Genomic DNA, 72,089 nt, shown 5'->3' on the forward strand with positions numbered 1-72,089 from the left:
ATTTCCCTTCGAACTACTCAGATTGCAAGTTAACCCCGTTCTTGATGTTAAAATAAATTTTCTTTCTGGTTCAGATTTGTGGTCCCAAAACCACTGTTCTGATTTCACTGAAATTGGGCTGTTACAACTTTCCCCCTTAAGAATTTTTGTCCTCGAAAATCTTACCAGTAAAGAGGTCTAGATATTACTTTCTCCTAGTATCCTTCGGTTCCCAGGTAGCCTCTTTTATACCATGTCATTACCAAATAACTTTTACTAAAGCCACCTTCTTGTTTCTTAACTCTTTTGTTTCATGTGCTAAGATTTTGATCGGTTCCTCATTGTAAGTCATATCAAGTTGAATCTCAACTTCTGTCTGAGAAATAACATGTGAAGGATCCGACCGATGTCGTTGCAACATAGACACATGAAAAACATTATGAATTCTAACAAGCTCTGGTTTTAACGCTAATCAGCATGCAACAGGTCCAATTCTTTCTATTATTTCATATGGCCTAATGAACCGTGGACTCAGTTTTCCTTTACGGCCAAACTAGAGGACTTTCTTCCAAGGTGATACTTTCAAAAATACCTTATCGCTGACTTGAAACTCTATTTCTTTTCGTTTAAGACCGGTATAAGACTTCTGATGAATGAGGCTACTTTCAAACTGTCTTGAATCATCTTCATTTTTTCTTCAGTTTCATAGACTAAGTCAACTCCATGTATTTTTTTCTCATTGAGCTCTGTCCAATACAATGGAGTTCTACATTTACGACTATACAGAGGCTCATATGGTGCCATTTTAATGCTAGACTGATAACAGTTATTATAGGCAAATTCAGCTAAAGGCAAATACTTTTCCCAGTTACCTTTAAATTCAAGCACACAACACCGAAGCATATCTTCTAAAATCTGTATAACACATTCGGGTTGTCCATCAATCTGAGGATGGAATGTGGTACTGAAATGTAATTGTATACCTAAAGCTTTTTGCAATTTATTCCAGAATCGAGATGTAAATCAAGTATCTTTGTCTGAAATAATGGAGACAGGCACTCCATTCAATCTAACAATCTCAGAAACATATAATTCAGCTAATCTATCCAAGGAAAAATCCATACGTACCAGAATAAAGTGAGAGACTTTGTCAACCGGTAGACAATTACCCAAATAACATCGTTCTTCTTTGGAGACAAGGGTAATCCCTATACAAAGTCCATGGTAATTCTTTCCCATTTCTATTTCAAAACCGTAACTAGCTGTAATAATCCCGATGGCTACTGGTGTTTAGCTTTTACATGCTAACTTATCAAATATTTAGATAAAAATTCAGAAATATCTTGTTTCATTCCCCACCACTAGTACATATTTTTCATATCATTATACATTTTATTATTACCAGGATGGATAGACATGTTACCATTATGAGCTTTATGTAAAATCTTCTGTACCAGTTCTGAATTCCTCAGTACGTATATTCTTTCTTTGAATAACAGGCAATCATTGGACCCAATTTGCAATTTTGAATCAGAATCCAACTCACATTGTTCTCGTTTAGCCTGTAATTCATCCTCACTTTTTTTATCTTCACAGATTTGTTGCAAGAATATTGGTCTAACTTTTAACTCAGCTATAATTGAACCATGATCTGATAATGACAATCAAGTATTCATCACTCGCAAGGCAAATAAAGGCTTTCTTCTTAGGGCATCAGCAACCACATTAGCTTTTCCCAGATGATAGTCAATAACAAGGTCATAAGCTTTCAATAATTCAAGTCACCTGCACCGCCTTAAGTTCAAGTCTTTCTGTGACATCAAATACTTCAAACTTTTATGATCAGTAAAGATGTGACATTTTTCACCAAAAAGATAATGCCACCAAATTTTCAGTGCAACCATAATGACTGCCAATTCAAGATCATGTATTGGGTAATTCTTCTCATGTGATTTTAGTTGCCTTAAAGCATAGGTTTTTTCTTTAACTTTTGCATCAATACATATCCTAAACCATTTAATTATGCATCACTATAAATTACAAATTATTTACCATATTCAGGCTGAACTAACACAGGTGCTTCTGTTAATAAGGCTTTCAATCTGTCAAAACTCTACTGACATTTATCAGACCACTCGAACTTCACATCTTTTTGCAATAGACGAGTCATCGAAGAAGCTATCATTGAAAACCCTTTAACAAACCTTCGATAATACCCAGCTAATCCTAGAAACTTTCTAACTTCAGACGTATTCTTTCGTGGTTTCCAATTAACAATGGCTGAAATTTTATTCAGATCCACCCGAATACCTTCCACACATACTATATGTTCAAGGAAACCAAATTCCCGTAGCTAAAATTCAAGTTTACTAAATTTGGCATACAATTGTTTCTCACGCAGTGTTTGTAACACTATTCACAAATGATCAACATGTTCATTTTCATCTTAGGAATATACTAGAATATTATTAATAAATACTACTACAAATCTGTCTAAATACAGTCTGAAGATTCTGTTCATCAAATCCATAAATATCGCAGGTGCATTTGTCAAACCAAATGGCATCACAACAAATGCATAATGGCCGTACCTGGTTCTGAAAGCTTTCTTTGGAACATCTTATTCTTTTACCCATAACTGATAGTGACCGGAACGAAGATCAATCTTCGAAATACAGTGGCACTTTTCAACTGGTCAAATAGATCATCAATTCAAGGTAGTGGATACTTGTTCTTAATTGAAACTTTACACAACCTCAATAATCCATCTTTCTTCTTTAGAAAAAACACCTGTACACCCCAAGATGAAAAACTGGGTCGAGCAAAGCCACTATCAATCAATTCTTGCAACTCTGCTTTCAACTCTTTCAATTCAGTGGAGCCTTTTTGTAGAGTGCTATGGATATCGGTGTTGTCCCCGAAATAAGATCTATAGAGAATTACATTTCTCTCACCGATGGTAAACTAAGTAATTCTTTTAAAAATACATCAGGAAATTCACAAGCAACCGGTACTAACTAAATCTTCGACTCAGATACTTTAGTATCTAATACATATGCAAGATAAGCATCATACCCCTTTCTGATATATTTCTGTGCTGATATTGTTGAGATCACAGTAGATAACCCATCTAGTTTATCATATTCAACATGGAGTAACTCACCATTCTGATATTTCAACACAATATATTTCTGTTTACAATTTACCATTACATCATGTTAAGTTAGCCAATCCATTCCCAAAATCACATCAAATTCATAAAAAGGCAACAACATTAGATTAGCTGAAAAGCAATAACCCTTTACCATCAACGGACAGTTTTTACAAATTTTATCCACCATAACATACTGGCCTAGGAGGTATGAAACTTTAACCACAAATTCAGAGAATTCAACAGGTAAATTTTTAAGAGACACTAATTTTGTGCATATGTATGAATGTGTGGAACCAGGATCAATCAAAGCAGTAATATCAATATTAAGAAGAGAAAATGTACCAGTAATGACGTCCAGTGCAGAGGCATCCTATCTTGCATGAATAGCATATGTCATCGCCGGTGCTCGTACCTTAATTTAAATATTGAATCTTTTGTAGTGCCTTAGCTACCACTGACATTGCCGGGGTGATAAGGTAGTCTGCCTTTCGAGATGGGATTACTCGGCTTCGAAGTCTGATCAATATCTTTTTCAATCCTTTTTGGACAATCTTTGAGAAAATGGTCAACAGAACAACATCTATCACATACTCCACTTCTCAAACGACATTCTCCAAAATGAAATTTGTTACAATATTTACAATTCAGTTTGGGATTACCAACATTTCCACACTCATTACAAATAGAGACAAAGATATCGGGTTAGAACGTTGCCTCGCTCTTTCCTAGAATATCCCGTAAAGGTGGTAGCACGATCATGGTACTTTTTTGATTTCTTTGAAGTAGATGATTGTAACTTGCCCATAAATCATTTACCAGATACCCAAGCTTCGCTCTCTGCTTGTTTTTTTTTCTTTACTAAATTCCACAGCTTTGTGTGCTCTATCAGCCAGTACCACAAATTCCCTTAATTCAAGAATTCCAATCAATAGTTTGATATCTTCACTCAAACCTTCTTCAAAACGTTTACACATATCAGCCTCGGTCGGAACCCATTCTCTGGCATACTTACTTAGCCGAAAAATTTCTCACTCGTACTCAAATACAGTCATGTTTCCCTATTTAAGCACTAAAAATTCTTTCTTTTTCTGATCCAAAAATCTCTGACTAATGTACTTCTTTCTAAATTTAGTCTGGAAGAATTCCCATTTAACATTTTCTCTCAGTACAATAGAAGTTATAGTATTCCACCAATGATAAGCTGTGTCTTTCAACAGTGATACAGCACATTTTAGACACTCAGCTGGTGTACATGATAATTCATCTAAAACCCTGATGGTATTTTCCAACCAAAACTCAGCCCTCTCTGGATCATCACCGGTAGTAGCCCTAAATTCTTCTACCCCATACTTACGAATTTTATCCACTGAAGGCTTACCGATTCTAACATGTTCAGCACCTTGTGGCATCCCTAGAATTGGTTGAGGAGTAGGTGGGGGAGGTTGTTGTACAGCAGGATTTGTTCTCAAATATTCAGTGAACCACTCATTCATCATTTGAAAGAAGGCTTCTTTTGCCTCCTCTCCTCGGCCCTCAGATACGTGCCTTCTACTACTACCAGATACAGTTCATTGAACGGAAGCTTGAGCATTGCTCTCAGCCTCCTCAAATTCAGCTCTATCTTGGTTGGATGACATAACTATATGAAAAAACACATTTAAAAAATGGTCAGGAGATATCACACTATCATAAATCATATAATGGCATATATAGCTAAACTCGTACTTGCTACGTTAGTCTGAGAATCGACTAAACTGTAGCTCTGATACCAATAAATGTAGCACCCCTAACCCGTAACCGTCGCCGGCACAAGGCTACAGAACATTACCAGAGTTTACAGAACAATTACAGATAACTCATATATTTTCCTATTCATATCCGAAAATAATCATATTGTCCATTGAATGGACCCTTGAGACCCAATTTAAACATTAGAATCAAGTTAGGACTAAATCGGGATCTCAGAGAATTTTTCGCAAAATTTAAAAATTTTCTTTAATACAAGGATCACACGCCCTTGTGAGTAGGCCGTGTGGCTCACACAGCCAAGTGACATGCCCATGTCTCAGGCCGTGTAGGCATTCGATGTGAGGCACACGACCATATCCCAGCCCGTGTCCTTACCCGTGTAACTCTCTAACTTGTGCCACACGACCTGCCATGTAATGGCCTAAATTCAAGGTTATCGGAATAGTGGTTTCATAACCACAAATCCGATTTAAGGAGAAATTTATTTCAATATTTTTGCATGAAAATTGATATGATAGGAAAATCATATGAAAATATTGATAGAAAAATTTTACCGATATAGTGGTTAGTTAGAAAAAGAAATTATTGAAGAAATTGGGTAAAATAAGGTATCAAAACCTCTATCTAGTAAAACCGAGTCAAAAATAATTTTATAAATATTTATGAAATGTTAGTAATGTGGTATTAAAATTTCGTTAGGAAATTTTAATGTTTGGATAGTTAATTAAATGAAAAGGACTAAATTGTAAAAGGTGTAAAAGTGGATGGGATGATTAAATAGCTTAAGTGTCTAATTAAAGAGGATTTAAAAGGAATTAGACCCAAAATTTATTTGGGCTGGACGGTAAGGACATGAAATCAGCAGGAAAATTGATAAATTCAGGGAAAAATTGGAATATTGCAAAATTAACTAAATAAAACTAGGACTAAATAGGAAATATCTAGATTTCACTTCATTTCTCTTCAATTCCAGCAGCTAAAAATGCCATAGGAGGGTTATCTAAGCTGGTATTCCATAATTTTTGCTCCAAGTGAGTTAATCCTTGCCTTTTTCTTGCAATTTTTTTGTTTCTAAGACTTTTACAACTAGGTCCTACTATTAAATTCATTAGTTTTTGATTTCATGGATGAAATTAAAAGTCACCATGGTTGAGTACTGCAAGTTTTTGATGAAATAGAATGAAATCAAAGCTTTAATTTTTTTTATGAGATGATTTTATTAGGTAACTTCAATAGAAATTGATTTTTAGGACCTAATTGTAAAAATATTTGGAATTAAAGTCTATTACTGAAATTTTGATCCCTAAAGGTTGTAAACTAGTTTAAGGTGATATAATAAAGTGTTAATTAAGAAAAATCAGCTCAATTGAGAGGCTAATTGAGTAGGGACGAAATTGTTATTTATTAAAAGCTTAGGGGAAAAAGGTAATAAACAGCTTGCACTAAAACAATATTGGACAGCAACAGTAGACTAAATTTGAAAAATCACCATAAATTTTAGGAATCGAATTAGAAGATGAACAAAATATGAAATTAAATCTTATTGAGTCTAGTTTCTCATAGAAGAAATGGTGTAAGCAATAGATCTGTAAATCATGAGATATAATGAATTTTGTGAGACAAGGTCAGAATGAATTCGAGTTCCCCTGTTCTGACTTTGAAAAATCATAAAAAATTGAATAAAAATAATTATGGGCTTAAATTTATATGTATACAATTATGAATGAGTTTATTTTCAAGAGAAACAAACGGGAACATCATCTAAATCCTGTATGAAGAGATAATTAATTTTTAGTGAAGAATGGTCAGAATTGTCAAACAGCAGAACAGGGGTGACTTTAAAGAATAAACTGTACTTATTGGCTAAACCAAAAATTCTGAAAATTTTATGGTAAGAATATATATGAGTCTAGTTTCAGCTAAAATTAACGGATCTTAATTTGGAGTTCTGTAGCTCAAGTTATAAATATTTAGTGACTATGACTCAAATAGATAGCTTTGAATAAACTATAAATAATAATAATGAAATTGTAGAAATTGTTGCTTATGAACATGAAATGTATTAAATTAATAATTAAATTTATTTATTTAGATCCAGAAAATTCAAATACGAAGCTAGATCGAGGAAAGGAAAAAGTTCAAGATTAGTAGATTTTTGTACACGAACAAGTATCAAGGTAAGTTCATGTAACTTGAATTATATTCTTAAATGCTTGAAATGTATGTTATTGATGTGAATATGATTTGAAAGTTCATTGTATGAAAATTTATGAAACATTGATATATTTGATAAAAAAGGAAGAAATCCCGGTTGAATGAAAGGAAATTTCGATGGATCTCTGAAAAGGAATTGACGGTAAGAAGGATCTAGCCCAGATGGGTGATCCTATCCTGATATAGCCCTCCCGAAGAATATGTGTAAAATGGATTTAGCCCGGACGAGTAATCCGAATCGAGTGCAATTTAGCTGGACTGTAATTCAGATCCAAGCTCATTAGAGTAATTGTCGTTGTAGGGGATTTAGCCTGGACTGGTAATCCCGCTGTAAGGATGAGGTTCACGGGAGTGTGCTCTCTGAAATGGAAATGTGCGCACATGAATATGAATTGACGGACCCGGAAATCTACAATAAAAGTGTACCTCTGAAAATCTATCAAAAATTCCAAGAAATTCAACGAGATAAATATGAAAAAAATATAAGGAAATGGAAATCATGGTATTAATGAGCTCATCAATTATAGTATATATTATTGGTACATGAAAATTATTATACTAACTTGAATATTGAGTTTGTGCATGTTAGGGTAATAATGCATTGAATGGATATATGAATGTTTATTGTATTGTATTGAAAATATTAGGTAAGTATAATTCTTCTTACATGAGCTTACTAAGTACAAAGTGCTTACCCTGTTTCATTTTCCCCTGTTTTGTAGTGTTAAGAGCTCGGAGGTCAGGTTTGGTCTGAGACACATCACACTATCAACCTCAGGATTTCGGTATATAAAGAAACTTTATTTTGGAAATCAATGGCATGTATAAGCTAATAAAGTAAATGTTAACGTGAAATGAATGTAAAGTTAGTCATTAGTATGGTTAACAAACCTGGTTTTGGGTATGTGATGACGTTATCTCATAAATATGCATGAATTTATCTTGAAAATATGTTGAATTGGTTTGGTTGATGTGGATTGGTCTCGATTTAATATTGCAGGGAAGGTTAGATATTTATAAAGGGGCTATATTGCATATAAAAAAAATTGTAAACTCCGGTAATACCTCGTACCCTATTCTGGCAATGAATACTGGTAGGGGGTATTACATTTGTTGGTATCAGAGCTACAGTTTAGCCAGTTCTCAGACCGACATAGTAAATATGGGATTAGCTATACATGCCATTTAAATTATTATTGATAGTGTGATATCTTCTGACCATTTAAATGTGTTTTTCTTATAGTAAATGTCTATTGACCAAGCTCAATCTGAGGAAGCTGGGAGTCATGCTCCGGCTTTAGTACAAAGAGAAGAAACTAGCAGTAGAAGGCCCGAGACAGAGGATCGAGGGGAGGAGGCAAAAACAGCCTTCTTTCAAATGATGAATGAATGGTTTAGTCAATACTTAAGAACTAACCCTGTAGTGCAGCAAGTTCAAGCTCCCCCTCCTGCTCTTCCATCGGTTCCCGAAATCTCACAGGGTACAGGTACTGAATCTGTCAGATAAGGGAAAGCTCCAGTAGATAAAATTCGAAAATATGGGGCAGAAGAATTTCGAGCAGCAGTTGATGATAATTCCGAACGGGCTGAATTCTGGTTAGAAAACACTACTCGGGTTTTGAAGGAATTATCTTATATACCAGAAGAATGTCTGAAATATGCCGTCTCACTGCTAAAAGACACAGCGTACCATTGGTGGAATACTAAAGCTTCAGTTGTTCCGAAAGAAAAAGTTACATAGGAATTCTTTCAAACTGAGTTCAGAAAGAAATATATCAGCCAGAGGTTTCTCGATCAGAAGAGAAAATAATTTCTTGAGCTGAAACAGGATAACAGATCAGTATCTGAGTATGAAAGAGAATTTGTTCGATTGAATAAATATGCTCGAGAATGGGTACAGTCAGAAGCTGAAATGTGCAAACGATTCGAAGAAGGGTTGAATGAAGACATTAAGCTACTGATCGGAATTCTTGAAATTCGAGAGTTTGCTATATTAGCAGAGAGAGCTTATAAAGTAGAAGAATTAAGCAAAGAAAAGAAACAGGCTGAGAGGGAAGCTTGAATTTTTAGTAAAAGACCGATGGGAAAATCCTAGTTTTCTGCTCCAAAGAAATTGAAGAAGTACCAGGATCGTCCTACCTCAGCCACTGGGTATTCGAGTAGACAGCGAGGTTCTCAACATACTAATCCAAGACCTTCCACTCCATCAGTTACCAATGTTGGCAGTGTTGGTACCCCTAAGTCGATATGCCAGTACTGTAATAAAATCCATTTTGGTGAATGCCGAATTAAGAGTGGGGCTTGTTACCGATGTGGTTCTTTCGACCATTTCCTTAGAGATTGTCCAAAAAGAGGTGAAAAAGAAGCCAAACATATATTGAAGCTAAGTAATCCAGTTTCGAGGGGCAGACCACCTCGACCATCTGGTAATGTCAGTGGTAGCCGAGGAGCTACGAAAGATATTGCAGGCAGATCTGAAGCACGAACACCTGCTAGGACATATGCCATCCGTGCCAGAGAAGATGCCTCAGCATCCGATGTTATTACTGGTACATTTTCTTTACTTGATACTGATATTACTGCATTGATTGATCCTGATTCTACGCATTCATATATATGTGTTAAACTTGCAATTGTAAAAAATTTATCTGTTGAACCTACTGAATTTGTGGTTAGAGTCTCGAACCCCTTGGGTCAATCTGTTTTGGTGGATAAAATTTGTAAAAATTATCCACTGATGGTAAGAGGTTATTGTTTCCCGGCTGATTTGATGTTATTGCCATTTGATGAATTTAACGTAATATTGGGCATAGATTGGTTAACCCAGCATGATGCACTAGTAAATTCTAGACAAAAATATATTATGCTAAAATGTCAGAATGGTGAGTTGCTCCGGGTTAAATCTGATCAGACAGAAGGGTTATCTGATGTGATTTCAGTAATGGCAGCACAGAGAAAGGTATGATGCTTACTTGGCTTGTGTACTCGATACCAAATTATCTAAGTCAAAAATACAGGCAGTTCCAGTGGTATGTGAATTTTCCGATGTGTTTCCAGAGGAATTATCAGGGTTGCCACTAGAAAGAGAAGTGGAATTTTCTATAGATTTGATTTCGGGAACTACTCCGATCTCCATAGCTCCATACCGGATGGCTCCTACAGAATTAAAGGAGTTAAAGACACAGTTGCAAGAACTTGTTGACAGGGGGTTTGTCCGACTGAGTCATTCACCTTGGGGTGCTCCGGTTCTGTTTGTGAAAAAGAAAGACGGGTCTTTGAGATTGTGTATCGACTACCGGCAGCTTAATAAAGTAACCATAAAGAATAAGTACCCGTTACCTGGATTGATGATTTTTTTCATCAGCTGAAAGGTGCTACTGTGTTTTCAAAGATTGATCTTCGATCGGGTTATTATTAGCTACGGGTAAAGAAGTCAGATGTGCCAAAAACAGCCTTTAGAACCAGGTACGGGCATTATGAGTTTCTGGTTATGCCGTTTGGGCTAACTAATGCACATGTGGTATTCATGGATTTGATGAACCGAATATTCAGACCGTATTTAGACAGATTTGTAGTAATATTCATTGATGATATTTTGCTTTATTCTCGGGATGAAGAAGAACATGTAGAACATTTGAGAATTGTGTTGCAAATTCTGCGAGAGAAGTAGTTATATGCTAAATTCAGTAAATGTGAATTTTGGCTTTGAGAAGTGGGTTTTCTTGGACACATTGTATCTGCCGAAGGCATCAAGGTAGATCCAAGTAAAATCTCAGCTATTGTCAATTGGAATCCACCAAAGAATGTATCTGAAGTTAGAAGTTTCTTGGGTTTAACTGGTTATTATCGAACATTTGTACAGGGATTATCTATGATAGCTTCTCCAACTACTCGATTATTGCAGAAAGATGTAAAGTTCGAATGGACTGATGAATGTCAGCAGAGTTTCAACCGATTGAAAGATCTACTAATGAAAGCACCTGTATTAGTGCAGCCTGAACCGGGTAAGGAATTTGTTATTTACAGTGATGCCTCATTTAATGGTTTAGGTTGTGTTTTGATGCAAGAAGGTAAAGTAATAGCCTATGCTTCAAGACAACTTAAACCACATGAAAGAAATTACCCAGTACATGATCTTGAATTAGCTGCTATTGTATTTGCACTGAAGATATGGCAGCATTACTTGTACGGTCAGAAATGTCATATTTATGCTGATCATAAAAGCTTGAAATATTTGATGACACAGAAAGATTTGAATTTGAGACAGCGCAGGTGGCTTGAACTGATAAAGGATTATGATTTGATTATTGATTACCATCCGGGTAAAGCTAATGTTGTAGCTGATGCTTTAAGTAGGAAATTTCTGTTTGTTTTACGAACTATGAATACCCGGTTGTCACTGACTAATGATGGTTCAATCATAACTGAATTGAAAGCTAAACCGACATTTTTACAGCAAATATGTGAAGCTCAGAATAATGATGAGAAGTTACAGGTTAAACGGGCACAGTGTGAGTCAGGTAATGATTCTGAATTTCAGATTGGTTCTGATGGTTGTTTATTATTCAGAGGTAGGGTATGTGTACCTCAGAATTCAAAGCTCATACAGAAGATTCTACGCAAGGCTCACAGCAGTACTATGTCTGTACATCCGGGGAGTAATAAAATGTATAATGATCTAAAAAAAATGTACTAGTGGTCGGGAATGAAACGTGATATCTCTAAGTTTGTATCAAGGTGTTTAATATGTCAGCAAGTTAAAACTGAACATCAAGTACCTTCGGGGTTACTTCAGCCAATTACTATACCGGAATGGAAATGGGAGAGAATCACTATAGATTTTGTATCGGGGTTACCTTTATCTCCGAGGAAAAAAGATGCTATTTGGGTGATTGTTGACTGATTGACAAAGTCAGCGCACTTTATTCCGATACGTATGGATTATTCTTTAGATAAATTAGTTGAACTATACATATCTGAGATTGTCAGGCTACATGGAGTGCCTGTCTCTATTATATTAGATAGAGATCCCCGATTTACGTCTCGTTTCTGGGACAAATTGCAAAAAGCCTTAGGTACTCAGTTGTATTTCAGCACTGCATTTCATCCTCAGACAGATGGTCAATCTGAGCTTGTAATTTAAGTATTTGAAGATATGCTTCGATGTTGTTTACTAGAGTTTGAAGGTAATTGGGAGAGGTATCTACCTTTGATTGAATTTGCTTACAATAATAGTTATCAGTCTAGTATTAAAATGGCTCCGTATGAAGCTTTGTATGGTAGAAAATGTAGAACACCGTTATATTAGACAGAGCTTAGTGAAAAAAAGATACATGGGGTTGATTTGATCCGGGAAACAGAAGCAAAAGTAAAGGTTATTCGGGATAGTCTAAAAGCAGCTTTCGATCGTCAAAAATCATATGCCGACCTTAAACGAAAAGAGATTAAATTTCAAGTTGGTGACAAGGCCTGAAAGTGTCTTCTTGGAAGAAAGCTCTTCGATTCGGTCTAAAGGGTAAACTGAGTTCAAGATTTATCGGGCCATATGAAATCATAAAAAGAATTGGACCAGTCGCTTATCGATTGGCATTACCACTGGAACTTGATAGAATCCATAATGTTTTTCATGTATCTATGTTACAACGATATCGATCAAATCCTTCACATATTATTTCTCCGACAAAAGTGGAGATTCAACCGGATATGACTTACAGTGAAGAACCAGTCAAGTTATTGGCACGGGAGACAAAAGAGCTCAGAAATAAAAAGATAAATTTGGTGAAAGTATTGTGGCAAAAGAACGGGATTGAGGAAGCGACATGGGAACCGGAGGAGGCAATGAGGAAACAACACCCAAACCTATTTACTGGTAAGATTTTCGAAGACGAAAATCCTAAAATAGGGGAGAGTTGTAATGGCCTAAATTCAAGGTTATCGGAATAGTGGTTTCATAACCACAAATCCGATTTAAGGAGAAATTTATTTCAATATTTTTGCATGAAAATTGATATGATAGGAAAATCGTATGAAAATATTGATAGAAAAATTTTACCAATTTAGTGGTTAGTTAGAAAAAGAAATTATTGAAGAAATTGGGTAAAATAAGGTATCGAGACCTCTATCTCGTAAACCCGAGTCAAAAATAATTTTACAAATATTTATGAAATGTTAGTAATGTGGTATTAAAATTTCGTTAGGAAATTTTAATGTTTGGATAGTTAATTAAATGAAAAGGACTAAATTGTAAAAGGTGTAAAAGTGGATGAGATGATTAAATAGCTTAAGTGTCTAATGAGAGAGGATTTAAAAGGAATTAGACCCAAAATTTATTTGGGCTGGACGGCAAGGGCATGAAATCAGCAGGAAAATTGATAAATTAAGGGCAAAATTGGAATATTGCAAAATTAACTAAATAAAACTAGGACTAAATAGGAAATATCTAGATTTATCTTCATTTCTCTTCAATTCCAGTAGCTAAAAATGTCATATGAGGGTTATCTAAGCTGGTATTCCATAATTTTTGCTCCAAGTGAGTTAATCCTTGCCTTTTTCTTGCAATTTTTGTGTTTCTAAGACTTTTACAACTAGGTCCTATTATTAAATTCATTAGTTTTTGATTTCATGGATGAAATTGAAAGTTACCATGGTTGATTTATGTAATTTTTTGATGAAATAGAATGAAATTAAAGCTTTAATTTGCTTCTGATATGATTTTATTAGGTAATTTCAATAGAAATTGATTTTTAGGACCTAATTGTGAAAATGTTTGGAATTAAAGCTATTGCTGAAAATTTGATCCCTAAAGGTTGTAAACTAGTTTAAGGTGATAGAATAAAGTGTTAATTGAGAAAAATCAGCTCAATTGAGAAGTTAATTGAGTAGGGACGAAATTGTTATTTATTAAAAGCTTAGGGGAAAAATGGTAATAAATAGCTTGCACTAAAACAATATTGGACAGCAGCAGTAGACTAATTTTGAAAAATCACCATAAATAGTATGAATCGAATTAGAAGATGAAAAAAATATGAAATTAAAGCTTATTGAGTCTAGTTTCTCATAGAAGAAACGGTGTAAGCAATGGATCTGTAAATCATGAGATATAATAAATTTTGTGAGACAAGGTCTGAATGAATTCGAGTTTCCCTGTTCTAACTTTGAAAAATCATAAAAAATTGAATAAAAATAATTATGGGATTAAATTTATATTTATAGAATTTTTAATGAGTCTATTTTCAAAATAAAGAAACAAGAACATCATCTAAATCCTGTATGAAGAGATAATTAATTTTTAGTGAAAAAGGGTCAGAACTGTCAGACAGCAGAACAGGGGTGACTTTAAAGAATAAACTGTACTTATTGGCTAAACCAAAAATTCTGAAAATTTTATGGTAAGAAGATATATGAGTCTAGTTTTAGATAAAATTAACGTATCTTAATTTGGAGTACTGCAGCTTGAGTTATAAATAATTTAGTGACTATGACTCAAATAGACAGCTTTGAATAAACTATAAATAATAATAATGAAATTATAGAAATTGTTGCATATGAACATGAAATGTATTAAATTGATAATTAAATTTATTTATTTAGATCCAGGAAATTCAAATACGAAGCTAGATTGAGGAAAGGAAAAAGTTCAGGATTAGTAGATTTTTGTACACGAACAAGTATCAAGGTAAGTTCATGTAACTTGAATTATATTCTTAAATGCTTGAAATGTATGTTATTGATGTGAATATGATTTGAAAGTTCATTGTATGAAAATTTATGAAACATTGATATATTTGATAAAAGAGGAAGAAATCTCGGTTGAATGAAAGGAAATTTCGATGGATCTCTGAAAAGGAATTGACAGTAAAAAGGATTTAGCCCGGATGGGTGATCCTATCCTGATATAGCCCTCCCGAAGAATATGTGTAAAATGGATTTAGCCCGGACGGGTAATCCGAATCAGGGTCTGCATTTAACCTGGACTGGTAATTTAGATCCAAGCTCATTAGAGTAATTGTCGTTGTAGGGGATTTAGCCTGGACTGGTAATCCCGACAATAGTCTATGAGTTTATATTACAGGGGATTTAGCCTGGACTGGTAATCCCACTGTAAGGATGAGGTTCGCGAGAGTGTGCTCTCTGAAATGGAAATGTGAGCACATGAATATGAATTGACGGACCCTGAAATGTACACTAAAAGTATACCTCTGAAAATCTATCGAAAATTCCAAGAAATTCAACGGGATAAATATGAAAAAAAAATATAAAGAAATGGAAATCATGGTATATATTATTGGTACATGGAAATTATTGTTCTAACTTGAATGTTGAGTTTGTGCATGTTAGGGTAATAATGCATTGAATGGATATATGAATGTTTATTGTATTGTATTAAAAATATTAGGTAAGTATAATTCTTGTTACATGAGCTTACTAAGCACAAAATGCTTACCCTGTTTCATTTTCCCCTGTTTTGTAGTGTTAAGAGCTCGGAGGTCGGATTTGGTCGGAGACACATCACACTATCAACCTCAGGATTTCGGTATATAAAGAAACTTTATTTTGGAAATCAATGGCATGTATAAGCTAATAAAGTAAATGTTAACGTGAAATGAATGTAAAGTTAGCCATTAGTATGGTTAACAAACACGGTTTTATGATGTGATGACGTTATCTTATAAATATGCATGAATTTATCTTGAAAATATGTTGAATTGGTTTGGTTGATGTGGATTGGTCTCGATTTAATATTGCAGGGAAGGTTAGATATTTATAAAGGGGCTATATTGCATATAAAAAAAATCGTAAACTCCGGTAATACCTCGTACCCTATTCCGGCAATGAATACGGGTAGGGGGTATTACATGCCACATGCCTGTGTGCTAGGCTGTGTGGTCAATTTAATTTTCACAAATTAGGTGCAAGTTTCACACGGCCAAACACACACCCGTGTTTTAGGCCATATGTCACACACGGCTAAGACAAAAGCCCGTGTCTCTTCCCGTGTGCCTAATTCTGAGCGTTCTGCTTCTAAATTTTAATATGCAGGAGACACACGGCCAAACCACATGCCCATGTGTCAGGCCGTGTATCACACATGATCTAGACACACGCCCGTGTATCTACCCGTGTGGAAAAAATAAGGCCATTTCTTAGCCTTATTTCTCACTCAAATTTAACCTTCCACCTACAATAACATTTGCATATATTTACCATCCAATTCAAGTCATATAAATCAAGCAAATATCATTAACATGTATGAAATAATATCGCATATTCTTATGATCAAACTTACCTTCTTGTAATGATTTATATTTTATCCTAATTCAATTTAATCAAACCACATACATATAAGCTAAACATGATATATAACCTTATAATAGCATACCAAAACAATCTATTTTTACCATTCCAATGGCTAAGTTACAAACAACTATTTACATGCCAACGTAGGCCAATTTAACCTATACATGCCATTATATCAAAATAATATTACTTTTTATACCAAAACAAGCTGGAGGATAGTGTGATGATTCTTTGAACGTTCTTCAACCTTAACAAGCTTCCGAACACTATAAAATAGAGAAAATAAAACCTAGTAAGCATTTAATGCTTAGTAAGTTCGTATAACAGGAATTAAACTTACCAATCGCATTCAATAAAATAAGTATATAATAACATGCTTCCCAACAAATTGGCAATTTTCCTCATCACATACACTCAAGTAAGCAAGTTAGTCACATATTTCATTTATGGATCAATTAAACATGGATGAGCTCAGCATGTTACACTTTCAGGTATTTCAAAAGCACTCAAGATATAATTCATTTAATCTCATAATTTTTCATTTCAGGGATTTATTCGTTGAATCATTGAAATTTCGATGGATATTCAGCTCAGGTAGTACACACAAGGTGTACACAACAGTAAACCATCAACTCATAATCAGGGGTACCTATTAGGGCACATAATTAGAGAGCACACTCTTGAGCCATATCAGGATGCTCAGATGAGCCATGTAACAGGACACTTATCCGAGCTAAACAGGAAACTCATAAGAGTATAAAGCAGGAAGCTCATAAAGCGTATCAGGTAACTCTAAAAGTTAATATCAAGGAGCACCGGATAAGGTAACAAGGAGTTCAAGCTAGCCATGTCAAGAAGCTCATAAAAGCCTATATGAGGATGCTCACATAGAGCTACGTTTGCGTCTGCAATATGTGCTCGATCACAACCGATCGAATCATGTAACAAGACGCTCATAAAGAGCTAAGTAGTGTGCAACACATGCAAAATAACTACCGATCAGGATGCTTGCAGGAGCTATATAACAGGATGCTCGAGAGGACTATAACAGGATTGCTCGTCCAAGCTATATTATGTCTGAAACATATGCAGGACCACATTTAATACGGGAAATCATATATCCATCGAATTTTATTATTCAAACGAAACTTGTCATTTATCAACCAATATAGAGCATGTGATTTATTTCATAATTTAAACATTTATATAATTCACCCAAATACAACATTGAATTCAACATATTACCATACATAAATAAGTTACACGAACTTACATCGATACTTGTTCGTATTTCAAAGTCTACTAATCTGGCACTTTTTCTTTCCCTCGATCTAGCTTCGAATTTGAGTTATCCGGATCTAGATAAATGAATTTAATCATCAATTTAATCCATTTAATACTTGTAGAGACGTAAAAATTTTAGCTTGGTCACTAATTGTGGCGATTTAGTGAAAACTTGAAAACTGAAGTTTGATTTTTAAAAAAAATGGAGTCACCACCGATCCTTTTTATAGGTGTGATAGGACACCTAATAAATCATCTTTTTGAAAAGAAAATTTATTCTCGAACAAAAACGAAGGCTAAATTTAGGTCTATGTGAAAACCAGAGTAAAATAGGATTCGGGAGTCGGTTACGCGCGAGGAAGGTATTAGCACCCTCGCGACGCCCAAGATTGGTATCTCGTAAAACACGTGTTGTCTTGATTTTCAAAAATACGAGTTCAATGTAATATTTAGTCGTGATCCGATTGAAAGGACGAGAAATTTTAGTTTTTTTTTTAGAAGGACATACCGTTTTAACACGAGTCAATTGATGTTCACCCAACATAGCGATGAAATTCGATGACTTAATGTTAAATCGGTATGTTGCCTTGATTATTGAAATTAATTAGAAAGCAAGAATATTATTTTTGACGTAATGCAAAGCAAAATTGATTTGGAATAAACGTAAATAAATGGAAGAGCTAGAAATATATCGAAGCAAATATAAGTGTGACAATAATATTACAAATAATAAAGATATATGTAATACTAGAATTAAATATGAAATGAAAACAATGAATGTATATACATAATAATGATATTAAGAACATATATGTAAAACATGTATATATATATAAATAGTAATGATGTTAGAAGTATACTACATATAGTGTTTGAAGAATATACTTAAGATAGTAAAAATATAACTTGAAATGTTAAAATATATACATAATATTTACATATATATATATATAGAAAATAAATATTGAAAATGTATGCACATAAGAAATATATACACCAATATATATGATAATAATATTATAATGCAAAAGAAAGAAACAAGTAATACAAAATATTGAAATGAAATAATGAAAACTACTATATATACATATACACGTATATAATGAAATATATAATAATATTAATAACAATAATAAGGATTATATAAAAATACATACATGAGATAGCATGAGAAATATACACATAAATTAGTATATAAAACTAACTAATAGAGTATAGACATATACATATATAATATAAAATGTATGTACATAATATATAAAAGGGAATACATGCGTGGAAGTATATATATATATAAGATCGTATAAAATATATAATGATGATACTAAAGTGTATACGTAATATACATGAAAACATAATATAGTATTAGAAATATATGCATGATATGGGATTTAAAATATATATACATAATACATATAATACCTATATGATATATACATATACATTAAAAATGATAGCAATATAGAATGAATTTATTAATACACGACATAGTATTTAAAATGTATACGTAAGATATAAAATGTATATACATAATATATATATAAGAATATATATATATATATATAAAGTATTAAAGTATATGTGTAAGATGGTATAAAAAATGTATAACTAGAATATCGAAATACATATATGCCTATATATATATATACAAATGCAATATGTACATAATGTATGATTAAAATAATATATATAATAGAATGTACATGACATTGAAATAATGTTTAAAGAAAATACTAATAACACTATGTAATACATATACGTATAGTGTATATAAGTAACAATGGTAGTAATAAAATGCTAAAGTATAACGCCAATAATGATACTGATAATAATAATAATAATAACAATAAATATAATAATAATAATAATAATAATAATAAGCAAAGTGACAAAATATAATATTAAAACATTGATAATGTTATATATTTATATACATGTATTTATGTGAACACATTAAAAATAATAATATGGATGAAAAGTTTATGTAATATAATATTAGAAACACGGTATAAAAACATAACACCTATATAATACCGTAATAAGAAAACGGTGTTTTAATAATTGAGTACATATCTATATATATGTAGATAATAATAATACATAATAATAGTGAAAATAATAAGTACAATATGCTATTAAAATTCATAATGTAATATATATACACATACAATATAATACTTAAAGTATGAATACATAATATATATACTAGAATATTAAAACAACTATTAATATACAGATATTTACATACAATGAATTAATGCTAAAAGGTGTATACATGAAAATCATACATGATAGTATAAAAGTATATGTATATTAGAAATAATAATTATATATAAAAGGTATATGTACATAATATATAAAATACAAAAGAAACGTAAAATATATGCATGTATAAATATTAAGCAAAAATAACACAGACACTAAGAATGGCAAAATACTTAGTAAACCATAGATTTAGTAATAATAATGAACATAATAAAATACAATAGTAATAATATTATAATAAAATTGAGGATAGATAGTAATTATATATGTAATAATAGAATAATAAGTATAATAGCAATAATGATAAAGTAATGTAAATAATATATATGATATAACAATAGTACTAAATAATAAAATAATAGAAAAGAAAACGGAATAACGAAACAAAAATAATAAAATGATATCAAGGATTAAATTGGAAGCAAAACAAAAACAGAATAAATTTTAAAAAAAAAAACGAAAAGTAGAGACCCACTAGAATACGCGAGAAACATAAGGGGACCAAAAATGCAATTTCCCGAACTATTTTAAAACGCACAGCAGCAAAGGGATTAAATCGAATCACGCAACAACTTTCAGGGCCAAATTAAAAAATGAAGAAATGACTCAATTGCAAAATAATAAAAAAGTGGAGGGGTTAAACGTACAAATAACCCCTCCATCAAAAAACACGCGAATCCTAAACGGTTTTCGGGTCGAGGCTCGGGTCAGGTGATTAAACGACGCCGTTTTGGTCTTTAAGTATTTACCCCAAAACGACGCCATACAAAGGGGCTATAAAAGCAAAAATTTTTTGAAAAAATTCATTTCCTTCAAGTTTCAGAAAAAAATGAGAGAGAGAGAGAGGGGTATTCTCTCTGGAGAAAACCCGAGGTTGGTCAGGGGGTCCGGCCATCTCCCGCATGGGTTTAGCCATGCCACCCACCGTATCTGATGGCGGAAATCGCCTCAGGTAAAATTTTCTTCCCCTTTTTTTTTATTTTTTATATGTTCTTTATTTTTATATATGTATGCGAGTATAAAAATGAAACCTTCACGTATATATGAATGTATGGATGCGTATATGAAAAAGTAAAACGTTGGCTACCTTAAACTGAATCTGTTTATTGCTTACTATCTTTCTTCCTTCGTGTTGGACTGATTTTTTTGTTTAAAAATCTGTTGTTCGTATTGATGAAGAATGGCCAGTTTTTTTTTTATTTTTTTCTATTTTTTACAAAACATTTCCTCCTTTTCAATCGTTTCCTATTCGGCTTTTTATAGCCTATTTGTTATTCTGCTTATTTTCTATTATTTGCTGATGTTGCGTGCTCTGTTTGCTCTGCAGGTATGGCCGGTAAAGCAGGTGGAGTAGGTGGGCATGGCAGACGTCGGTGGTGGCAGAGGCAAGTGGGAGCCGAAAAGGGGTTAGGGTTTCGGTTGTAAGAAGGTTAGCTTAGGTGGGCTTGGGTTTGATGATTCAAGTGGGTCTGATGGGTTTGTAAAGGGGTTTGGGCTTCTGTGTATTGGGTAGGTTTAGTTTGGGTTTAGGGGTTATTAAATGGGTCAACCGGGTTTGGGTTGTAAAAGGGGTAAATGGGTTTGGGTTTAAACCCGGGCAAATTTTGGGCCATACAATACTCAATTGGATTTAATTTACACCCTAGGAAACAATACTATTTTGCCCCTAAACTTTTCAAAAATTTTAATTTCGTCCCTAGGCTCGGAAAATGAAATTCATGCAATTTAATCCTTATTCCATGCCTAACCGAAATTTTCATCTAACATTTAGAGCACATGTATTTCAAAAAATTTAGAATTTTTGCATAACTTTTACATCTTTACAATTTAGTCCCTAAATCATAATTTCATCAAAATTCACTTTACAAAAGTTGTTTATCTATCACCAACCTTTCATCTCTATCATAAATTTCAAATTTTTAGCATATTCATCCATGGAAAATTTCTATACTTTGATATCTTTTCAAATTAATCCCCAAAATAGTTAGATTAAGCTTTCTCGATCACAAAAATATAAAAATTACTAAAAAAGGGACAAGAATACTTACCCAATTAAGCTAAGAAAGCTTGTTTTCTCTTTCCTAGGGTTTTCATGTATATTTTTGGGAAGAATATGATATAAAATAATATTATTTCTTTTTAATTCATTTATAATCTTTTAATTATTTTAGTTTCCAATTTAGTCCTTGCTTTTTTCTAAATTTCCATGGATAATTCATCAAAAATATCTACTAACTTTTCTTTAATGGTCTAATTACCATATATGGACCTCTTATTTTGAATTCCATAGCTATTTGATCCTTCAAGCTATTATAATTCAATTTTTGCATTCTATGCAATTTGGTCATTTCCATAATTAAGCACATAATCGGTAAAATTTTCTTATCAAAATTTTCATATAACATTCCTATCATAATGCAGACCATGTAATAATATTAAAATAAATTTTATTTCTGGCTCGAATTTGTGGTTCCGAAACCATGATTCCGATTTCATTGAAATTGGGCTGTTACAGAATGCTTAATCACATTGGTCTTCTAGGCTTGTAACGTTCTGAGGCTTAGGACGATATGAGTTTAAAAAAAGATATGGCTCAAAATGGTTCAAACACTAGAAATAGTTGGGCACGTTACATTATTCCCTCTCTTCCCCCTAAAAGTCCCATCCAAGCTAGCCTTTTGTATCCCTTTCAAACATATATTATCTATCAATGTAGGAAGATACAATATAATACTAGCAATTATGGTCGACTTAACGAGTTTTGGCGCATTGATGACTAAATTTTCTTTCACTTTGTGACTTTTTATTTTGCCACTTTGGCTTTTTACTTGTTTTTTCAATCACAATGCTTTTGTTATCATTCTATACTTTTTCTTCCCATTTTTAGTTTTGACTTTTTCAGGATTTTTATTTTTCGCAATTTTTTCCCAACCTATAGTCACTGTATCACATTGTTTCTTCATTTTTCGCTTTTTTTTACTCCACCGTGATGTATCTACTTAAACCCTCAATATTTATGGTTTAACGTCTATTTCGTAATGTATTAAAGGACCAAGGATGGGGAAGAGTTCAAGTTTTATGTGTGGTCTTTGGGTTTGAATTTTGTTGGTTCATCAAAAAAGAGTTATCAGACTCAAATAATGAGACTAGGGATTAATAGCATTAAGGTATGGTCATTTGAGAATTGGCCATTCAAACAATGTCTTAGGTCATCCTTAAGCATCCCACCATACACAATTTCTTTCCTGCTTCGAATTAAGCCGAATGAATAATAATCAATTCAAGTATTCATGTCTCGACGACTATCTATAAGACTTATATCTCATATGGCATCATTAAACATTCTTACTTAGGTACTTCTAATCTATTACGTAATTTAACTAAGTAACCTAATCAATTTCCCTTAAAAATAATCAAATTATCTCTTATCAATAAAAAATTTCATGCTTGGCAAAAATCATTACATGCTTATTATTTTCAACCATTATTCGTAGTATTAATATAAACCAAGCACCATGCAACAAAATCAATAATATTTTTTTTTCAATAAATAATAAACTAAATCAAAGTAAACACACAAATGAAAACACACACTAACTAATCCTATGTACTTCCCCCTCCCAAACTTTAGAACAAACATTGCCCTTAGTGTAAAGTAAATAAAGCACAAATAAGAAAACTTCCCTAAGAAGGTTGAATCTTTGTTATTATGATAATCTCGGAGTTTGTGTGCTCCAAGCAGATGAAAAAGTACCTAAAAAAATACTACGACAAAAAAAATGTGAAATATACTAAAAATAAAAATAAGAGGAAAAATAATAAGTATTGATAATAGATAACAGAATGTCTCAGATGAACTTGGCCCATCAATGTTGCACGGTTGTGTTCTATCGAAGATGTCACGACATTAGGGTGCGATGTCGCGACATTGAGCCCAATTTCTAACTTCTTCGATTTTTTTCAGTTATGTCACTCCATCGTATTTACACCTGAAATTTTAAAGCAGGAAATATAAGTTCTTTAAAAATCGAGAGGATCTGTGTCGCCACCATAGAATAACTTTTAGTTGGTTCTTGACACTTTGATCCAACATTTGTTCCTCTGTCGATGTATATGAACTAGCCTCTCTGGTCGATTCTATTGATATTGCCTTATTTTTTACAGTCACTACATCCACATTACAAGCCACTTGGTACCAAATTTGAGCCAACCCCAGATCATTTCTAAGGGTATTATTCCCTCAAGTTTCCTTCTCTCCATGTTGCGTGAAGTTTTGGTCACTCGAGCTTTGATGCCTTTATCAGATGAGAATGAGTTAAACTCATCGATCTCTTTAGTCGATTCTTTTTTTGCTATGGCCAGAAGGTGTATTAGCTCTTCTACACCTCCATTTAGAATCAATTTAAGCTCAATGTTAGTGGTTACTTTTACTTTTACGTCAGGGGCTACATCTATTATTATGTCTAATTCTACGTCAATTGGATCAGAGACTGTTTCATCCATATTCAATTTATCCCTATGATATTCGGTTCCAAAATCTTGTTGACTACTATTATCCAATTCAATGTGATTAATAATATTACGAGGATCCTCAAGATCAAGGTTGGGAGCATCATGCACAACATCTTCTCATGGAGGTAGCGTCTCAAATATTTCTTACAGCATTTTCCTCATTTGTTCCATCATGTCTAACATGTTTGATAATCTTTTGGAGTTGGACAGATCAGTAGTTTCGTATGAGGGAATCTTATGAAAATCACAAAGAGGCTCATCTAAGTGTTTGGGCATATCATTGTCTTTGTCGTATGACTCATAAAGAGGTTCGTACGAGTACTTATTGTCCTCACACTCGTTATCATCGCTCTATTGGTTTGACCTAGCTACGTTTGACCAACCTGTTATGCAATTCCATTCATTATCCCAAGAAGTCTTTTCATCATTAAACCACCTATAATCAATTTTTTTCCATGATTAAATCTTCGAGTCAACAAGGTAAAAAAATGAAAATAAAAATAACATAATTAATGAATATAAAAATTAGTACACTACCTAGCTCATTCTTCTTTCAACAAATATTATTTGTAAGTAATTGATTTAATAACAATTATCATTGTCCTAACCCCTAGTAACGGCACCAATGACTTGACCCCCTCTGGACGTACTAACATCCACAGTGTGAATACTGCTACAAAATACATGAAATTTAGGCAGTGTCCGCAAGAATAAAGGTCAAGTTGTAATATAGTTACAACGAAGTAGGTAAGTACTTTGAGGATCGTACCCAAGGGATTGTAGTTTAGGGGAAACTACTATCAAGCCAATTACTAGAAATAATTACTAATCTACATAAGTCACGAATTAGTAGTGCTAATATGGCAACAAGATGACAATAATATTAATAAACTAAATAAATTAAATTAAGCCTGAGTCTACTCCTAAGTTCATGTATCGGTTTCTCCTATCCTTTGTTATGACTACGCGAGTTCTATTAGCCTAGATCCAATTGCTTTACCTAATTAATTATTGACATAGGGCTCTATTTAACAACTTAGTCATCAACCTAATTGTCCCTCTCGGTGTTCAATGAACCTAATGAGTCTGCAAGAACTACTTATCTCTCGACCCCACAGTTCAGACCGATTCAAGCCTAGGTTTTAAGTTCTTCCTCTCCCAAACAACTGATTCACTAAGAAAACTCTACCTTTCGATCAATTAATAAGATTAATAGAACTGAAACATGCGAAATATAGATAAAGTATAAACTGATTATAATCTTTACACAAGCATTCAATTAGCAATGTTAAAAAAGAGATATAAAGAATAGAATAAAGCAAAAAGATGCTCATGGATTTATTGATGAAAGCGTGGCTCCGGAACAATCTCCACTCGCGAGATTCTCACTTTGGAATTAGTTCTCCCGATTACAAGAACATAAAATACCTTAAGTAAAAATTAATAATGAAATAGAAACCCTAATTATATTTTCTGTCTCCCTCCAATTGTGTGTTTAAACTAATTACAATGGCCTTTATATAGGCCAAACTTGAAAAATTAAAGTGCCTAAATTGTCCTTGAAGTCCTTAGAGTTCGACTAGGAAAAATACACTTAATTTCCCTCCAAAACGTACTTATCACGTGCAGGATTTTTCTAGGCTACAAAGGGGCTATGTTGCAACACAAGGGGTATTTCGCAACACAGCAGGGAGTGTGTCGTGATATCGAAGGCAATTTCACTCCAGGACTCATTTTTGGCTGTTGCCTTCAATGTAGAGACATCAGTGTCTTCGTGTCGCGACATAGGCATTAGTTTCGGCCCAAATATGCATCTTTAGCTCTTGATTTATCCTACAAGACCATGTAATCTTATTTAGATATATAGAATGTAATAAAAACTACTAAAAAGCATAAATTGCTAATTTAAGCATGAAAACCTAAATATATACTAAGATGCTAAAGTTATGTGTAAAAAGGATGTAAATAATAGTGTAATTCATGGTAGATCAGATACCTCCTTCTAGGTGATGTTTTCTTCACATTCACATTCAATCAACTTGTTAGGTTCCCTATGGCATGATGGGCCAATTTGAGTCTCAAAAATGGCTTAAAACTAATAAAAACAATTAATTAACGATGAAATTAAAAATCAATAAAAGTAACAAAAATACATCTAAATTGCTCGAGAATAAACTCTTTAAGTGTGATGGAGAGACTAATTTGACGTATCAAATTATAGAAAATTAAACTCCCCCACACTTAAATCTTTGTTGGTCCTTAAGCAAACACCTAGGAAACATGCATAAAAGGCGACCCTTAAACAATAAACAAATTTGACAATCAATTAATGGATATGTACAGTGTAATAAATTCTTCTACTATACAACTTAAGGATGATATATTGAAAATTCACAACTTTGAGAGCACACCATTTTAGTTCCCAAAAGTTATAGGGTAAATAAAAATAGAGGTAATTTATCAAAAAAGTATTTTTCACATTATTCCATCAAAATAAGGTATGTAGATATAATGCATCTATACATGAAAGAATTTAACTTATTCATTCTTCCTAAGTTTCACCAGTTTTGGTTTTACAAACATCGGTGTTAATGTCACATAGGACTTTTAGCTTATAGTCTTTGAGGCTAAGGTTGGTACAAATTTAAGAAAATGTCAGCTTAAAACGATTCAAGCACTATGAATAGTTTAGCACATGGCATTTCTCCTATTCCCCCCGATATGTGATCGTTAAGCTCACCACCTTATTTCTCCTCTATCAACTTCCTTTTCTCTCCAATAATGTGAAAGAAACAACTCAATATTGGCTAGTATACACAACATAACGAGTACTAGTGCACTATGATAGTGAAAACAAATTTTATCTTCTTTAATTTATTTCCCATTTTGAGCATATTTTTTATTTTTTCCGTTCTTTTCACTCATAATGCTTTTAACTTTAGTAATGTTTTTATTTGCTCGCTTTGTTTTTTACCCTCACCATGCTTTTACTCATTCATATTTCATTTTATGCACATTTTGTTAGAGTTTATACATGCCATATCAAACCATCTCTTCACTATTCACTCAAGTTCATTTTACAACCTCTGAAACGTTTCTACCTACCCCTCAATGTTCGTGGCCTAACATCCGTTTATAGTGCCTTTCAAGAATAATTTGGTGAAGGGTTGAGTTTTTAACTCCTTTTAGGCTCGAGGTCTAGAAAGAAATAGGTTTATCAAGAAAAGATAATTAAAGGCTCAAATTATGAGAACTAAGGATAATGTAGCATATAAGTAAGTCATTTAGGCTCTAGGCTACACAAACAATGCTTTAAGTTATCCCTAAACATCTAAAAAATCACAAAACTAAAACATGATTCTACTTATTTCCATGAATAATGTTGAATACTAATTCTTGCATGTACACATATATCTACAAACATCTTAATCATTAGGATAAAATTGAAAAAATTCATAAATTTTTAATTAACTCTACTCTATTATACAATGTAATTAATTGAACTAAAATAATTTATTCACAAAGAATAGAATTCATCAAGTATCATTCAAATTTTGTACAACTCAAAGAATCTATTACACAAAAACACACCACAATTCACTAATTGTCAATCAAATTATGTTCAAGCACCATGCATGTAACACCCCTTACCCAGTCTAGTTACTGAACTCGAGCTACAAGATGCTACCATAGAAAATAAAGATCATTACATGCAATTTTCACTTAAAAATCAATTTCTCATTTCATAATCTATGCAAAACATGATTAACAAACTAATTCGAGTCCCAATCGAGCTTACGAAAGCCCTTAAACTGGCTCAAAACTAGATCAGGATAATTTTGAAACTTTTACAAAAATATAGGTAAAAAGGTAAAATAGGGGGTCACACGGCCGTGTGGCTAGGTCATGTGGTACTATCACAAAGTCATGTCCCCAAACCGTGTCACAAATAGTGGCTGTGTGATCTAAAAACCAACTTGAACGTGTTGAACACACGGCCATGTATCACACACGGCCGTGTGGTAGCCCGTGTGCAACAAAAATGTCCATTTTAAAGCAAGTTCATACCATTCAAGCAAGATGACCTAATATGTCAATTTATTCCTTTCAATCCTACACCAAAACATACATATTTCATAGCCAAAACACTAATTCACATAATTGTATAAACATATAACCAATATGCCCTCATTCGCACCAACAATTTATTAAACTCAAATCAAATACCATTTATACCAAAGCTTTTAACCATTTCATATCACAACCTATTTCATATGCATAAAACCATTCAAAATTTGTCATTTCCTTTAACCTTCAAATACCAAATTTGACATCAAGTCAAATATCACATACCAAAATAAGTATAAATTCGTTATGCAAAATAAGTATCCCTATTAATACAAATTGAGGTAAGTACTCCATTAACTATTATTTAATATAAATTCAATTCGTTATGCAACATAAGTATCCCTATTAAGATACAATACAACCACATCAAACACATAAAGTTTTGAGCTCAAACCACATATGTAACCTCAATCGTTCATATTTATATCGTAAACCAATTTATATTTTATTTCAAAATTATATATATTACTTTGTCCACATTCAATGGCATATCACCACATTTTCATCCACAATATTACCCAATGAAACTTTGTAAAAGAACTTCGTACACAGGTGAAAGTAATAGTGTCTGGTCACCCATTAGGGTTAAACCTACACGAATTAGATAATAGCGCCTGGTCACCCATTAGGGTTGAACCTATGCAAATCAGATAATAGTGTCTGGTCAACCGTTAAGGTTAAACCTATGCAAATCAAATAATAGTGCTTGGTCACCCATTAGGGTTGAACCTACGCGAATCAGATAATAGCGTCCAGTCACCCATTAGGGTTGAGCCTATGTGAATCAGATAATAGTGTCTAGTCATCCTTTAGGGTTTAACCTACGTGAATCAAATAATAATGCATAGTCACCCGTTAGGGTTGAATCTACGCAAATCAGATAATAACGCCTGGTCATTCGTTAGGGTTTAACCTAAGGGAATCAGATAATAGCGCCTGGTCACTCGTTAGGGTTGAACCTACGTGAATCACATAATAGTGTCTGGTCACCCTTTCGAGTTAACCTACATGAGACATATAGTGTCTGGTTACTTGTCCGAGTTAACCTACACAACAGAGAGCCTGACCAAGGCTATATATACATGTATTCTCGAATCTGCAACAAATGCCGGAGCTCAGAACCCGCAAGCAATAACTCATATCCTCGTATATGAGAATTTTACTAATTTCATCGGGAGTTATCTCACATTGTACAACAATTCATAGTCTCTAACAATCACCATTTCAAAATCAAATATATCATATCAACAATTTAGATATATTGTATGAACTTACCAAGAGCAAATAGCAAAACCAGGAGTGTTAGGGACTAATCTATAATTTTCCTTTTCCTCAATTATCTACCTGTTCTTGATGTATACAGTAATTTATTTCCAATTATCAGTTATACATACTTATAACAGCTTATTTAATACAAATAACATCTTATTATAATTTTATTCAATTTAGTCCCTAATACCGAAACAAGTATAACTACCACAATTGAGATTTGTTTTTCATTCCAATTTAAATTATGTCCTTCTACATCCCTCAAAATTCCAAATTTACATGAATTTAATGTCACTTTTGACATATTCACAATTTAATCCCTAAATGCAAAATTAACAAAATTTACTTTATCAAATAATCCTTAAACATTTCATATCTTTCAAACCTACCATTTTCTATCAAAAAAATCTAAATTTTATCAATGGTAAATTTTAAAATCTTTAAAAATTTTGAAAATGAAGGTACGGGTTAGCTAAATTAAGCTACAATGATCTCAAAAACATAAAAATTACGAAAAATAGGTTTAAACATCACTTACATGCAAAGCTCAAAGCGTGAAAATGGAGAATCACAATTTTTCTTCTATCATTTAGCCAAGAGATGAAAATTGTACAAGATGACAACATTTTTTGCTTTTATACTATCATTAGTATTTAATCAATCTTAATAAATTAAACTAACCTTAATTAGTTTAAGTTAAACTTAATTAACCAATCCTTAGTGAATTCTTGCTCCATTTTCCACTATCTGAAAATACAAAATGGCTCAATTATTTAATTGGTCCTTGGAACTTCAGAAAAATTTATAGTGGTTAACTTTTATGAATTTTACAATTTAGTCTTTGTACTTAATTAACTATTTAAACACTAAAATTTCCAGTCCAAACCTCAAGTTACTTATATAATAGCTCTATTAATATTCAATGGAAATATTTATGAGCTCGGTTTACAAAAACGATGCCCTGATACCTCATTTTCCAAAACTAGTGACTTCCACTACGTGCCATTGTACTTTGACTAACTAACCAATAAATAAAATCTAATAAGTCACGATTCACTATTATATTATATTTAACTCATAAATATTAATTAAATATATCTATGGACTCTCTCGTTAGAATTGTGGTCTCGAAACCACTATTTTCCACAACACTAAAAAATAGGTTGTTACAATGCAACAATTAAAATAAGAAAAATAAAACAAACACACAACCATAAAAAAAATTTGACTAAACATGCAATTTTTCTATGAATGCCCCCCATACTTATATTACACATTGTCCCTAATGTGTATACCTCAAGAGAAGATAGAAAGGTTACTGGACTTCCCTGAATATCGTGAGTGCTCATCAATGTAGCTAGGGTCGTCCACTTTCTCATTGAAGGTCAATTTTTTAGTGTAATTCTCAAGTAAGTGGCCTACATAGAAAAACAAAAAACATACCAAAAACAAAATGTGCAATAATAAGAAAGTAAAAACTAGTAAAAAGAAAACTTATCAAATTTTGAGCAATCTGTATCCCTCTATAGAAGAACTTTCAAGAGGTCTTCAACATCTTGAATCATCGTTTGTTATTCATGAATAAATAAGGACCCTCCTTTGCATTTGAGCATATTGTTGTTGTCTTATTTTTTACCTTCTAGAAAGCCACATCACGAGCCACTTCTCTCCAAAGCCTAACCAACTCCAAAGCTTATTCTGAGATACTATAGCCTCTAGTATCACAAACTCGATGTCACAATGAGTCAAAGATACTCGAGCCTCACTTATCATTTCAAACTAAAAATGGATATACTCGTTAAGTTCATCAGTTGGCTCTTCCAAAACAATAGTTAGAAATTGCGTCAATTCATCCACACTTTCACTTTATTCTGGTTTAGACTAATTTTGAATATCTAATTCTATACCTACTCCTAGTCCTAATCCTAATCCTAATCCTAATCCTATGTCAATTGGAGTGAAGATACCTTCTTCATTTCTTAAAACCTCGTCACATTCTTCAACTCCAAATTTTTGTTGAACACGCATGTTCAACTCATCATTCTTAATAACGGTGGAATGGCCCTCATCCTTGAGCTCGAGAATATCATGCTTGACCTCGTCCATTGGAGTGTTCATTACAGCTCGGCATTAGACAACTTTCAATATTTGCTCACTTGGCATACTCGAAGAGGCATGGCTTTACATCCATTGGAAAATTTGGTCTAATCGACCATGTATTTGGTGCACATCAGCCTGCAACGTATGCATATTTTCCTCAAGTTTACTCACCAGAATAGTTAGGTAATAATCTTCATCAGGCTCTTTCTAATGTTTACCCTCATCCTCACAAGAATACAAGGAATACAGATCATATGTCAAGTTACTACCTACCCATCCTTGACTGTAACTATCCACTATATACGTGTAACCATAAGAAACATAAGGATACTCATATACTTGTCTCTCATAGTCATCATCATAAATCCAATGGTTCGTTGAATCTCCATTCGCCGAACTCAATTAACCTTCATAGTTGTATCGGTCACCCAACCACCTATATCCGTTGTTATTAAACCTGATTAAGCTAAATCTTTAACAAGGCAAATAAAACTAAAAACACAAAAATAAAATATTATACAGTAAAATAAAAAGCATTATCAAATTTCATGGTCTTTCGACTAATATTGCTTCAAAAGTAACTAACCTGACTACACATATACACCGTCGCAATCCCCAGTAACAACACCAACAACTTGACCACCCTCTCGTTGCCATCACGAATGACGGGAGGAAATCAACAATTAAAGACAGCAATCAAATAAAATACTAAGTGCAGTGTCTACAAGTGTATCAAGTCAGTTGTAATATAATTGTACAAAAGGGTATGGAATATTCCAAGGATCAAACCCAAGAGAGTCAGCGATTGAGCAAATCATAGCTATAAACATGCAAAAAAAAAAGAGTCTAACTAACTAATCACTAAACACTATAGAACGACAAGCCAAGAATAACTACACTAATTTATCAACTAATTAACACAATGACTAAATTGTAAAATATGCAAAGTTACTAAATTAACCAATGAATAACAAATGGTGGTTGATTGATTTTGATGTGGTTCACAAATCTTTCAATTAGATATCTAAATTGCTTAAACACCTAAAGTGATTATGTTTTACCTCTCGGTCTTAACTTTACCAAATTAAACAAATTAGTCTGGTTTATCACTTGATCTCACTGGCTAACCAAGGACTAACGATGCAACACTTGAATTTCTAATTACCCAGAAATTAGAGACAAATGGAGGACTAAGTTGAAAGAGATTGTAGGTTGATGGCTTCTATTGGAAGAAACGGGAAAGCTAAAAAACTAAATTGGACATGGTTGAAATCTAATTCTGGTTCTTTTAATATGAAGCCAGCCAGTTTCTTAGTGGGAGACATCATAATTAGCCATGGACGGCTATTATAGGATTGGAAGTAGCACGAGAAAGGCTATAAATAGTTGGGAGATAGCTCTTAAGGATGATTTTATTTTTGACTTTGTACCAATTTCTCTCATTCTTCATCTTCTTCAGTGGCTCGAAAAAGTAATGATGGAAGGTTCTGCATGAAGCAGACTTCATGAGGATAAAGCTGGAAAAGTAAGGAATCCAGCAAGCGGGTAAGGTTCTTAACTCTTCTATGTATGTAAAAAAAAGTTAAGGACTTCAAAACCATTCTAAAGGTTTTACATGTTTCTGGAAAATGGGTTTAGGTTAAGAATATTGAGAATAACCCATGATTTCTCGTTGCAAGATACTACTTGGAGAATGGAAGCTCTAATGCTTGAGAAAAGGAATAAGATATGGGAACAATAAGGATTTAGGTGAGTTCCAGAATCTGAACCTGTTATTACGGCCTACGCTGTTCAAGCATGTCATGTTGCATAAGCATGACATATGATGATATGAGTATACATTGCATGTATATGGAAAAACCTTGAGGGAATAGAGGAAATTAAGAAGGGAAATAGGGAATGGCCCTATTAGATACTATCTCGAACGAAGCTCCGAACCTTGCAAAGGGAATACTGTAGTGTTCGAACATCAAGGTTAGGTGGTGTTAATGAGGTAATGGGAGGAGGATTCAGGAAATGAAAATTGTGGAATGGAATTTACTGCAACGACGGTATCGACTGGTCCTTCGAGGCAACACCGTGACGATGATATAGAGCGTAAGACCATGGATGAAAGATGCCATAGTAGCTAGTATAAGGCATATGGCGTAAGACCATAGATGAAAGAGGCTATGGCAATCTGGTATATGATACATAGCATAAAACCATGGATGAAAGATGCAATAATAGCATGGTACACGATAAAAGGTATATGGCATAAGACCATGAAAAAAAGACACCATAGCCAAAAAGTAAATGGTATAAGGTATGTTGTATAAGATCATGGATGAAAGATATTATGACAGCTAGATTTGATGAGTAAGACCATGGTTGAAGGTAACTAGTAAGGTTGAGTGGAAAGCCCAACCAGAAGAAGGTATCATGATAAGTCGAGTAGCTCAAAGGATCGAGAGGAGTCCACCACCCTGATAAAGAACACTCACCTTGAGCGAGTAGGGAGTATTTTTATTTATATTTAATCTATTTTACATTGTTTACCCTTGCATGATAGGGTTATTTATGATCAGTGTAATGACTCACTAAGTTCGTTTGAACTTACAAGTGGTTGACCTATGTTTGCAAGGATTATGAAGTTGATCGAGGACTCAGGGAAGGGGCCAAGCCAGCTGGAGTGGAGATTAGAGATTGCTGATGGATCAGGACATGCACATAAGAAGAGGGTACCAATAGAGGCTTCACCTCAGAAGTTATTATTGTGTATTTTGATAATGCCCTTAGGATTTGGGTAAAGAAATAGTTAGCTCTATTAAGTGTTGTAAGAAGTTCATTGTGATTAATCAATTAGACTAGAGATATGAAATTTAAGAAACTAAATATTCAATGGCACAAAAATTTGGTTGTAAAGAAGTATTAACAATTTTACAATTTTAAATAGTTTTACAATAATTTGTTTTATAATAATTAAGTTTGCCAAATTTAAATATTGGTCCAATTGCGATGATGCATACTCGAATCCCGTGGATAGGTAAGGCATGGAGTGTGACAATGCATTGGTGCTCAACAAGATTTCCTCTCAGGCTCACTTGCCTAAATATTCTCTTAGAGGCGTCAATATTATGTTTTTACGTTTATTCAATTTAGTCTAATTTATTTCCAACTTAGTCCATCATCTAAAAATCAGCTTACCTACATCTCCATCAACAAACCCCGTTAGAGTTTAATTATCCATGCTAATAACTAAGCTAACAAACATGCAAGAAAAGGAACAGTCAACCATTAACATAAAGCTTGAGAAAAAGATAAAAGCTTGGATTTTTAATCTATAAAACTTAAAAGAAAAGTGTAGATGAACATTCAACAATAGAATGAAGTACAAGAAACATAAAAGTTGAAGTCTTTAACATATTAAACTAAAAGAAACTAAAATATATTAAAGTAAAGGCTGAAATGTCATTACAAGCAATAGAAATAGACTAAAAGTTCAAATAAACCTTAGCTACAATGATAACTAACTTGACTAACTTAAAGAACAATAAGAACAAGAAAAAAGTTGTAGAAAACTAACTCTACAGCTATGGAAGATCAGAACTAAGAAACCCTAAAAATGAAGAAGAAGACCTAAGAGAACTAAAGAGAAAACTAAGCTAAACTAAGTCTAATGTGTATGTATCTCTCTCCTCAGCCAAAATTGGTTATTTTAGCAGCAATTTTTTACCCCTTTTATTGACCAAAATGCCCTTGAATGAGCCTTCATTGATTGGTGCTTTGGTTGGACAAAGACTACCTCTGGCATCATTTTTTATCCCCTCACGACAACGATATCACAATACCCAGGGTTGGATATCACGATATCGTCAACAATCTTGAAATGGAGTGCTCATTGGCAAGTGGGTATCGCGATACCCAAGGGAGATATCAAAATACCATTGTAGGTTGTCTTAATCTCGGGCCTGTTGGGGGTATCGCAATTCCCATGCTTCAATGTCATGATACCACTTTCTTTGGTGATGTTTTCACACAATTTCAGGCCACTTTTGAGTACCTACAACACTCAATCATATGTTAGGGCCCCCCAATGGCACAATTGGCCAATTTGCGTCTAAAAATTGAGTAAAAAAAGGTATTTTCACTTCTTAAATTGAAAATCTAAAATCTACACTAAACTATGGAAAATATGCTAATTTGCCCAAAAATAAATTTCGTAAATATAACGGGAAAGCCTAATTTGACATATAAAATTACAACAGCTCAACGATATTTGATTAATGTGAATATGCGTTGTTATCATATTATGTAAGCACCATTGAGCTCTTTTGCTCAGCATATGGATTGCTTGTTTCCGTGTGCAGGTGTTGATTTGGTCTCGAATTATTCGAGGAATGTCAACGACATCCAGCTTTCACATCTCAGCTCAGCCACATCTATGTAAAGTTTTGTTATTTTTATAAGTTGTAAAGACATGTACCTAAGTATTTAGGGTGATATATCGAGTCTTAATGTTGAGTTGTTGTTTTGATATATAGTTGTAAGCATGTTTTAGGTTAGTTTGTGACCTTTGATAATGGTAATTAGTTATATATGTGTTTTGGTTAAGTATCTAACCATGTATGTCCTTCTATGATGTATTGATTGTGATTATTTTAAATGCTAATGATGTATTTGTAAATGTTAAGAATATGTTTTATTATTGAGTGGAATGATGATTTCATATAGGTGTGATTTGGTAATCCTAATTACATGAACCTAAGTTACATTTTTAGCATTTTACCATTTGTCTCGAGACAATTAGGTTATTGTCTCAAGGAATCAAGAACAAAATAATCATAATAAGCATTCCAGGGTATTGTTGTACTAGTTTTGAGACATCAATTGCCAAGTCTCAAGACAAATGTCCTTTTTGTCTTGGAACAAGTAAACATCGTAACTAAAGTAGATTTGTTATGTTTCAAGTCTCGAGGCAAGAGCTATTTTTTCTCGAGACATCTAAACATCAAATGCAATGGTCTAAAACATGGGAGCTAGATCATGAAACCTGTCTCGAGACACAAGACTTGATGTCCCAAAACATGAATCTCATGTCTTGAAATAAGCAAACATCGAAGCTAGGGTTTTGAAATAGGAGAAGCATGTCTCGAGACATGGCTTTCAATGTCTCGAGACACACTATTGAATTTTGTTAAATTGAGTTGAATTCGAATCCTACCTTCATAATTGAACTCGAGTAATTTTGGGACACATCAATTAAAGTGATAGGCAACTTCAATACATGAATACATTCGTAATTTAAAAATGTTTTAATTAATGCTTAATTATTTCATAAATCAACTAAGTTAATGTGGCAAACAAATCAAATGTGAAATGTCAAAAAAAACTCTTATTCTTTTCCTTTTTTTTTTAATATAAGAAAACTAGTTTCTAGTATAAATGAAAGTTTATCTCTCCCCGTAATCAGCTAACACGCGGCAAGATTAAAAGTAATGAGGTGGCCGTCGTTTATAGATTCACTGTACGTTTTCGGTTTTCACAATTCTCCATTGTTTTCTCTTTTTAAGATTTCTTCGAAAAATTCCATTTTCTTTGTTCCAAAGGTACGACCATTTCATTCAGTTATCTCTTGATTTAATTTTAAATTAATTAATTCTTGCCTTACACTGAGACCTGTAAATATTTTTCTTTTTCTTTTATCTCCCCCACAATTTTTCAAACTAAATTTAGGTTTTCTTTTTGGAACTTTTCATGATAGAGCAATATTCATTTGCAAGTGCATATATGTATAATTGAAGTGAAATTAATATGAAACTGAGAGACATTTAAATGCAAATTTTATGTTGTTGAAATTGGATCATGTGAAACAGATGGAAAGGTCTGAATCTCTGTCACCTCTAACATACAAAGGCTCAATTCCTGAAGCCATTCGTGAAGCTCAAAACCAGAAGAAACTTTTCGTGGTCTATATTTCAGGTAATGTCTTCCCTTTTCATTTGATATGTTTCTGCTTTTATGTAGTAGCAAATTCAAATTTTTGTTAGGTGTTAATTTACTGTGATCTGCACTCAATAAACTTGATTGTTCAGGTGAAAATGATGAGTCGAAAAACTTGGATCATTCAACGTGGACTGATCTTAAAGTATTTATTTTTCTTTTAAGTTTGTTTTTTTAAACATCAATTTAATTCTTTCTTTTTCCTTATAGTTCTTCTCTATATTTTAACATCTTGATTCAGGTAAAAGAGTCGTTGTCAAAGTATTGCATTCTATTGCATATCAGAGGAGGGACCACCGATGCTGCAAATTTTTCTGCCATATGTATCCTGATTATACCTGACAATTTGTATACCCATGTTGTGTTTGTGTATTTCGTCATATCATAATCGTGATTTAAGTATTTTATATTTCTATAGTTTTTAATATATTTTAATTCGTATGTCATGGATTTTGAAGCATTCATGTATTCCCATTGTGTAGTGTTAATTTCTTTGCATCATGTCATGTTTTGAGTTGTGTTTTAGTTATTTATTCTGGGTGGTATTCATATCATATGATCACATCTTATTTAGTATTGCCAAGTATATATTTAATAACATGATTCTCTTATGGTTACTCTAAAATCAACATTTTATATTTTTTGGCTTTTTGTTATAGATGCTAAGGGAATTTCTGTGATAGTTTTGCATCTAGCTGTGAATTAAGCTTTTGGAGTTGAACTGGTCTGCTATGTTGCTGAAGTACTTACTTTTCCTTGTTATGAACTGTTTTGTGTTGAGTGTTGGTGCTAAGGCTTATTTTATACCATTTACAGTTGGGTCCTTACAAAGAATTAATGTGCATGTACTCTTGAATCGTTTACCCCCCAATATATGAGTAGAAGAATTGGCTGTGGTCAAACTTTATTTTCTCTTGTTTGAAAGCAGTCTACCTCAAGGGTACTCTGTGCTTACTAAACTAGGTTTTTTGTTTCATATTACAGCTTTCAAGTTATCCTTCTTTGGATGATGAGTCATGAGTCCGTTGAAGATAATGAAAGCCTACTTCATTTAATTGTCAACTAATGTCTAATGGAATTGAGGAATAGTTCCAAACTATCATAGTTGTTATGTTGGCAGTCATGTGATATGCTTGATGGGAAAGAACAGTTGAAGATGCAAGTTTTAAGTGGGGAAAGGGAAAGAAAGCTTTTTTTAATTTTTATCTTTCCATATATTTTTCAAACTGTCTCTCCTAACTCAATAGTTTCTTTATTATCCTTTGATTTCTCCATCTTTTGAGATGTTGCGTCACTTCACCTTTGCATTAGCATTTCCTCCTCACTCAGTACTCTTTGTATTATCCTATGATTCCTCCATCTTTTGAGACTTTGTATCACTGCACCTTTCCATTAGCGTTTCCTATTAATACATCACAGCATCAACAAAAAGTTGGATGCATCACTACACGTCTTTGCTTTGTACATTGAATCTTTTCCTTTATTTGATATGGGGTTGAGTTCCCTTGTCTACTGTTTCAACGACCATTTATAATGTGCATGCTAAATGAAACTGGTTTAAGTTGATATTTCTTGTTTGCTATTGTAAGTACCTATCACCAGTTTCAATGAGAGAACAATTCCTTGCATCAACATGTTACAGATCCACAGAAATCTATCCCCTGCATAACAGCAATTGGATTTAATGGTCTACAAGCTTGGCAAAATGGTATTAAATTTTCTTCTTATGTAAAACCATTTTTCTCTTTTCTCCCTCCTTTTCAAGCATGTAATGTAATATGCACAGAAAAATGTTTTAAATGGTCAGTTTTTTTTCTTTTGGTTGAACTCTTCCAGAAGGGTTTGTCAGCGCTGAAGTTCTGGCATCCAGTCTAGAGAAAGCATGGTTGAGTCTTCATATCCAGGTATGCTAGTGATGGATGACTTTAGGACTATTATCCGGTCAGTGAAGAGGTGCTGTGTGTGCATTTACCAAATCTAGTTTATGATTTCCGGATTTCTTAACTGCAGGAAACCACAGCAGCAGTACTTGGTGCTGCACTTGCTTCAAAGAAACTTGAGTCATCTAGCTCTGGAGCTTCTACTGTTAGCCAGTCCGAGCAAGGAAGTTCAAGTACTTCTGTCCCATCAACCACAATGGATGGGGTTGACCGGTCCTTTGAGCCTAAACCAGCAGTTGCTTCTGGGGTGCTAGAGGGAAAAAATGGTAGTGAAAACACAGTAAAGGTAAATTTAAATGGTTGTCTAGATTAGAGTTTTCTAGTTTTTGTTTGACTATGAGAGTTATGGTGGAAGAAAAGCACTTCAACCCAGGCTGTGGTGCAAAATTAAGGGGCTTGTTACCACCACCCCAAAAAGGGACTTACTTTGAAACTTGAAAAACTTGATATTGGATTTCATTATTTTCCCAACATTTCAGGAGAAAATTTCAGAATTGGTTGACCAGGGTACTTCAGAATCATTTAGCACTGACAACTTGACTAATGTTGTGGATGAACAATGTAATGTTTCTAATGAAGCAACCAGGACGGTTGGTACTTCTATTACCTTAAATCCAGCAGTTCCTGTATCTGAGGATACATCCTCTTATCCTGGAGATGATTGTTTCATCTCAGTCAAGGGCATTGATCATCGGTCAAGTTTTCCCGGTGGGACTGCACCAGAGAAAGCCATGCAACATGACAGGCAAGATGGTGCGTCTGAAAATACTGCAACCACAAATGTACCAACTGATGTTCATTTAAATATCAGATTACCTGATGGCAGTAACCTACAAGAGAAGTTTCCTGTGGGCAACACCCTGAGAATGATAAAAGACTATGTGGATAGAAACCAATCAAGTGGCATGGGCTCTTATGATCTTGCCATTCCTTATCCTCGCAAGTTATTTGGTGATCAAGGTATGACTGTGTTTGTGTGTACATCTTTAAAATGAATGTAGCTTAGTTAGTTTTTGTCAGTTTGAGATTTTATTACTTTTAGTTAAACAGTGCCTGTCCTCGACCTCAAACTGGTCTTTAGAAACATGTTGCTCATGGGTGTTATGCATTGTAATTCCATAATTCATATGCCTTCCAGTTCTGTTTGTGGATCTTTCACAATATGTTGCTTATGTATTATGTTTAAAAGGGGTTGGACATATATACGTGTGTGTGTGTGTTACAGAAGATTATGTTTTTAGTTTTATATTTGATTGCATATCTAGGAAGATTATTGGTTGTTAGATGCTACTTGTATGCTTTATACAGATTGAATGTTGTTCTTCTAGTACCTTCTTTTTCCTTCTGAATGTGTACTTGTTCTATTTTCCCTACTTTCACATTTATTTATAGATGACAAACTTTGTCGATTGTATTGCATTTGAGACGTTTTGGACTTAGTTGAAGTGTTTCCTGAAGTTTTAACTTAGCATTGCCTTTGCATATGAGGAGCGTTCCTTGTCTTCAGAATATGCTTATGAAATTGCTCTTATGTTGATAAAGGAGCATTACTTTGTAGTGTCTACCATTCACCACTACTATTTTCCTTTTGCCTACAGATTTGAGTACATCTTTATTGGACTTGGGTCTGCTTAACAGACAAGCACTGATAGTGGTTCCACGTCAGAGAAGCACTGGCTTCCAAGGGCAAAGATCATTTGCTGACCAAAGAAATTCTACACCTTCTGAAGCTACTGCAGGAAGCAATGGGGGATATTTTGCATACGTTAGAAGCTTTATGTCCTATTTCAATCCTTTTTCTTATCTTGGTGGTGGTACTGGTACCAGCTCTTCAACTACTGGACCGGAATCTCAAAGTGGCATCTGGGAATACAGTGAGTGTCTGGGCTGTTGATATTAAAATTTTTATACTTTTGGGCCTAAATCCTTGAGCTAAAATGCTTGTTCTATGACCCCATTTATATCACCTAAATTTATTTAAGCCAACCATAGACATGCATGCATTATAGATAGCCACAAACGCGGATAAGTGTTTTGTGAAGAGAGTTAGGGTTAAAGCATCGAGGCAGTCCCTAATGAAAAGGGCAATTTTTTTTTATTTTTCTTGAAGAGTGATAAGGGCAATTTAATCCTTGTATTGTAGAATTATCAATTTAATTCTTGTACGTTTTGATATTGGTGCTAAAAAGTAAATTTGATAACAGTGTAATGAAAAATGTCAAAATGCTGGTGTGGACGTTTGAAAGACCTACAGACAGAATTAGAAGGGAAAGATAATATATTCTATTAAGGAACATATGGTTTTTCAGATTTTAGAAGTTCACATCGGTATTTAGACAGTTTTCCATTAACAGTACTATCAAATTTACTTGTTTGAACCAATATCAGTAGTACAAGAATTAAATTACTTTAGCTTTCTAGTATGTGAACTAAATTGCAATTTTGACTATAGTACAAAGACGACTTAAATACTTAAAACCAGGGAGATAGAGAGCAAACTGGCATCCATATCCCTGATGTAAGAATAAGCAATTTAGGTTGAAGGTGATCGATTTGGTTTGTGGAATGGGAACCAGAACCTAGAGCACCACCTATGATTGAATATGGCATATGATCAGGTTCTTTTCTTTCCTTTTTTAAGCAGATTCATTTATTGTTGTGCATAGGATTTTAAGAATCATAATAGAAATCTTATGAGGTGGTGGCTATCTAGTAGCACGAGATTGCATTCATACGTTTTTTCTTTCTTTTTGGGATCTTGAGTAACCATGTCACAGCTCATTAATGATCCAAATTTTGGATCGTGTAATCCCCCATGAAACTCGTAGTGGTCAAACAGAAACTCTTGAAAATTGCCTTGGCAAAGTATTTTCTCATGTTTTCTGGATTGGCTGCATCTATAGGTCCAAACCCTACACTGCAAAATAACTTGGCTGGAGCAAACAGGACATATTCACCTAACTCGACAAACAGAAACAGTTCAACTGACAGCAGGAACAGACGACCCACAACATCCCGATATGGTAGCAATATTCACACACTAAAACACGATGAGGATGACAGCCGTTTCTCGGATAGAAATCCCTTCTGGAATGGAAATTCTACGCAGTATGGTGGCAATAGCGACAACAAATAATCAAGGTCAGGTAGGTTTTCTACCAAGGTGTTTCATTCTGGTAGGTTGAAGTTAAAAATATGATTCTTGCTCTTTTTCACTCGCCTGTTATCTCTGATGTTTTAAGTATCTGGTTCAATAGATTGATTGTTTGTGAGTAATTTCAAATTCATAATTTGTGCTTACCTTTGCAACTCTTATTAGCTTTATATATATATATATATCATATCTTTCCATCTATCAGTCATATCTTTCTATCCATGTGTGTGAGAATTTCAAGTTAAATTTTAAATTTAACAAAATTGTGTTATGTAAACGTGTAAATTTATTTTTTATTTAAACTTAAATTAATTGATATTTAAAAACAAAGTTCGTATTATATTAATTTACTTCAAAATTAATAAAATTTTAATATGAAATTTTAATTACTTTATTTACATTTCAAATTGTTTAATTTTCTCCAATTATGTTCAAAAATAAAATAAACCAATTTACTTAATATATAGTTTGTTAACTTATAATTAAGTTATTAAATTATAAAGTTTTAAAGTGATTTTTTATATAAAATTTGTCACAAGGAAGTTTTTAATTTTATTTATAAGAAAATTTTAAATTCCTAAATTTATAGAGAAATTTATAGTAAATGAGTATTGAGAAGGAATAATTATAGGAAATTAGGAATATTATTTGGTACATTGCTAGTGTAGTTTTTAGATTATATAAGTAATTTTATGAGGTATAATAAAATATTAAAATAAATATTTTAAGAAAAAATGTCAAATTTTTAAATTGTACAAAAAGATAAAAGAAGTTTTATTGTAGAAAATATTATTAAACATTTAAGTCTTAAATTCATACATCTGTTAATTATTAAAAATAATGCAAATGATAATATTAAATGATTGACAACAAAATAATTAATTTCATAATTATAATTGTAAATTAAGTTTTTTATTTGTAGGATGCAAAGGTTATTCTATGTGCTAATCAAAATTAACTATAAATTACTTCCTCTTTTATTCTCGAATAATGAAAATTTTTTATTTTTCAGTGAGTTTGTAAGTTAAAACCTTAAATTCTCACGAAAATACAAAAGTAGGATTTATTTAAAATAACAAATTTCTTTCTTTTTTGACGGAGCAACTACGCTCAATAACTGGTATATTTGGACTTAGCTCAATCTCTATTTATAGCTCTGAATCTATCAAAGGGTGGCTGGCACCTCACTTAGAAACATAGGTGTTGCGCCTATCATGTATCAAATGTGCTTATTGTGTTCATTTGTGTATTTAGTATTTTTATTCTCAAAATTATATTTATTTGATTAGCGAAATTAAATTTAATTAATTTACTTAATTAATTTTTTTACACTCAATTTTATTATGTTAAAGTTATGATTATTTTATCGTACTAAAATACATTAACAATAAAATTAGTTGTCTTATCAAATAAAATTACAATGAATAATTAATTTAATTTTTACTTTAAACTTCAATTATTTAATTAAAATTAATTAAATAATAAGTCAAAAAATCAAATCAATCACTAAATTATCTTGTCTCATGCTAGAGAATGTATTCACTACAGATAATGATATATGCAATTTATTTCTCTATTCATCATTTTAATTCTTTTAACGTATTAGTTCAAATGCAATACGTATAAGGTTGTGTTGAGTTAATAAATGGGTCAATTGGACATATGCAATTAGAACTCAAATAATTTGTAATCAAATTTTAACATCATTTGGGAATTGAGACAATCTTTTAAAAATACCATTATCGAATTCTCCCTAAGTATATACCATTATGAAAACAACTTGTAACCTTTCTCAACTAACGGCATTGTTATATATGTGTTACTCGTATAAGATGTCATTAATTTCATTGGGTTAAGTCATTAATTCAATATGATTCTATTTTGTCTCATGATAACAGTTATATTTTTTTATGGAAAAGATAACTACTAATACATAGCAATTACATCATTTGTCCTAGACAAATAACGTGTGATCACATTTCTTTTTTATCAATTACATAATGCTACTGAGAGAATATTATTATTCATAATTGGGTTACGAATTTTACTATTGTAAATAAAGTTATGTCATGTGTAAGTCATACACCAATATATCGGCTTTTGACTCTATTACCAATTATATTCAAGCTTTCAACATGTCAAAATATACGAGTTACATATACATTGTCAGTTACTTATAAGGATTGAGATAAATCATATTAGGAACATCACAAGTGAATAAATCTATAAACAGATCTAGAATAAATTCAACTTAAGTCCTATCCAATTTATTGTCAGTCCAGATAATCATACCTATCTCCTTATCCTTTTCAGACTTATCTGATTCGATATCCAGGACAAAATATCTCCACAATCGGACCTAATAGACGTTATAATAATTCTTTAAATTAATTTGCTTAATTTTGATTATTCAAAGTATGGATAATTTAGATTATTTATTAATACAAATTCTCTTCTCATATCATAACTCGATTATATAATACAACTTATATTAATTAAACGTTAAATAATTAATGAATTGATATTTATTTATATATTTTAATTTTCGTATAAAAATTATTAAAAAACATATAAATAATAATAATGTAAGCGATGGAATTTTATTAAATTAATCTATTAAAAAAATTACAAACATTAATGATGGTAGATACCAAGAATTTAATTCCGCCTTACCAGTCACTTAACCTTTTCCGAGTATAAGTTTACCACTTTTATGAGCTTATGCGAGCTACTCCACCCAAATACATATATGTTGGCCAGCTCCCTCACTCATTTATGCCAAGAAGAAGTGTTAATGGGTCAAATTAAGTTTAAATATAATGTTAATATATTTTATATTTATTTAAAATATGAGTTTAAAATTTTATTCGATCATATTTGTAATTGTTTAACTCAAACTTAGTTTAAATTTGTTCATATTATTTTTAAAAAATTTAAAATACATATTTAAATTATTTAAATTTAATATTTTTATACATATTTTTATTTATTACATTTTATATATAATTATTTTAACATTTTTTATGTTTATATTATAATAGTCTTATATATTACTATAGATTTGGTTTTTATGTGTTATAAATTATAAATATATACAACATAATATTAAATATTACAAAATTAAAAACAGGTCAATTTAGATCAAACTTAAATTTTAAATGTTGAAACTCGAATCCGATTCATATTTTAAATGAACTTAATTTTTTTGCTCAAATCTATTTTTCAGACTTAATATTTTTATTTAATTTTTTAAAAATTTTAGATGAGCTTACGAGTATGAATAAATAACCAACTCATAAAACAGGTGCAATATTACATTTAGAGGCCCGTACATATATGCTTGTATACATTTGAAACATGGGTTGATTAGCAATTTTGGCAAGCTATACGTGTATATATATATATATATATATATATATGTGATAGGAATAGCTAATATTTCCCCAATTGCACTAGTAGTCGCATTGAGGTTATCGAAATTTATTTTACTATTCTCCCTCATTTGTTTTATTGGGCACGCAAAGCCACAATTCACATGCCTCTTCAAGCCACCCAACTTTTCATCTTTTCAGGTCATGTGATTTTCTACATAGAACATAATATTAAAAAATACTTTATAATAAATAATTCATTAAAATATATTAATTTTATAAAATTAAATTTAATTATAACATTTTCTTTTTATTTACATTACATAATTGAAATGTATTTTAGTTTTATTTATTTTATAATTAATTCGTGACTCTAACTAATATAAAATATCACATATTTTCTTTATATTTATAACCAAATAAAATGTGTAAGTACAAAACATAAAATATATTTTATGTACTTTTATGACCCAATCAAATTTATTTCTTTTGCCCATAAAAATTATAAAAACGAAGAATGGGAAAATATAAAATAGTTTATTTTTATAATTTATTTTTATGAATATGTTAATGTAAATTATAATATAAATTATTTATTTTATGTATTTGTATAAAAGGAAAAATAGAAATAAAATATTTTTAAAAAATGATATAATTAAATAGTATTATAATTAGATATAAATCTATAAACATTTTAATTACAAGAAAATGTATTATTTATTATTTTTATTTTTATAAAAGTAAAATGAAAAATGGAGAAAATAGAGAAGTAGGAATAACTAAGAAGTGTTGCATAGAGAAACATTTCATAAACCAATACTTAATTAAAACATTTGGCATTAAGACTATAATTATTTCATTAATAATTGCTATTATATTTTGAAAATATGTAAAAAAATTTAAATTTTCCAACAACTTTAATTTTTAATTAATTTTACCTAATTTTATTATTTAAAACATAATCTATTAAGAAAAAATCTTTCAAATATTATGTTTTAATAGTTAAAATAATTTTACTTATAAATATTAAAATTAATAAATTAAATTAGAATTTTTATTTAATGAAATAAAAGCTCGAAAAATAAAATAAATATATAAAAAGTTTTATTTTTATAAAATAACCATTTTATTTAACTTTAATATTATACTAATTAACTTGTTATTTTAAATATTAAAGTAAAATATAAAAAGTTATTAAAATTTGTCTTCAAAATAATTTAAATTAAAAATATATATATATATATATATATATATAACTTTAATGGAAAAATTCAATCAATCAACAACAGTCAATGTAGTGGTAAATTTATGTTTGGTTAATAAAGACAATGACAAATATCAAACAAAGTAAAGTGCAGTGGCAAATTTGATTATTAGCTCAAACATTTGGAAGTTTAGTGTAATTAACCCTTGGAGTAAAATAAAGGGAAGAAAAGAAAAGTAAGGGGTCATTACTTCTTTTATTGGGCAAACTATACAAAAAGTCACCTAATTATTACTGTGTTTCTAAATTTAAAAGTTTCTATTTTAATCACTAATATTACGAAAATTTAATATTCTGGTTACTCCTCTCCTAGGTCACTAACGAAAAACTTTTTTTATTAGCATAATAACAATTTCAACCCTTTAATGTATATAGACTCTATCAATTTGGTCTTAATTTTAAAAAGTTCAATAAATTTAACCCTCAATTTTACCCATTATGTCAATTTAGTCTTGATTCTTAAAATTCAAATTTTAAATTTAAAAATTACAAATAAAAAAATATTTAGAATTTCTTTTTCTTATAAAAATACATAAGATTTTATAGAAGCGAAAAATATTTATTTAAAGTTTTCTTAGGTATTTTGAAGTTTTCTTGTATATTTTATAAAACAAAAACTTTTAAAAAAGTTTAAAGTTTTTTTCTCTTAATTTTTAATAATCAAGATTGAATTAATAGAATGTGTAAAGTTGAGGACTAAAATTGTTGATTTTTTCTTTTAAACCAAAACCAAATTAATAGAAGCTATCAACATTGTAGGGATGAACTTGTTATTATGCCAATAAAAAAACTTTTGTTAGTGATTTAATGGGTAAGTGATCAAAATACTAAATTATGTTAACATTAGTGACTAAAATGAAAATTTTTAAATTTGAGTGACCAAAACAGAAACACACTAATAGTTGAATGACTATTTGTAGATTGTATCCACTTTTATTTAAGCAAGGAAAACTGAAGGAATTGAATATCCTTTGAGTCAATTTTTTTACCCTAATTTGAGGAAAAATTAGGTAAAATAATATGACATTTCTTTTAAAATGCAAAATATATATATATATATATATATATATTAATTATTTTATAAAAAGATATAATAAAAAATCATTATCAACTTTTCACAATTTAACCAAACAAAAGTAGCATATAGGCAATTTATTACACAAATTTTAATTATAAAAAAATAAACATATATTATTCCTTTATTTAACCTTTCATTCTTTTCATTTACTTTCCTTTCTTTTTTCCTTTATAATTATTTATCCGAACATTATAAATTATTAAAATAACAAACTAAAGTTAATCGAGATTCTACTATAATCGTAAAATGAAGTTTTGATTGAGATCATAATTTGAATTCGTTTATTGAAGATAATTTATTTCTCTGATTTTAAAGAAAAAGGTGGATGTACTTAAAAAGTTCCTTTTATCCTTAAAGACATAATGATAAAATGACCTTTTAACATTTACACCTTCAAATACTTTAGGTATTTTCTTTTTGGAACTATTGTTTTAAATTTCGAGTTAAATTAATGGTATCGCATCCATGTGGAAACTTTTAAATGACGTGGCTAACACTATGTAGTTTTGGAGATTAAAATTTTTACGCAAAAATCTAAAATCCATAACTGAAAAATGCAAGCACTAGAAAGTCATTGAAGTTAATATGAAGAAGCTAAAAGAAGGCCAGAATCTGATGCAATTCCAACAAAATATCCAAATGCAGTTTTAAAGTTGTTCTGGCCAAACAATCTCCTTTGTGTTTCTTTAACAATAGTTTTCGGTAAATTCCACCATTAGTCACTAGACTATAACTAAATGTTTATTTTTGTCACCTAATTTAAAAAAGTTATAATTTAATCAATAAATTTTTCGATTTTTTTTTTTTTTTGTAACTTGATTGACGGTTTTTAACTTCAATATTATAAAATAAATAAATATCAAAATAGGATAACAACACTGATATTCACAAATTTATGTAAATTCTACAATAAATAATTGGTGCTGTCTAACCAATCGGCAGCACACATTTCCTCTTAAAAAAAACTATTTTTTTGTGCAACCTGACCAATCAGTGGCACCCATATTTCAAAACCAAAATACGTGTTTTTTTACATATATAAGCATAAAAACAGAAAAAATTATTGGTGTCGTCGATGTGTTAAGCAGCACCCTGTTATTTATAATAAAATATATATTTTTTAAGCTAAAAAAATTTGTATTTTAATTTTCAGATATTGGAACCATAGCCCGTGACCGATAGGTCACATCCAATTTTTTTCAACTTAAAAAAGTTAGTTTTATTATATTATTATTATTATTTATTATAAAAGGGGGTTGGTTTGATCCCAAATCCCACACATAAGTTCTTGAGTTGAAGTGAGAAAAAAAAGTTGTGAAGCTCCGCCCCTGCCCCTTCGAGAATTGTAGTTAAGCTTCTTCATTGCTATTTTAGTAATAGTTTATTAATGTTATTATTAAGGTATGTTATTTGTGTTAGAAGGTTAATACTAATTGTTTTGGCATTTTAATATTTTTATTACAATTTATTTTGTTTGCTATGATTTAAAGAATAGTCGATGTTTCTTTTTTTCTTTAAAAAAAAGAATAGTTAGTTATTTTATTATAATTGTCTGTTTTTACTTTTTGTTGTTATTTTATTAAGATTTTTTGTTCTATTTTTGCAGTTTCAGAAAAAAATAGAGAATCAATTTTTTGCAGCCATTCATTTTGGTCGTGTTATTTAGAAACAACCGTTGGTTGTATTTTTGAAACTCCCCTAAAAATCAGAATGAGATTTAATAAAAATGTGTCCGTTGGTGATATGAAAGAGAATGCCTGTGAAAAAATTTACTGACGTTGTGAAAAGAGGATGACGAAACTATTCTACAAATTTCCAATTTAGTCAAATCCTATCAAATTTATCAAGATGGAACACGACATCGAGACAATGGTTGCAGTGTATTGCTCGCTAAGGAGGTTGAACAATGAACTGATTTAGTTATTTCACTACAGCAAAATAGTTTTTTAGCAGTGTTTTTAGCGACATTTGGATAAAGAAACGCCGCTATAGATCGAGCATTAGCGGCGCTTTTAAAAAAAGCCACTATAGATTGAGAATTAGCGGCGCTTTTTGAAAAATGCCGCTATAGATCAAGCATTAGCGGTGCTTTTTGAAAAACGCCGCTATAGGTCGACCATTAGCGGCGCTTTTTGGAAAACACTACAAAAAAATTAAGCACAACACCGTCTTTTTATGTTGAGCATTAGTGGCATTAGCAGCGCTTTTTGAAAAACGCCTCTAAAAATATTTTATCTGTCTATTTATTATTTAACTGGTTTATTAATATTAATTAAAATACAATTTATTTTTAATTGAATATTTAAATTCTTCAAAAAAATAATAACACGTAGAAAAAATCTGAAAGTAAAAACATAGAAAATATTTGTTAAAATGAAAAAAATTAAAATACGATTATTTAAAATAATTTTAAAGTTTTTGGGTATATGACTTATTGTTTTTAATTTATATATTAAATAATTTCTTATATAATCGTAAAAGAGATAGTATTAACTTTAAAATATTGAATTAATTATCATTATAGTTTAAGGTTTAGGGTTTAGGGTATATGGTTAAGGGTTTAATGTTTAGATATTACTATTTTAAGGTTTATGGATTATGGGTTTAGGGATTATGGTTTATGATTTATGGTTTAAGGATTGGGGTTTAAGGTTTAAGTGTTAGGGTTAGGGGTTAAGGGTAGGGGTTTAAGGTTTATGTTTTATGTTTTATGTTTTATGATTTAAGGTTTAAGGGATAGGGGATAGGGTTTTGGGTTTAGTTTAATTAGTGTTTTTTAATTTATATATTAAATAATTTCTTATACAATTGTAAAAGAGATAATATTAAATTTAATATATTAAAATTATGATTATAGTTTAAATTATTTAAGAGATAATAGATAAACTTTGTATATCTTAAATGGTTTAGGACTTAAGGTTTACTTGAGATTTGTTAAATGATGAAATTTTATACAATCAATTAATGCTTTTATATTTCAAAATATTTAATCTGAACCATTTGATATATAAAATTTCAAATTTTATCTAATTCTTTTAAATATTACTTAAATTTTAAAAAATATTTATTTAAAATTGATATGAAAGATATAATAATTCAACATAAAAATTGTAAAAAAGTCAAGCATAAACGGCGTTTATGATAAAAACACCACAAAAGGCAAGCACTAGCGGCGTTTATGGTAAAAATTAATTTATTTTAAACAAAACGGCGTCGTTTTGATATAAACGCCGCTAATTTTTAGTTTTGATTGAAGGTTTTATTTCTCTTCCCCCAATTCCCTTTTCTTTCCCGATTCCCTTTTCTTTTTCAGCCATTCTTAGCCTGTACTTCTATTTCTCTCCCTCGCTTCCCTTTTCTTTCCCAATTCCCTTTTCTTTCTCAGCGTTTCTAAACCTCTTCTTCTATTTTATACCCGAAAATCCTCTCAACCTGTTATTCTATTTTATTTCTCAGTCTATTCTTTGATTTCTCGAAACCCTAAACGCCCAGTTTCCCGATGCCTAGCCATTCTACCCAACAGCGAACTCAGTCTTAGCAAGTATGTGAGGTTTTTTAATTTGGGTGCTGCCAGTTTCAATCGTCTTAGAAATTCCTGGTAGTTTTTTTTTGTATTTATTCTTCTTAAAATACTTTAAAAAAAACATTTTAGATGATACTTTATGCACGGGTTGATGTATTGTTGTTGTCTTTGGCATTCAATATTACGTCTTCTTTACATTTTGATTTCATGATTTGGATGTTTCATTTTTTACAAACATTCCTTGTGTTTTGTTATCTGATTCTAGGTTTTGTGATGCTTTAATTCTACTAAATAGGTCTTTTACAGAGCAAGAATTAAATCCTTGGAATTTGCAGAATAGAGCTTTATAATGAACGACTGGCTTTCAAGGTGAATTTTGATTCTCCTGCGTTTTATATCTAGAATACTTAGAATGCTTTAAATTATTAAACTTTAAGCGTTGATCTTCAATGCGTGCTTTTTATGCCATCAATTAAGTTACACTTCTCAGGTGTTATCCAAAATGGTGGCAGTGGCAGATAAAATTAAGTTACACTTTTAATGATTGATTTTCATAAAATTAAATTAAATTGCTCGGGTTAGTTTAATCAGACATGATTAAATTCATTTATCAAATAAAAAATCAATTTGACATATTTGATTTCAAACTAAATTATTTATACTCGAGCTCTAATTCAAGTTGAACTTGGTTAGTCTTACAAGTTATTTGTAGTCAAATGTTAAAATATTGGAATTCAGCTTACTCAATAACTCAAGCTCGAAACAAGAAAACAAAATTAAGTTGAAGTTATTTTCTAAATCCCAAAGAGTAATAATGGTTATTTTTTACTTATATATATATACACTTATTTTTTACTTATATATATATACACAATTGGATCATATCTATTACATTTTGTATTTGCTCAATAATAACATATGTATGGCTTGATGATGTCCATCTAGTTTCAATGTTTATCATCAAAGATCATAAGATTAAATATATTTATGATTTTATTGAATGTGTAAACTAATCTAAACCCATGAACTGATATTGAGATGTGGTTATTGGTTGTTAAAATTTGCAAGCCCTTTGGTGTTGCTCTTGAAGAAAGCAAAACCTTGTAATTTGCCTAATTCTCTGTAAAACCCCACACCCGTACCCTATGCCAGGATGGCATACAAGGCGTTACCTAATTCGGTCAAATTAAAACTTTTTCAATCTAAATCGAAAACTCCATAATAAAGGCCTACGAGGTTCCAAACGTTCATTTAAAATCATTCGGGAATGATTTGAGTCTTTCCACGAACTCGAAAAATTTTTGCTAGACACAGGGGCACACACCCATGTGACCAATTTGACATGGTCGTGCTATTGGCTGGTGTGGCTTACACGGCCTAAGCAATATATGGACACGCCTATGTCCCTACCCGTGTGGAATTAATTTTAAATTTACACCTACAGGGGTTTTCACACAGCCTGACACACGCCCGTGTAACACCCGTACCCGAGACCGTTGCCGGAGTCGAACACGAGGTGCTAACCGACTTAATTCATTTACTCTCACAGTCCAATTAATTTTTTTTTTCAGATGACTGGCTAACTGCGTCACTGTCACCATAAAAATCATAACTTGAGTTCCACATCTCAAAAATCAGATTCGTAATTTTTTCCCGAAACTAGACTCATATATCCATCTACAGATTTTTTTCTAAAATTTTTGGTCAGGCCAATTAGTACAGTTTATTAGTTAAAGCCTCCCCTGTTACAGGGTGCGACTACACTGACCTTCATGCGTTACGATTTGGATATCTCCCTGTACAGGGCTTCAATACTGATGCCGTTTGTTTCTATAGAAACTATACTCAAAGAGGAATCTATACATATATGGCATGACTCCTAATTATCTCCGGTTAATTTACAATGAATTTCCAAAGTCGGAACAGAGAATCCAGAAACCGTTCTGGCCCTGTTTCACGAAAACCTAAATATCTCTTAACATACAACTCATATGATCGTTTCGTTTCTTCCATATGAAAGTAGATTCATCAAGGTTCATTTACATAATTTATTCGCTATTCAATTCCATTCCTACTATTTTTAGAGATTTTTCACATCCACATCACTGCTGCTGCCAGCATTTATTTTTAAGGTAAACTTTACCTATTTCATGATCCTCCATGGATCAACTAGAGTTTGTCATACATATACCAAAAATGATCATGAATAACCATTCCCATGACTAACCGTTACCAACATTTCCATACCTCTTGATGGACGACATACAAAATGATTACAATGCTATGATCAAGGTATACTTAAAGCGATTTTCGCATGGCTTATATACATTAACCAGAATATCCCCCCCGCTACTAGTCTATTCTATACATGCCATAAGATATTCCAAAACATAGCAGTACCAAACAGTGGATAGTGATAGTGTGACTAGTTGCTGACGATCCCCGAGCCTGTAGCTTCCAATTGAGATCTATAAAACAGAGGAAACAAAGTACACGGAGTAAGCATTACAATGCTTAGTAAGTTTCAAGCAATGACAACAGATAACAATCAAGTTATAACATAGTTGTTCGTATTTTTATTTCACTCTTCCTTCGGGCATACCACCCCTTTATCCAAATATGCACATCTCATCATAATCATAGGAATAGTCTCATAGATTGCTCTCGTATACATCACATAACTACCTTATGGTTTGGTTTAAATCAAGCTCACATATAAACTTGGAGTACATACCTGTTTGACCTTTCGCATTGCGTATTTTTATAAGCAATTCTTATAAAAGAAGTCTTACCCGGTCATAATCTCCACACGTAGTCATCGGGTCTTACCCGGTCATAATCTCCACACGTAGTCATCGGGTCTTACCCAGTCATAATCTCCACACGTAGTCATCGAGTCTCGCCCGGAACATATTCCAAGTTTCATGTACATTTAATCACATGTTACAACATTCACATTAGCCATTCGGCTTTACCACATATGCATATCACACATATATTTTACATTGGCCATTAGGCCTCATCACATATACATACACTTTCACGTTCACCACATCGGCCATTAGGCCTCATCACATATACATACACTTTCACGTTCATCACATCGGCCATTAGGCCTCATCACATATACATACACTTTCACGTTCACCACATCGGCCATTAGGCCTCATCACATATGCATACACTTTCACGTTCACCACATCGGCCATTAGGCCTCATCACATATACACATACACTTTCACGTTCACCACATCGGCCATTAGGCCTCATCACATATACATACACTTTCACGTTCACCACATCGGCCATTAGGCCTCATCACATATACATACACTTTCACATTCATCACATCGGCCATTAGGCCTCATCACATATACACATACACTTTCACATTCATCACATCGGCCATTAGGCCTGATCACATATACATACACTTTCACGTTCATCACATCGGCCATTAGGCCTTATCACATATACATACACTTTCACATTCACCACATCGGCCATTAGGCCTCATCACACATATATGTATATCATACATATTTCATATTTTTCTTGTACATCAATTTCAGCAATAGCTTATAAGCAACTCAAATAGTTTCATCAAAGTTTACAACAAAATCACATATTCACTACAAGCAGTTTTTCTGACCAACAGTCATTAAGTTGTTTATAACTGGAGCTACAAAACTCAAAATCAATTGCCGTTAATTTTCCTCGAATGTAGACTCATGTATCTTTCACCCATAAAATTTTCAGAATTTTAGGTTTGGCCAATCAATACCAGATTTTTCTTAAAGTTTCCCCTGTTTCACTGTTTGACTAATCTGACCACTCTTCGCTACGAATCGAATTTTTCATTGTACAGAATTCATAATGTGTTCTATTTGATTCCATTTGAAACTAGACTCATTAAGGAGTCTAAGCATATAAATCTTATCTTATAACCATTTTTGTACAAATTATAATGATTTTCCAAAAACAAATCAGGGAATTTCGGAGTCAATCCGACACTGTCTCGCACAACTTTAAATATCTCTTTATAGGAAATTTATTTGCTTCCACAGTCTCTTTTATAAGAAACTAGACCAACTAAGATTTGATTACATATTTTACTCAGCCTATAATTCCACACCGACAATTTATAGTGATTTTCTAAAATCACATTACTGCTACTGTCCAAGCAAATTATCACAATTTGCTCTTAAATTTCCAAGTCCAAACACTTATGAACTTACCATTTGGGTTTAAGACATATCATGGCCACATCATATCTTATTAAATCGACTCATTATGTCCTATTATGATTGAATTTACTCAACGTTTAATCACTTAAAACTTACAAAGGAATCAAACTCATATACTTAATAACTTACCTCGAATTGCCGAACGGTTACAAATCGACTATTCGGTTAGGTAGCTTGTTCTCTTTTTCCGAATTAGACTCCTAAGCTCTTGAGCTTGCATAAACAAATTTAATCTATTACCAACCAATTATACAAACTCATGGCCGAATATAACAAGAAGACTACTAGATTCTACTAGCCACTCATTGCTCTATTATTAACCTTACTTAATTATAAACGCCTTTGGCAATTTGATAATTAAGTTCATTTCATGGTATCATAACTCAACATTTATCAATATATCATTAACAAAATATGCTCATGTCAAATTCACTCCCAATCACATCTCAAAATTCAGCAAGCTTAGAACTCATTTAATAATTAAATTCGTAGCTTAACCACTTTGCTAACTACTTATGCATATAAGACTAATTTTTCATACTCGTCAACTTGAACCTAAAACAATAGCCGAATGCTCACGTACATATTATCTATTATTTCCATCACATAAATCATGCCATAAAACACTTTTAAAACAACTCACCATCATAGCCAAATATACATTTAATGAACATTACTCCTTTACCAAAGCGACTAATAACTATCACAAATACAAAACATATCAATATGTCAAACTCATTACCTCACCTATTTAGTCAAGCCGAATAATAGAATCACTCACACTTAATCCATCCCATTATCTAATTTTTTCTCCAAAATGAACTAACCATAATACCGATTGTATATTATACCTAGCATTTCTCATTACCAAATCACAAAACCAAACACCACAAACATATTTACCATAAAACATATCTCCAAAATAGTTGAAAACACAAACAATAAACACAAACATTGGCATTATGCTCAAATCACCATAAGAAATCTCAACTTTCTTGACATTACCAAGAGTGCATCCACAATTTAACTTAGCATATTATAAAGCCAAATCAACAAATTCAAAGCTTACCTCCTAATAGCTAAAGATGAAGGCCGAATTGCTCTAGGTAAGTTTTCCCTTCCTTTTCATCTTTGTTTCGGTTAGAGAGTGGCATGAGAAGAAGATGAGCACCATCCTCCTTCTTCTATTCGGCCAAGTTGATCAACAAAGAAAGAACTTTGTTTTTCTCCTCTTTCACTACTCACGGCAATGGGGAGTAAGGGGGAGACAACTTTGGTTTCTCCTCCCACTCACCTCATGTTTTTTTTCATTCATAATTCATTCTTTTATTTTCTAAACTCATAGTGCTAATAAAAGAAATCATATTATCATCAATGACCCATCCATGGCCGGCCACTACTCATTAATAATGGATATTTGACATGCAAGGACAACATTTTCTAAGATGCATCAATAGGCCACTTTAACATTTGCCTAGCACATTTCTAAATTTTCTCACACAAATCCTATTTAGCAAAATTCACTTACAATTAACAAAATTCAAACATGAAATTTTCACACATGCCTATATACATATAATAAGCATAAAAAATAATGGTTAATTATTTTTATGACTCGGTTTTGTGGTCCCGAAACCACTTTCCGACTGGGGTCACTTTAGGGGTGTCACAGCCCGTGTCTCTGGCCCGTGTCCTTCACATGGCCATGACACGCCCGTGTCCTTCACATGGCCATGACACGCCCGTGTCCTAGCCAGTGTGCAAAATCCAGGGCATTCTGTTTCTGATGTCAGCAATTCTTAAAGGTCACACGGTCAAGGTACACGCCCGTGTGCTAGGTCGTGCCCTTTACACAGCTGAGACACACGGCTGTGTCTTTGCCTGTGTGTTTACTATCATGCATACTAACTTGCAATTTTTACGTGCAGAGGACACACGACCAGATCACACACCCATGTGGTGGGCTGTGTGTGACACACGCCCGTGTTCCTACCCGTATGGACAAAATGAGGCTATTTACCAAGCCTCTTTGCCACCCTTACATACATAACCTGCATAAAATCACTTTATGCCAATTCAGGGATACATCACATAGCCAAAATAGCCACAATGGACAACATTTCATTTGTGCAATTTACTCATCCATGAAAATATCATCTTCAATTTATATATATTAAAATGAGTATTAACCATTATCCATGCCCTTATACAAAATAAATGGATTTATTCCAAGCCAACACATTTGGCTAATTTCTCAATGACACAAAATATTAAAGTCTAAGCCCTATACATGCCATACGCAAAAACAAGAATTCTAACTATACCGAATGTTTAGGATGACAGTGTGATCGTAGCCTCCGACATCCGATGATCCTCGAGCTATGTAGGCGACACTATAAGAGAATGGAAAAGAGAGGGAGTAAGCATAAAGCTTAGTAAGAAGCATGCAAATACATAGCAACAACTATACCATTCATCAATATGCTCTTAATATAAAATAGTTATAAGCATAACTTACCCATCACATCCCACTACACATCATATAATATATTTTGAACTCACGCATCATACATAGCAAATAGGTACCAGTACCACTCATAACACGGTTATACTTTTCTTTAAATTTTAAACCATAACTCTCACCGTTGAACTATTTAGAATATTACCGGATATTCAATAAACCTCAACATGGGATAGGATATCGATGCCATGTCCCAGACATGGTCTTACACTAGCTTAACTTGTAGCCGATGCATGTCCCAAACATGTCTTACACTGGCTTACATCTCGAGGCTGATGCATGTCCCAGACAAGTCTTACACTAGCTCTCGTCTCACTGCCGATACCATGTCCCGGACATGGTCTTACACTAGCTCTCGCAATGTGGCCGATGCATATCCCAGACATGTCTTACACTAGCTCACAATAGTCCATACATCATGGCATGAATATTCGATTTATTTCCCATGGTCCAAACGGGAATTCTGCTATCTTAATTATCATCATGCCTTCTCATTTCCACAATCAAATAATTCATGCTAAATTAACTCATCGCATATAATGACAATGTAGTTGTAATATTTTCATACAACTTACCTCGGTTACAAAATATGGTGTCTAGACGGTTTAATCAATTTGCTTGGCCTTCCCCCAGTCTAAGTTCAAATTTGGTATTTCTTAATCTATAATAACAAAAATTCACAAATTTAATCACTTTACCAATCTAGGTACCCAATAATCTATGCTTGGGCAAAATGACCATTTTGCCCCTAGATTTTTGCAAAATGACCATTTTACCCCTAGGTGTGAAAATAGATTTTTATCGAATTTCCTCCTATTAAAAGCCTATCTGAACCATTTTTACTCTTATAGAAATCCAAAATTTCCATTATTTCGCTCATTTATCATCAAACTTTCAACTTATGCAAAATAGTCCCCACTAGGGCTTTCATGAGAAATCCCTTCACAAAAGTTGTTTATTACACATCTATTACTCATATTCTTCAATAAAATTTCAGAAAACTACACATATGCTTTCATGGAAAAACCTTAAACTTTCAACCATTTTGCAAAATAGTCCCCTTAATAGAAAGTTTATGCTTCAAGGGGTCCAAAAATGTAAAAATCATCAACAAAAAGTATGTAAATCACTTACTTGCAAGAGGAATAAGTTGCTGAAATTTTTGAAGCTCAAAACCCCTAAAAATGGCTAAAAAATCGGTGGGAGAAGGAAGAATGAAAGAAAGAAAAGATGATAGCTAGGCTTAGGCATTTTTTTATTACACATTATGTCATTCATTTACCTAATGTTGACTTTTCAACATTTTTTTGCCTCCCATGGCCGGCCAAGCTAAGATCTAAGGGTATTTTTTCCCTTTAAAGACCCCCAAATTGAGATTCATAACAATTTAACACCCTTAGCTATCAATTTAAGACTTTTGCACATTATGCGATTTAGTTATTTTTCACAATTGGGCTCATAAACGTCAAAATTAACTCGCCAAATTTTTCATACACTACTAATAACATGCTATGACTCCAAAATAATAATAAAATAATTTTTCTGACTTCGAATTTGTGGCCCTGAGACCACTATTCCAACTAGCCCTAAAATCAGGCTGTTACATTCTCTACCATTATAAACCCTAAAACATCACAAAGATCCCATTACTTTCTCAGTCAGAAAAGGGCATAAGCACGTGACTGCTTGCATGTAAAACTACGTTTCATAGTTATCTTTTGTGTTCCATCCCTCTTTTTACTATAATATACTCTGTTAATTTATATAACTTTATTTTGATTTATCATTTTGTATTATTTAGAGATTGCATGTTTGGGTTTCTTATTTCTATTATATTAGCTCCTGGAAAACGGACACATTGTTGACGCAACCACGAGGAATTTGGGTTAGTTTTTCTTCTCCCTTTGCTGTCTTTGGTTCATCTGTAGATGGTGATGATTTTGTTTTGCTTTTATTCAGTAGAAATAGTGATTACATTTGATTTTAGTGGCATTTTTGTTTATTCCTTTTGGGTTAGGATAAAATCAAAGTGGTGAGGAGCACAGACATTCCCTTTTTTACATGTATTCATTTTCCTTAAGCTGCCAAAATAAAAAAACTAAGGACTTCCAATTCTGTGAATTTTCTGAGTAACTTTTTATTATTGTTGGGTGGGAAGAATGCTCTAAGTGTATGACTACTTAATTTATTTAAATTAAACCAATTTTACTATTCCTCTTCTTTTGTCTCCATCTGTAAAATTCTTTGTCTTTTATTCTATTTTTCGGGAAAAACTAAAATGAGAAAATAAACTCTATTGTGGGTTTTTCCAATAGACCAATAAAATAAAATGAATTCTGAATTCTTTGAATTCTTGACAAACCAAGGAAAAAGATAAGGTTGAAGGCCTCTTCAAAATTTATATTTTTATTAAATAAGTCTTATTTAAGCAAAAAGAGAGCAAGTTGTGCTTATATGTAAGTTACCAAGCAGAAAGAGATCTAAATAATTAGTGGATGATAGAAATTTCTTATGATCTTGAATTTGCTGCTCCATAAGTGATCATTCTATTTTGTCCGAGACTTGTTTTCTCTCAAAGTAATGAATATGTAATTCTCTAGATGTTGATTGGCTGCCTACTTTTATAGGATTATGAGTATGCAAGTTATAATCCTGTTGCCTTTGATATTGCAAATCACTTCTATGAGATGGCTGTCGATTATACACAGAAACACCCCATGTTATGGATTATAGTAAATATCCAGGTGAACCTTTTGGATCTCATTTTTTTAACCTTTTGGATCTCATTTTTTTTCTTTTGGATCTTTCTTTTGATTTTTACACGCGCTTGTTACCGCTTAAGGTGTAGGCGATATACTGGTTGTTAATGACTCAATTCTGCTTTAAGTTTTCTATGCTTTTCAATATGTATTTATGATATGAAATTTAAATAATTCATTTGGATGAACAATTTATTATAGTGCCTGAAATACTGTCAAAAGGCATGCTTCTTTTCTTTTCTTTTTAATATTAAATTTTGTCCATTTATTCTATCAGTTAGAGCATATTAAACAATATATATATGCATATATGTGTGTGTGTGTGTGTGTCCCTTCTGTTAAATTCTTCGTTATGTATTTAATAAAGTCAATTTTATGTCTGGCTGTAGGCATTAGTGATAATAAGATATATCATTATCACTTAAATCTTAGAGGAAGCGTTTTTGTCAGAAGGCTGACTAGGCTACCTTCAATTCCTATGAATGATGCAAAGTTCAGGTATGCGCCATACTTAAACATTTCTTTGATCTTAGGTTATATTTTAGATTTATGTTTTAATTATTATTTTTTAGTTTTAGAAAATGAAAATATTAGAAAAATCCCTTCTTTTATATTTGAACTTTGTTAAAACTTGAAATGCTTCAAAAATTATTGGTTTTACCTGTGAATTTTACCTTAATTTGTTTTTTTTACTGTGTTTTAGTTGTAGAAATTAAAATATTTGAAAAAATTTGCTTATTCATCAATTTACATTTGAGATAACCTTGATTCTAAAACCATGGTTTTGAATATTTTTCAGCTTATTAAGAGAGTAAGATGGCATCCACTTTCACAGCCATGTCATCAGTTGGCTCAATCGTTGCATCTAATGGTTTGGTCATGGATAAGAAGCTTTCATCTTCTTCTAATAGATTGTCATCTTTAGCATCTATTTCTTCATCTTCATTTCTTAGTAGACGAAATGTTGTTCTTAGAAGATCTCGTCTGCCCAAGATTTCTGCTGCAAAAGAGCTACATTTCAATAAGGATGGGTTAGCCATAAAGAAATTACAAGTGAGTCTTTGTTTCAAATGCTAAAAAGTAGCCTATCTGGTTAAGTATTCAACTGAACTTCACAGCCTTTATATGTTTGCTCTAGCTTACTTCATGTTCTTTTGTTGTAGACTGGTGTGAACAAGCTTGCTGATTTGGTTAGAGTCACTCTTGGACCAAAAGGCATGAATGTCACTTTTGCACTTTTGAATCTAACATGATTAGTAATGGAACACTTTCTTGTTCTTTATATTTTGCATGCTAATATGTAGGGTTCGTTGATTATGTCAGGATACGGCTACTAAAGCAAATATTGAAGGGAAACCGAATAAGGTATCAAATCTCCATCGTAGCAACGATGAACCTGTTTAAAGTAGAATGCTTATTTTCGTTGTTGATTAATTATTGAAAATCCTTAAGATCTTAGTGATATATAATATTTGCATTTTGCAGTTCAGTGTAACAATTTTGAACATCATTTTTTAGTGAAAGGAAGAAAATTAGTATTTACTGTTTGCTGTTTTTTATTGGTAGAAAATTTTTCAACTGAATTTTATTTAAACTGTGGTAATAAATTGAATTTCAACACATTATTTATCAAACTAATTTCATAGGGAACGCTATAGTTAATAGTACTATAAGAACAAAAAATAAAGGTAAATGATGAAGAAAAATAACTGGAACTACAAATTATGATGAACATCAAATGTGAAACATGAAAGAACGATAAAAAGCAAAGAAGCAATTAGATAGTGGTGGATATCTCACTTCAAACAGCAAAGAAATTCGTGGCATTTGTAAGAAAAGTGCCGCTAAAGGTCATGTTCTTTAACTGCGTTTGTGGGAAAAGCGCCGCTAAAGGTAATGTTCTTTAGCGGTGTTTTTCCACATAAACGCCACAAAATTTAGTGGCGTTAGCTATAGCGAGCACCGCTATAGGCCTAAAAAACGCCGCTAAAAACCTCTTTTGCTGTAGTTTTGCTAAGTGAACAGATGCAAAGCCCGTTGAAAATGTAACTTAGTTAAGTCAATAATATGGAGTTGAAGACTTGCGTACAGAAGTTCCTAGATCGTCTATACGCGATTTGGACATCGATCTCAATGTTGGATGTTCAGATCAGTATGGTGGTGGATTACAAATACATCCAGTCGTTATTGAAACCAATGCACTTAGTGATAATGGATTAAATAATAATGGTTGTTCTGATTACGAATGTGAAGATTTTAGTGACCCTGATTTAGACGATATCCCAAACGATGAAGGACCGGATGATGGAAATGATCATGCCCCTTCAATTGAAAACTTGAGTCATGGCATCATCATATGCAATGATCTTGGGGCCTATATGTCGAATGCCAGTCCTGATTCAGTGCATGCTTCCAAGTTCCCCGAGTACCTAGACATCATACCTACTCACCTAATGTTAGAAGATCTTGAATCGGAAAAGTTGTTTGTGAGTCAAAGATTCACGAGTAAAGGCGAGTGTGCCAATGCTATCAAGTGCTATAGTTTGAAGGTATCTGCCGACTAAAAGGTCGCTGACCGTAATAGCCCAATTTTTAGTGGTGTCGAAAATAGTGGTTCGAGGCCACCATATCTGGCAAGTAAGCTCATAAATTTTATTATTTAATATTTACGAGTCAAATATGGTTTTAAAAAGATTTTTGAATGGGTAATTTATGTTTTATAATGAATTATTAGGTTCGAGTGGTAAAATCTTAAGTCAAATGGTTTTAGAAAGTTAGGTATCGGGACCTCGTTTCTATAAACCGAGCCGTAAATATTTTTATAAATATTTACAAAGTGGCATTAAGGTGGTATTAAAGTTTCGTTGAAAAACTTTAACGTTTCGATAGTTAATTAATTAAAAAGGACTAAATTATAAAAGATGTAAAATTTAATCACTATTTGATTAAATGGGTAATTGATAAAGGAAAAGGGACTTAAATGGTAATTAAAAAATGGTCAAAGTTTCCAAGCGGTGGTGTTATGATCGATTCCATTAGCTTTTGGATTAATTGTTCTTTTAGTCCTAATAAGTTTAGGATTAAATTGTAAATAAGCTTATTTAGTTAGAATTTAATTAAATTGAAGGACCAATTTTGAAATTAAACCTTCCTTTGATGGTAATGGTGCCATATATTTATGTTATGGACAAATACGGGCATAGATTTGGTGTTTTAAATTAATTATTAACGATGGATTAAATTAAATTAAAATAAAAACATAAGAAAAAAAGGTGTGGTTATCATCTTCTTTCCCAATTACAACCAAAAGCTTCCATGAAAATAGAGCTAGGGTTTGGCCAAGCTTTAAAATTCAACCGGTAAGTGATTTTCGTCCTGTTTTTAATAATTTTTATGTTTTTGATATTGTTGCAACTAGATCCAGCTAGCCTGTACCTTCGATTTTGAAACTGTTAAAGATTTTGAAAGTTTCCATTGATGAACCTTGTGGTTTTTTATATTGAATGATGATTTTAAGATATTAATTGCTATTTAAAAGTATTTTATTAAGTATTTTTGATAAATTTTTCAGTTAGGGACTAAAATGTTGAAATAGTATAAATACAATGGTTTGTTGTGAAATTATTGCAAAAATAAGCTGTATTGAATGCCATGAATAACTGGATAGCTTGGATTTGTATTAAAAATGGTTAATTTTTGGGTTTAAGGACTAAATTGAATAAAAGTAAAAGTTCAGGAGCAATTTTGTAAAAATGTTAAAAATGAAAAAATTATATGAAATGAATTGCTTTATTGTCTAAATTAATATATTGAATGAAATTATTAATTTAGATCAATATCGTGGAAAATTGAGGAAAATAAAAAATTACCAAAATGCACCTGAATCTTAGTATTTCTACAATTTATCCAGGTAAGTTCGTATGGTTAAAAATTAATATTTTTATTAATTTGATGAATGTTATTATGTAGTTATTTTATTGTTGAAAATGAATTATTGTTGGAATTATAATATTGAATTGAATATTCGGGTTGAATGGAACGCGGGATTTGAGTACATTCGTTATTTGGCATATGATGCTATTGAAGGAAGATATCGAAAAATTACCCAAGTAAACCATGGTTTTGCATTTTTTGCGAACTCTCGTGTTTTACTTTCTATTTAGCTCTTTCGAGTTTCTGTTCAACTCTTACGAGCTTCTGTTCAGCTCTTTTGAGCTTCTGTTCAGCTCTTATGAGCTTCTGTTGTCGTATCTGGAAGGCCCAGCTCTTATGAGCTTCTGTTAACAATGTACTCTTATCCATAAGTCGTTCTTCGATTTGGGAAAGTCTTGGTAAAGTGGTTTATTTAATACATTTGAAAGTTATCTGGCAATGTTTTGTTACAAGACGATATGAGTTTGATATGAACTAATACAAGTATATACATGAAATATATGGAAATAAGGCACATGATATATTGATATATTGAAATGGATGATATATGTATATGAAGAAATGGTAAGAGAATGATATGTATCATGACATGAACATATACGAATATATTTTATATGTTGATACATGGAAATTATGTAAGTTGAGACGAGTAAGAAACTCAAGTGTGACATGTTGAGATTATAAGGTTATCGATGTTGAATTTATATGAAATATGTTCAAGTATGCTAACAACTGTTGTTGTTTGATGCTTAGGCAAATGCCAAGCTATTGGTTGAATGGTAATATGTTTAATTATAGGCTGTATTGAAATGGTAAGTGTTCAAATGAAAATATGCTTGAGCTCATGAAAGAGTGGTAAGGTTTAAAGTTATTTAATATCCTACTATGCTAGGAATGATATGTATAAGTGATGCTGTGGATTTATTCACCTTGTGAGTTGTTGAATATAGCTTCATGAATCTTGCAATATTGATATTGGATTATTCTTGATATGTATAAATTTCATATTTGAAAGGAATTGATATGATTAAAGTTTATACGAGCTTACTAAGCATTCATTGCTTATGTATTTATTTTTCTTTACTTTTCAGATTATCGGAAGCTCGATTGGGTTGGAAGCTTGTCGGAGTTATATCACACTATCCATTGATTTTATCGGTACTTTTGGATGTTTTGATTTTGGTTATAATGGCATGTACAGGTTATTTTGGCTAAATGTTGGCCTATATGTATTTTGTGGAGATTAGCCACTTATTTGGCTTGTGTTTTGGCACGTTTTGGTTTGTGCATATTTGCCTTATGTGGTTGATGTGTGGTTTAGTTTATGGTTGTATAGTGAAAGGTAAAGTGTTAGCTAAATGTGTATTTATATACATGTGTTTTAGTATGCGATGAGTTGATCATAAATCGGTACCTTGATTTGTAAGGTATGTATAACTAAATATGCTAGTAGTTGAAAATACATTTTGGCATCAAATGGTATGTTTTGGTAGGTGAATGACTTAGTTTGAAATAATGCAAATTAGTTTGGGTACAAATATGCATATAAGTTAGTTATACATATGAATATATTAAACACATGAGCACACATGTTATAATCTGTCATCTGAGGTGCCTAAAGGCATATTGGTTGTATGTGAAGATATTATATGTGAAAAGCTTGAATTTTCTTTGTTTTAGCGCCTAATTTTAGCTTGTTGATATGCATAATGTTAATTGAAGGTACATGCCTTGTTGGGTGAGAAAAATAGCTTATAAAATAGCTTATTTTTGTCCATATAGGCAAAGACATAGGCCTGTGTCTCAGCCGAGTATGTCACACGACCAAGTGACACGACTGTGTGTCCCCTGTATCTTTTAAAAAGAATGCAAGTCAGTGAGTTACATGGTCTTAGACACGGACGTGTCTCTTGACCGTGTGAGTCACACGGCCGTGTAACCCCTACAGTGTTGAAAATATTAAATGTTTTCGAAAAATTTTCTACGTTTCTGATTTAGTCCCAATTTGTTTCTAATGTGTATTTTGGGTCTCGAGGGCTCGTATAAGTGAAAATATGTTCAATTTTGATTAGTTTCTAACATGTATATTATGTGATGTGAAATGTTTGAAATTTCTGTCTATTTGTTTTGTGAACTCTGATAATGCTCCGTAACCCTGTTTCGGCCACGGACTCGAGTTTGAGGTGTTACACTGACTCTAAACCAACGATCTATGTTGGTGAGTATTGGAAGTTGACAGAAGGGTACAAGTGGCAGGTACGAGCTACATTTATCCAAAGGTCCTAGCAGTGAGAAATACGAAAATATGTTAGGCCTAATACATACACTTCTGCTCGCATAATGCAGGACCACCTTAAGCTTGATTCAAAAACCATCCGTAACTATATATTGGCAATGGTTAAAGATGATCCCACCATTTTTGTATCAGTGTTGATTGTCAAAATGCAAGAATGATTCTAGTATCGAGTTTCATATCGGAAGGCATGATTGGCTAAATAGATGGCCCTGTATCAGTTGTACGAAAATTGAGATGCGTTGTACAACGAACTCTAAGGGTGGATTGCTGCAATACAAGAGTACGTTCCAGGGACTGTCGTTGAGTTGCAAACGTTGCCTTATCACGAATGAAGTAACCAACTACATCCAGGGAAAATAATTTTTCACCATATGTTTTGGACATTTGATCCATGCATTCGAGTCTTTCCCCACTGTAAGTCATTTGTGCAGGTAGATGGGACCTAGCTGCATGGGAAATATACACAGGTCCTGCTCATTGCAGTTACACAAGATGGGAACTAGAACATTCTACCGATAGCTTTTACCATTGTTGAAGGAGAGAACTTGGAGTCGTAGGAATTTTTCATGGATAACTTGCGGAGATGTGTTGCCACTCAATACAATATTTGCATCATTTTCGATAAATCAAATGAGTAAGTTGTCGTAATTAAGCATTTGGGTGTTCTGTGAAGATTCGTATACTGCATCAGGTACATTACAACAAACTCCCATAAGGAATTCAAAAATGCGGATTGACGAAGACAAGTTGTGAAGATGGGTAACTATCTGTCTCATTTTTTCCATATATTTAGAGTTTGTCAAACAAGACATAACATGTTGTAATGGTTTAGGGTACAAGCTAGAACCACATCAATTCAAATGGAGACTGGCTGGCCTCAAAGCTGATATGCAAGGTCTGACGAATACTACATTACATGAGTGGTTTGGGAGTATAAAGCCCTGACAATGGGCTCAAAGTTTCGATGACAGTTCGAGATATGGTCATATGACCACCAATCTAGCAGAAGTCGTTAACCCGATATTAAGGCATACATGACATCTCCCAATTGCATCTGTTTTCTCAGCTACTTTCTACCGAATGGCCATATTGATGTTGAGAATAAGGCTCGGACAAGTAAATCAAATGAATGTGAGGTTCATACACGTCAAGGTAGCTAGAAAGGCAATGGCAGTCAATAGCCAAAAAGCAAGGACCATAAACGTTAAATTATATTCTGGACATTTTAAAACATTTCGAGTAACAGATATTGTCATTTGTCGACTGTGTATCCCAGCTAGGTCATACGAAGTTGATCTCCTAAACAAGCGATGCGACTGTAAGAAATTCCATACAGTTCATTACCTGTGTGCGCGCGTCGTTGCAGTATACGCTGATGGCTTTATCAAGGTCGAACAATATATCGATTAGGTATACACATTACAACACACATTTTCATATTTGGGGAAACGAGTTGCTAACAATATGGGATGTGCCAACATGTGAAATTACCTTGCTAGCTTTCGAGTTGGTCTCAGACCACAATCTCCGTAGGAAGCCCAGAGGTCGCCCGAATGTCACTCGGATAAGAAATGACATGAACATAGGGGAAATGGTTAACTGTAACACCCCAAATTTTGGGCTTAAAAGTATTAGGTTTTGAGCAGGGGTACAGTTTGGAAGTTACACATAAATATTTTTGTGCAAGGAAGTGACACAATTGAGTGTTTAGCTTAGTGGTTGTGTGCTCTAGAAGTGTCTGTGAAGTCATGGGTTCAAGCCCTGGCTTCCACAAAATTTTGGTTTTTGAGGATAAAACCCCTATCTTTGGTTAGTACGGTTATAAGTAAAATTTGTTAAAAACATGACAGAATGGGTCTACTAATCTAGTGGATAGTGGCGTGTGGGGTGTGCTAGAGGTCTGAGGTTCGAATCCCTGCTTGTGCAAATGGAGATTATTTTTACTGATGGCCATGGGAGGTGTAGAGTTTGACCGAAACATGACAGAGTGGAGTAGAGTTTGAATTGGTTATGGAGGGATTGTAGGAGGGAGTTGAGGAGAGATATTAGGAGGAAATCAAGGGAAGTGGGGTGAGAAGGAATAGAGTGCCGAATTTGATCAAGGAATACTCAGGAATGAGTTTGGTTATTCTATTTCAATTTTGTGAGCATTTTTGGGTATTTCCTGTTGTTTTCTAAAAGCCGATTAGTACCTAAGGTTTTTTTGGGTATCTTTTTTTCTGTATTACACGATTTTGTTCTCTCTCTTTTTCATTTACACTTTCGGTTTTGTCAAGTTGTTCTTATGATTTTATTTCTTGTTGTAACCTTTCTTGTTTGATTACTCCATATTACCTCCCTTCAATCAGTAGTGGCTTCTTGGCCGAATATCTTGTATTCTCCCCTCTGTCTCTCTATGGGTCCTTTCTAGACCGAATCTTCCTTCACACCCTCACCTCTTATCAGTTTCTCCTTGACCAAAAACTACTATTTCTTCCACTTCACTGTGCCAAATCTTCACTGCTCTCTATAGATTTTGGTGGTACTTGCAATTTTTTGGTTACTCTTTGTCTCTTTTTCTTTCTATCATACTAATAGTTTTCTTTTAACATCTCTTCTTGCCGTCATTAATTGCTAGGGTGTGTTGTGTCGAGCTTTTGTCTTTTAAAGAAAAGTAATAGAATGATTGTTCCCTTCCCCTACGCATGGGTTGCATTTCGATAAATGATCTTTCGTCGGTTCAATCTGATCATGGGAATATATGTTAATCGGTGTCGGTTGGATTGCAGGTTATCTTTAAGGAACAAGCGATTAGTCTCTTACAACAGGTTAGGTGTACAAACCCTAATCGATTGAGATAGGCAAGTGAGAAGATACCGTTTTGTTAAGTGATATAGAAAGAGATTGCTAGTCCTGTTGGTAATAAGATTAATGGTGCTTTGTGTTTGAATATAGGTCGGTGTTTGTTGGCTTCTGCGCATTTTCGCAATCAAGTGTGTAATCACTGTCTTAACTGTAAATCGACAAAAGTCAAAAAATAGGATCGTTGATGCCACGTGGGCGTGCGATCGCTCGTGTGGTAACCCCAAACGTATAAACGTGGGTATTGGATTACGAGAGGCCACCATGGGCGATCTCATTGGCTTAGGCCGTTTTGGGCCATGTATGACCGAAATACCCTCATAGGATAAAATGACTGAAATACCCCTATAGGATAAAATGAATGAAATACCTCCATAGGGTAAATGAATGAAATACCTCCATAGGGTAAATGACCGAAATACCTCTATAAGGTAAAATGACCGAAATACCCTCATAGGGTAAAATGATCGAAATACCCCCATAAAGTAAAATAACCGAAATACCCCATAGGATAAAATGACCGAAATACCGCTATAGGGTAAAATGATCGAAATACCCTATAAGGTAAAATGACCGAAATACCCTCATAGGGTAAAATGATCGAGATACCCCTATACGGTAAAATGACTGAAATACCCCTATACGGTAAAATGACTGTAATACCCCTATACGGTAAAATGACTGTAATATCCCTGTAAGGTAAAATGACTGATTTGCCCTACGATTTGTATGACTGTATTTGAGCATGCCACGTTACGTATATGTTGCATCCATGTAAGATATTATGATACGATGCATGGCATGTTGCATGGGGTTGGGATTGTTATTTTGGAGGAAGTGTATTGTATTGATATGGTCGCACGGGTCGTCCAAGATGACTTTGGACCTACTGATGGCTTTAAGCCGTTCATATTACTAGCAGCTCTGCTGTAAATACTGTTTTAATACCGCAGTCAGTACAACTTGGTGTATAGGGTTGGAAGGGTCGATTTTATCCCCACATGGTGTGTAGGGCTGGTACGGAGATAGTGTGTAGCGGATGGATTGGGTAGAATTTTCTGATTGCATACTGCACTGATTTTGTAATAGGTTTAGGCCCCACTGATACTGTTACTAGAATAGGCTCAGGCCCACACTGATTTTGATTCTGAAATGGGCTAAGGCCCTAACTAAAACTGAAAGGGCTTAAGCCCAAATTGTGTTTACTCTAATTGTTTGCTTATATGGGA

The 72,089-nt window shown here is 32.5% G+C and overlaps 1 protein-coding gene across 2 annotated transcripts; it reads left to right on the forward strand.

Moving 5' to 3' along the window:
• The first annotated feature begins 37,352 nt into the window (after window positions 1–37,352).
• Window positions 37,353–43,173, forward strand: LOC108489742 (plant UBX domain-containing protein 11). Of its 2 annotated transcripts, none has more exons than XM_017794464.2 (10): window positions 37,353–37,457; window positions 37,807–37,912; window positions 38,026–38,078; window positions 38,175–38,256; window positions 39,576–39,641; window positions 39,770–39,837; window positions 39,944–40,159; window positions 40,353–40,833; window positions 41,472–41,747; window positions 42,777–43,173. In XM_017794464.2, exons 2-10 carry the CDS (start codon window positions 37,807–37,809, stop codon window positions 43,007–43,009), a joined length of 1,581 nt encoding a protein of 526 aa, XP_017649953.1. In that variant the 5' UTR covers window positions 37,353–37,457; the 3' UTR covers window positions 43,010–43,173. The 2 variants fall into 2 exon arrangements, with proteins under 2 accessions (XP_017649953.1, XP_017649952.1); XM_017794463.2 differs by having other exon boundaries at window positions 37,392–37,539.
• The last annotated feature ends 28,916 nt before the right edge of the window (window positions 43,174–72,089 follow it).

Source organism: Gossypium arboreum, chromosome 10, assembly GCF_025698485.1.
Source record: "Gossypium arboreum isolate Shixiya-1 chromosome 10, ASM2569848v2, whole genome shotgun sequence".
Classification (NCBI taxonomy): domain Eukaryota; kingdom Viridiplantae; phylum Streptophyta; class Magnoliopsida; order Malvales; family Malvaceae; genus Gossypium; species Gossypium arboreum.

Excerpts from the sequence above, each read along its gene's own strand:
- LOC108489742 (XM_017794463.2), top strand. The coding sequence starts at position 37,429 with ATGAGGTGGCCGTCGTTTATAGATTCACTGTACGTTTTCGGTTTTCAC. Across the intron at positions 37,540-37,806 it reads CCATTTTCTTTGTTCCAAAG|ATGGAAAGGTCTGAATCTCT; the intron begins GTACGACCATTT and ends CATGTGAAACAG. Across the intron at positions 38,079-38,174 it reads CAACGTGGACTGATCTTAAA|GTAAAAGAGTCGTTGTCAAA; the intron begins GTATTTATTTTT and ends ATCTTGATTCAG.